This window comes from Ylistrum balloti, unplaced genomic scaffold (assembly GCF_031769215.1).
Source record: "Ylistrum balloti isolate Yb309-2 unplaced genomic scaffold, AGI_CSIRO_Ybal_v1 Utg369616, whole genome shotgun sequence".
Taxonomy (NCBI): domain Eukaryota; kingdom Metazoa; phylum Mollusca; class Bivalvia; order Pectinida; family Pectinidae; genus Ylistrum; species Ylistrum balloti.
This window is the reverse complement of record NW_026781889.1, coordinates 1,493,013-1,565,101: the sequence shown is the minus strand read 5'-3', so window position 1 is coordinate 1,565,101 and position 72,089 is coordinate 1,493,013. Positions and strand designations below refer to the sequence as shown.

At 37.7% G+C, this 72,089-nt stretch overlaps 3 protein-coding genes across 3 annotated transcripts; 2 read left to right on the top strand and 1 right to left on the bottom strand.

The window, feature by feature from the left end:
- The first annotated feature begins 5,093 nt into the window (after window positions 1–5,093).
- On the top strand, window positions 5,094–14,335 carry LOC132548693 (dual specificity protein phosphatase 1-B-like). The gene is given in 4 exon segments (XM_060212576.1): window positions 5,094–5,529; window positions 12,786–12,904; window positions 13,196–13,415; window positions 13,872–14,335. Coding segments are annotated over 4 exon segments (1,239 nt in total).
- Window positions 14,336–22,909: 8,574 nt separating this feature from the next.
- Window positions 22,910–29,505, bottom strand: LOC132548449 (uncharacterized). The gene is made up of 5 exons (XM_060212319.1): window positions 29,397–29,505; window positions 27,465–27,709; window positions 26,230–26,313; window positions 25,445–25,571; window positions 22,910–23,211 (listed from the first exon to the last, which is right to left on the bottom strand). The coding sequence occupies exons 1-5, from the start codon at window positions 29,503–29,505 to the stop codon at window positions 23,099–23,101; spliced, it is 678 nt and encodes a 225-aa protein (XP_060068302.1). The 3' UTR covers window positions 22,910–23,098.
- A 117-nt stretch (window positions 29,506–29,622) lies between these two features.
- LOC132548665 (uncharacterized) lies at window positions 29,623–57,584 on the top strand. Its single transcript, XM_060212547.1, has 12 exons — window positions 29,623–29,634; window positions 30,640–31,227; window positions 32,024–32,488; window positions 33,177–33,246; window positions 35,339–35,359; window positions 36,620–36,705; window positions 37,106–37,229; window positions 42,513–42,635; window positions 43,586–43,716; window positions 44,037–44,113; window positions 45,760–45,887; window positions 57,302–57,584. The coding sequence occupies exons 1-12, from the start codon at window positions 29,623–29,625 to the stop codon at window positions 57,454–57,456; spliced, it is 1,980 nt and encodes a 659-aa protein (XP_060068530.1). The 3' UTR covers window positions 57,457–57,584.
- Window positions 57,585–72,089: the final 14,505 nt, after the last annotated feature.

The following is a 72,089-nucleotide window of genomic DNA, read 5'->3' as shown; positions in this document are numbered from 1 at the left end:
AAATACACACGTTTAATTACAAAGTTTAGACTATCCGCACATAATCTTAATATAGAAAATGGACATTGTAGAAATATTGGAAGAAGAAATAGATTGTGCATCAGATTTATTGGAGAAGATATAGAAGATGAATTTCATTTTATTTTAAAATGTCCATTTTATGAAGAATTAAGGAGAAAATATTAAAAAAAAGTTTAACCACAGGCGTCCAAGTGTTTTCAAATTAATCAAAATTTTGAGTGTAAATAATGTCAAGGATCTCTGTAATTTGGGAAAATATTTGTTTTATGCTACAAAAAAACAACGCCAAAATCTCTAATACTGCCAACCTTTTTTTCGAGGATCATATTTGTATACACAGTCTAACATGGCATAACATCCTTTTCGTCCCAAAATTCGCGATCGAACCTCGTTTAAACGGCCGTTTTGACCACAAGTCATTTGACAAGCTTTCTTGACTGCGAGTCACGTTCATCATGCATTTTATATTGAGTTTGATTTCATTTACGTCACTGGTATACACAATACAGGCATATTATCACTATTGTGGCAAATCACTTCGAAATATGAGCTGCAAACGAAAAACTTTAATTCTTGAAGAGCGCTACAATGCACTTTCGATGCTTGAGACTGGAAAAAGTGCACGGGCCGTTGCTAAAGACCTCGGAGTTGTATATGTTATGTGTTCAGCTCTCCCGAATATGTGTGTGTGTGTGTGTGTGTGTGTGTGTGTGTGTGTGTGTGTGTGTGTGTGTGTGTGTGTGTGTGTGTGTGTGTGTGTGTGTGTGTGTGTGTGTGTGTGTGTGTGTGTGTGTGTGTGTGTGTGTGTGTGTGTGTGTGTGTGTGTGTGTGTGTGTGTGTGTGTGTGTGTGTGTGTGTGTGTGTGTGTGTGTGTGTGTGGGTGTGTGTGTGTGTGTGTGTGGACGTGTGTGTGTGTAAGGGTGAGTGTGGATGTGGTCGTGCGTTTGAGAGTATGCTACATGTATATATTATATATGTACTTTTTTGTGCCTATGAGTCGTAAGGCTAGCGGCTAATAAAGAATCTGAATCTGAATTTATATAACTTTCCCGCTTTTATCACTGCACATTGAAATTCACGGGTCACTGCTCATTATCAGAATAAATTTGTGTACGTGCTTTCGTTAATTTTACTGAATTTTATAGACTAATAACGATACAAGATGCTTTCTATGCCCCGATATTTTACAAAACAACAGGTAAACGGTATTTATGTGACAAATATACGGGAAGTTTTCATATTCTTTGTACCAAATCGCATTGTTGTGAAAATAATAAACTGTTCATAAATCAGTTAAATTATAATCATCCGGCAACATCAGTGAATAAATTATCCTGAGCGTGTATCTAACTAGTATGATATGCAGTCTTTAAATATGACATTATAATATAACAAAATGCATTGAACTTGTAAATACATGGTTGATTCTCTCTTCCAGCTTGTGCTGGATTTTTGCTGTACATTGTCCTGTAATTTGTTATTGCATCGATGAGATGTATTGTCAAGTTCAATAAAAAATTTGGAGAATATAGTAGATTGTTTGGCTGTTGGGTTCATCACTCCTTGAACAGCCATGGCCATTTTGAAGGCTACCTTACTGAGTAACATACGGGAGGACCGTAGCATTTCATCCACAGCAATTAGAGGTAAAGTGACTTGCCCAAGGACACAGCCAGACCGAACCGTGTTCAGATTCCTGTGAAAAAGACCCCCGCACCATCGGAGGTAAGTAAGCAGACACTCTAGCTATCATGTTACATACAGTCACGTGTCATTGGGCATAGGATAGAAAAGTCATGTGTTCCTGGGTATATGGTAGTACGGGCACGTGTCCCTTGGTTATGGTAGAACAGGCACTTGCCCCTAGGTATGAATATTGTGGAAAAGGTACATGTCCTACAATAGAGAAGGCACTAGTTCCCGGGTACTCTAGATAATAATTAAGGTCTATTTGTTTGTAAGAATCATATTTATATCTAGTGTTTATCATCCATAACTGAATTGTCTCCCTTTCACAAAGAGATGTCTTTTATGTACAAAAAATATATATATATAACTTATTCTGTGCGTTATGACTGTTAATATTCTTAATTTAAAGGATGAAAAATTCAATGATCAACCAGTAATTAGATGTAAACATAATGTCTATTGGTCCTTCATAGCGTTTTTCAAACAATGGAACATCATCATATAGACAACTTGGTCTATGTATATTAATTTTTTACTTAATCGGTTACTTTCTAATGTGTGTTTTAATAATAGTTCTTGTTTTACCTATGTAATCAAACCACTGACTTAGATATAGCCTTGAAGTCCGTGTAGGTTGTAATGTTGGCGTTTAAAAGAGGAGCAATATTTTTACAATATCAAGTCCACACTTGAATCTTTCTAAAACAGAGTCTACTATTCTTTAATTTGTCAATGTTTGTGTCTCCCTTTCGATAATATGTGAGGACAAGTTATCCTTATATGGTATATTATCTTCGGTATACTTACATCTTAATCCACTTGTCAAAATGTTATCCGAATGATTCTAATGTTCTTTAGACTACTTTATTGGCCTGTAATCGATGACTGATGTTCTATATTTCGATCTGGAGTCGATGACCAACGTTCTACCTGTCGGTCTGTAGTGGAATCGACCAATGTTCTATCGGTCAGTCTGGAGTCGATGACTGACGTTCTATCGGTCAGTCTGGAGTCGATGACTGACGTTCTCAGTCTGGAGTCGATGACTGACGTCCTATCGTTCAGTCTGGAGTCGATGACTGACTTTCTATCGGTCGATCTGGATTCGATGACTGAAGTTCTCAGTCTGGAGTCGATGACCGACGTTCTTTCGGTCGATCTGGATTCGATGACTTAAGTTCTATCGGTCAGTCTGGAGTCGATGACTGAAGTTCTATCGGTCAGTCTGGAGTCGATGACTGACGTTCTATCGGTTAGTCTGGAGTCGATGACTGACGTTCTATCGGTCAGTCTAGAGTCGATGACTGACGTTCTATCGGTCAGTCTGGAGTCGATGACTGACGTTCTGTCGGTCGATCTGGAGTCGATGACTGACGTTCTATCTGTCACTCTGGAGTCGATAACTGACGTTCTCAGTCTGGAGTCGATGACTGACGTTCTATCGGTCAATCTGGAGTCGATGACTGACGTTCTATCGGTCACTCTGGAGTCGATGACTGACGTTCTATCGGTCAGTCTGGAGTCGATGACTGACGTTCTATCGTTCAGTCTGGAGTCGATGACCAACGTTTTTTGTCGGTCTGGAGTCGATGACTGACGTTCTTAGTCTGGAGTCGATGACTGACGTTCTGTCAGTCTGGAGTGGATGACTGACGTTCTGTCAATCTGGAGTCGATGACTGACGCTCTATCGTTCAGTCTGGAGTCGATGACTGACGTTTTTTAGTCGGTCTGGAGTCGATGACTGACGTTCTATCGGTCAGTCTGGAGTCGATGACTGACGTTCTATCGGTCAGTCTGGAGTCGATGACCAACGTTTTTTAGTCGGTCTGGAGTCGATGACTGACGTTCTATCGGTCAGTCTGGAGTCGATGACTGACGTTCTTTCGGTCGGTCTGGAGTCGATGACTGACGTTCTCAGTCTGGATTCGATGACTGACGTTCTATTGGTCGGTCTGGAGTCGATGACTGACGTTCTATCGTTCAGTCTTGAGTCGATGACTGACGTTCTATCGGTCAGTCTGGAGTCGATGACTGACGTTCTATCGTTCAGTCTGGAGTCGATGACCGACGTTCTATCGGTCGATCTGGAGTCGATGACAGACGTTCTATCGGTCAGTCTGGAGTCGATAACTGACGTTCTATCGGTCAGTCTGAAGTCAATGACCGACGTTCTATCGGTCGATCTAGAGTGCTTCGAAGGCTGATGCAAGTTCCATCGGCCTTTTTAAATCAATCTGGAGTCCGTGAGTGACGTTTTATCGACATGTTCTTTTTATGGCAGTCTGGATGTCTGAAATTGATGAACGTCCATTAACTCAAAACCGATATGGTTATAGAAAACGTAAGAAAAATACGGACAATCCGAACCCGACATTATTCACAAATGTATTCTTAAGGACTCAGAATATAAAGTCCGTTGTATTTACACTAAGGGGAAAAAACGAAACTGCAGTTGTTGTTTTTTCGCGAAATCTGAGTATGCCTAGCTGATCTTTGTAAAAGTTGTGCGATTTATCATTATTGTCTTTATGTGCCAATATTAATATTGTATGTAGGTGTCCCATGTGTAAATAGTTTCTGTTATACATCAGCTCTATAATAATGCTTGCCGACACACATGTATATGTCTTAAACAGGACATACTATATCACGTCTTTTGTAATATTATTTAACAAACACGATCGACCTAGGCCTATATATATATGTAATCTATATATAATATATATAGAATCCCCAGTAACTCTAACTCGGGTGTGGGATTAATATTGAAGTAATTAGTCATCCGCCTTCACACTAGTTTTAGGAATTCTTCATGAACACACAATGAGTAACATGAAAATGTATATTTGACCTAAGTGACAACAAACTAGTCAAAACTTGATCCATTTTAATGACAAATCCAAAAATAGATTCACCCAATTTCGGTGAATACTCATACGACAATGTAGACAGTTAGGGCTGTCAGACTGCAATTTGTCATGTCAAATCATTCACTCGAGTGCATCGAAGCGATGAAAATAATACCCATGTATGGTTACTATGTGTATGTTGGAGGCGTGGCTACTAAGCAAATTATCAATGGGTCTATTTTTGCCACAACCATCCCAACCTTCTGACGTCACCAGTAAACAGAAGCGTAGTGATATGGGTAAATATTACATCTTTTAAACACAAAATTTGAGTGAATCCTTCCAAACACTATTACAAGAACTCCTTTTATTCCAGGCTGTGCGTAACTAAAAGCGCTTCTACTCTTAACGGCCGGGTCTCAATGTGCTAATTTTTCAGCGCATGTAGTAAAAGTAGTGAGAAGGTTTTTTGTGAATGAGCGTGATCACGTGATAGTCCGGAAGTATTTCATTGATTAGACAGGGTAAATGCATGCGATACTCGAGGGAAACTGTCACGATATACGCCATTTAAAGGGTTATTTTCAAGATGGAAGTGAACCTTGCTAGTGGTGTTACATGTACCGAGGTCTCAGAATGGTTAGAAGACAGGGGAAGCTGTCGGGAATGTGTTCTGATGTTAGACTGTCGTCCGTTCATGGCGTTCAACGATGGGCACATAAGACACTCATTAAATGTGCACTGTCCCCCAATTCTTAAGAGGAGGTCGGGAGGCTTTGTGGCTTTGGAGAATATTGTACCATGTTCAGAAAAAAGAGAAATGTTGAAAGCCGGACAGTTTAGCACGATAGTTGTTTATGACAACGACACAACAGATCTGACACTGTCTTCCAAAGACTCGAATTTATATTCCGTCCTCAAAAGTCTTCGACAACAAGTGGAGAATTGTCGAGCAGTCTACATTCAAGGTATACATAAATGATTAAATAGATAAATCTAGTCTGATCTAGCGTACGTAAAGAAATTAACTACATTCTGATGTTTCTTTTAAGATTTGAACGTGACCCCGTTCGGCCATTTTATTGCACTTGTGCCGGAAATAAAATGCTCCGATACATTAGTGACGGATTATAATATTGGAATGTGTGAATGAACAAAGACCGTAGACACTAAAGGAAAACAAGATACTGTACACTAAAGGAAAGTTAATTGTCACATGATGTAAAATTATGATATCTATATATAGAAGCATCACTTACATTATACAATCTCAGTTATACAGAATAATTTGTACAATAACTATATGCAATACAAATTAACTGGAGTGTACACTTGTAATACCAGCGAAGTCAAGCAGAAATCATATCTATAGATAACATTACCATGTCAACTCTCATTATTTCAACCAAACTTAATCCTATGCTTGAACATCTAAAAAGAAAGAATTCTCTTTCTTTATCCCAAAATCATCCAATCCTCTTTGTATTTTAACACATTATCAAACTCTGTATATGAACATCATATAATCTCTCTGTATCCCTACATCATGTAATCCTCTCTCTGTCACCCTACATCATGTAATCCTCTCTCTGTATCCCTACATCACCCAAACATCTCTGTATCCTCTACATCATCCAAACCTCTCTCTGTATCCCTACATCATCCAATCCTCTCTCTGTCACCCTACATCATCCAAACCTCTCTCTGTAACCCTACATCACCCAAACATCTCTGTATCCTCTACATCATCCAAACCTCTCTCTGTAACCCTACACCATCCAAACCTCTCTCTGTATCCCTACACCATCCAAACCTCTCTCTGTAACCCTACACCATCCAAACCTCTCTCTGTATCCCTACATCATCCAAACCTCTCTCTGTATCCCTACATCACCCAAACCTCTCTCTGTATCCCTACATCATCCAAACCTCTCTCTGTATCCCTACATCATCCAAACCTCTCTCTGTATCCCTACATCATGTAATCCTCTCTCTGTATCCCTACATCATCCAAACCTCTCTCTGTATTCCTACATCATCCAAACCTCTCTCTGTATCCCTACATCACCCAAACCTCTCTCTGTATCCCTACATCATCCAAACCTCTCTCTGTATCCCTACATCATCCAAACCTCTCTCTGTATCCCTACATCACCCAAACCTCTCTCTCACCCTACACCATGTAATCCTCTCTCTGTATCCCTACATCATCCAAACCTCTCTCTGTATCCCTACATCATCCAAACCTCTCTCTCTCACCCTACACCATGTAATCCTCTCTCTGTATCCCTACATCATCCAAACCTCTCTTTGTATTCCTACATCATCCAAACCTCTCTCTGTATTCCTACATCACCCAAACCTCTCTCTGTATCCCTACATCACCCAAACCTCTCTCTGTATCCCTACATCATCCAAACCTCTCTCTGTATCCCTACATCATCCAAACCTCTCTCTGTATCCCTACATCACCCAAACCTCTCTCTCACCCTACACCATGTAATCCTCTCTCTGTATCCCTACATCATCCAAACCTCTCTCTGTATCCCTACATCATCCAAACCTCTCTCTCTCACCCTACACCATGTAATCCTCTCTCTGTATCCCTACATCATCCAAACCTCTCTTTGTATTCCTACATCATCCAAACCTCTCTCTGTATCCCTACATCACCCAAACCTCTCTCTGTATCCCTACATCATCCAAACCTCTCTCTGTATCCCTACATCATCCAAACCTCTCTCTCTCACCCTACATCATCCAAACCTCTCTCTCTCACCCTACATCATCCAAACCTCTCTCTGTCACCCTACATCATCCAAACCTCTCTCTGTATCCCTACATCATCCAAACCTCTCTCTTTATCCCTACATCATCCAAACCTCTCTCTGTAACCCTACACCATCCAAACCTCTCTCTGTAACCCTACACCATCCAAACCTCTCTCTGTATCCCTACATCATCCAAACCTCTCTCTGTATTCCTACATCATCCAAACCTCTCTCTGTATCCCTACATCATGTAATCCTCTCTCTGTAACCTCTCTCTCTGTATCTCTACATCATCCAAACCTCTCTCTGTATCCCTACATCATGTAATCCTCTCTCTGTAACCCTACATCACCCAAACATCTCTGTATCTCTACATCATCCAAACCTCTCTCTGTATCCCTACATCATGTAATCCTCTCTCTGTAACCCTACATCACCCAAACATCTCTGTATCCCTACATCATCCAAACCTCTCTCTCTCACCCTACATCATCCAAACCTCTCTCTCTCACCCTACATCCAAACCTCTCTCTGTCACCCTACATCATCCAAACCTCTCTCTGTCACCCTACATCATCCAAACCTCTCTCTTTATCCCTACATCATCCAAACCTCTCTCTGTAACCCTACACCATCCAAACCTCTCTCTGTAACCCTACACCATCCAAACCTCTCTCTGTATTCCTACATCATCCAAACCTCTCTCTGTATCCCTACATCATGTAATCCTCTCTCTGTAACCCTACATCACCCAAACATCTCTGTATCTCTACATCATCCAAACCTCTCTCTGTATCCCTACATCATCCAAACCTCTCTCTGTAACCCTACATCACCCAAACATCTCTGTATCTCTACATCATCCAAACCTCTCTCTGTATCCCTACATCATCCAAACCTCTCTCTGTCACCCTACATCATCCAAACCTCTCTCTGTCACCCTACATCATGTAATCCTCTCTCTGTAACCCTACATCACCCAAACATCTCTGTATCTCTACATCATCCAAACCTCTCTCTGTATCCCTACACCATCCAAACCTCTCTCTGTATCCCTACATCATCCAAACCTCTCTCTGTATCCTACATCATCCAAACCTCTCTCTGTATCCCTACATCATCCAAACCTCTCTCTGTATCCCTACATCATGTAATCCTCTCTCTGTATCCTTACAACACCCAAACCTCTCTCTTTCACCCTACATCATCCAATCCTCTCTCTGTAGTTTAACACATTATCAAACTCTGTATCTGAACATCATATAATCCTCTCTCTGTATCCTACATCATCCAAACCTCTCTGTATCCCTATATCACCCAATGCTCATTTTATTGTCGTTTTCTTTAAAACTTTTATGACTACTACATAGCCTTCCATATACTAGATAAAAATTTACCATACACAAATTTCCATTTACACCGAAGAAACCTTTGTATCAATAAAACCAATTGGCAAGTAATTATGATTTTACTGAATAGCAATTACACATACATATATAAATGTATAGTCTATCTGGATGGGCATTTCATTACCATGCATGGGATTAATATGGGGTTTGTTCTTGAAAGAAAAACAAGAGTATATAAACCAGGTGAAAACCATGTGGTTAGACCCTCATTCCTTTCAACCTTTGTATAGGGAATGGAAGCAATGTAGCCTATACCTGAAATGCGAGTGCATTACCATTGTGCTACTCAACCATCGGAAAACTCCACAAGTTACATATAGGACATTCCCTCAAGTTACAGATAGGACAACCCCACAGGTTACAGATAGGACAATCCCTCAAGTTACAGATAGGACAAACCCTCAAGTTACAGATAGGACAACCCCTCAAGTTACAGATAGGACAACCTTACAGGTTACAGATAGGACAACCCCACAGGTTACAAATAGGACAATCCCTCAAGTTACAGATGGGACAACCCCATATGTTACAGATAGGATAACCCCACATATTACAGATAGGACAATCAAGTTACAAATAGGACAACACAACAGGTTGCAGATAGGACAACCCCTCAGGTTACAGATAGGACAACCCAACAGGTTACAAATAGGACAACCCCTAAGGTTACAGATAGGACAACCCCACATTTTACAGATAGGACAATCCCTCAAGTTACAGCTAGGACAACCCAACAGGATACAGATAGGACAACCCCACATGTTACAGATAGGACAACCCCACAGGTTACAAATACTACAACCCCACATGTTACAGATAGGACAACCCCTCAGGTTACAGATAGGACAACCCCACAGGTTACAAATAGGACAACCTCACAGGTTACAGATAGGACAATCCCTCAAGTTACAGATAGGACAACCCCACATGTTACAGATAGGACAATCCCACATATTACAGATAGGACAACCCAACAGGTTACAGATAGGACAACCCCACATGTTACAGATAGGACAATCCCTCAGGTTACAGATAGGACAACCCCACAGGTTACAGATAGGACAACCCAACAGGTTACAGATATAACAACCCCCCCCCCCCCCCCCAGATAGGACAACACCTCATCTTACAGATAGGAAAGCCCCACAGGTTACAGATAGGTCAACCAACAGGTTACAGATAGGACAACCCCTCAGGTTACAGATAGGACAACCCCACAGGTTACAGATAGGACAACCCCTCAGATTACAGATAGGACAACCCCACAGTTAAGGATAGGACAACACCACAGGTTACAGATAGGACAACTCCACATGTTACAGATAGGACAACACCACATGTTACAGATATGACACCCCCACATATTACAGATAGGACAATCCAACATGTTACAGATAGGACAATCCCTCAAGTTACAGATAGGACAACCCCACAGGTTACATATAGGACAACCCCACAGGTTACAGATAGGACAACCCCTCAGGTTACGGATTGCTGTAAACTCCGGATCCAGTGTCTTTGTACTATGTATCATGTTATAGACTTCCCTGTAGAGCTGTGGTTGTCCTCCAATTTGAGACAAGTTTGAGTAGAAATCAGAAACTCTGGATATACATAATTTTCATCAGAGGTTCCCTGTACCAATATTGTGCACTGGAAATGGTTATGTCTGTGTGTTCATAATAAAACATGTACATTTCATTCACCAAAACAAGAAAGGGAGCCAATTGCAAGATGGCATTCTGCCAGCTTAAGTTCAAAGGAGATCTGCTATTAGAAACAACTTTGTTATAGGGAGGGTGGAAATGCACTCAGATGTCTTTGCAATATGTGTCCTCCGTCTGTTTTTGATTAATTATATACTTCACATAGGAATTAATTGAAAGGGAAGGGTGTTCTGGTACTTACTGTATTTAACTGGAAATAAGCCCATGCCTGGTAAGTAATACCCCCATCTGTATCTATTGTCATTTGTAGGAAAATACTGCCTTACAAGTGTTTTCATAACCCTGTAATAATTAAGCTACCCTATTCACTGACCTTTAGTGTAATTTTGATATATTATTGACCTGTTGTCAGGTAAATGTTAGCATTCATTACCCTACTTGGGTAAGTAAATCCTCATATTCACATGAAAACAGGTAGTTTTATCATATGACAACAATGTGATCTTCTGATTGGTCAGAAATTGTAACAAAGGTTTTTTGATCATTATATTCACCTGTGATATGTCTGATAGGGTCCTGAACTGTGACATTCACCTCAAGTGTATGGATTCTGCTGATTTCAGTGTAACATTACAATATATTTAGACCAATGCAAAGTGTTTTGACTAATCAGTAAGAAGAAATATTACAGTCATATGTAAAATGATCAGGACTTCTTCAAATATATGTAGTTACGGTAGTAAGGTGGAAAAAACTGATCCGGACTATATTTGATAACATACAAATCTCTACACTATAATAAAACCAAAAGGAATCTCAACAACACGAAGACTTTTTGTAAAGCTGTCTACATGTTTCGGCCGCTATGCGACCGTCATCGTCCTCTTCGTGTTGTTGAGATTCCTTTTTATTTTGATTATGTTTTATTAGTAAGGAACTCTATTGAATCCTAAGGATCCAACCGAAGACACTACCGCAAATTCTTACATTAGGAGTGTTGGATCGCCCATTATTTATTAAATCTCTACACTGTATATTTTCATTGTCATTTGAAATATACATAAAAATAAAACATGCCTTCATATAATTTCATTTAAGAAAACTTCCAAATTGTAGTAATATTTATGTGTATTAAACTTTGTAAAATCTCTCTTGTCAAAAGTTTTTATAAAAATTTATTAGAAATATATAAATATTGCAAGTTCAAAACTGTTAATGAAATATTGATATCAATTTGTATTGAAATGGTGTAAAAATTATGGGAAACATTGGTAGCTAAAATAAACTTGTATCTGGGAACATGTATAATAATTCTCAACTGGGTTGTAATCTAAGTAGAATATATACATCATTAATTTCAGTTTGCAATTCTCAAATAGGAGTGGTTAAACCACAGTCATTAACCACAGTGTATTTACTACATATGTATATAAAATATCTATTTACTATGTATCATAAAACAAATACCCTCATGTATGTATATGGAAACCGGGATGGTCACTTCCTACAGTGTACATACATGTACTTGTACATGATAGCTGCAAGTTGATAGTCAGAGATCCTGAAATAGTGAATAAATTAAAGATGAATAATTTTAAGATATGGAATGGGATTTTACTGATTTTCAATTAAAGGGAGACAACTTGTTGGTGAATATTGGCACCAATTTTAGACATATTAAAAATAACAATAAATCTTCTATAAAGTGATCATAATCTCATTTGAGTTTTGATTTTATCACTTATTGGTTTTTAGTTTGTGAATAGGCTTAAGGTTTTTCATTTTTTTAAACCTGTCAATGTTTTTCCAGTTACTTCAACAACAGCCACTTGAGGGCAGCCTCTTAATGTATACGAGGAGAGTGCATGTATTTTTGGTAAAGGGCTCTCGATCTGCCAGACTTGGGACCGATATTCGCCCCCATTCCCAATGCAAAAAAGTATCTTTTTTTCCCAATTTACGAAAACACCATTATTTTTCCCAATTCTAAGGGCCCCAGGCCCCAGTCTCAAAATGGGGTGTGAGAGCCCTGTAGTATGCTGAGATACCTGGTGTCTGTGATATAGTGAGTGCAGAACTAAAACCAACATTATAATGTTACCATAGTGAAGAATACTGCCAAAGGCAATCAGCTGGACACCCCACCTGGTCACATTATACTGACAATGTGTGAAACAGCCATTAAGAGATATTCCAGACCTGTAAATGCTTACACGTAATTCTGAGCCGTAAAATTTTGAACTCATGCTAAATGCTGTCCCTCGTCCCCCCCGTGGAATTTCCATAAAGTTGGGAAGGATGGACACAAATTGGGCAGAAACTGTTGGAATTTATTTATATACAAATTTTATTATAAATTGTGTATTACATGTTACAGGTGGATTTGTTGAGTTCAGTTCCAGTTATCCTCACCTTTGTGACATCCAGGGAGCCATTTGTCGACAGACGCTTTGTGTTAACCCTTGTGCACCTTCATCAAAGATGGCACTTGTACAGGTACTTATAATAGTGTAGTACATGTTCTACCGATTTTTGGGAGGGATGTGCATTAATTCAGAGTTCCAATATTAAACTCCTGTGGTTGACATATTTTGATACTTGAATCAACATTTTTCATACAACAACTAAAGATGGTGTTTTGCTCCATATAAAAGGCCTTCGCTTTCATCAGCCAAAGGGATTATTCTGTTTTATTTTTTTTGATTTTTTTTTTCATTTTCTGGACAAAATTGAAATTATTATTCTATTATGTATAACACGTGGATTGCTTTTCTCTTTGGTTGTCAGGGGGAACCTGTGGAGATTCTACCATATCTCTATCTCGGCAACTCCCAGCATGCATCACAACTTGAACTATTGGAGAGGCTTGGAATTACTTCTCTCATCAATGTGTCAACATCCTGTAGGAACCATTTTGAGGAGAAGTTTACTTATATGAACATTCCAATTGATGACAATGATACTGCAGACCTTGCAGCATGGTTTACAAGAAGCATTACTTTTATAGGTAAGTACTGTGTGCGAGAGTGGATTGTACTTATCCACCAATAATCCCATGCCTGGAAATAAGTCCACCTATATATATATATCTTCATTCAGATTTACACAAGTGTCATTAAATAATATGTCATTTTCATGTATTAATCTCACTAAAATACACTAGTTAGGATACCATGTGTTGGTCACCTAGGCTTATTGGAGGATTAAAACAAAATATTAGTTTCACAAAATCAAACATTACTGCATTTGAAATATTTTGAGCAAAACTTTTTAATAGTCAAACATCAGAATTTTTTTTTGTTTCAGTTTCATCACAAAGTGGTACATGTACTGTTAGAATTATGCTTATTTCAGTCATATGATAAGAGACTTATATTTTCCTTAAGTAGTTTTTTTTTAAATTATTAAAAAATTACAAAAAAAAAGATAATGATTATTTCAGCCATATTCTTTCGTGTTACAGATACAATTAAGGAGCAGTCAGGAAAAGTGCTGGTACACTGTCATGCCGGCATAAGTCGCTCCGCAACCATTTGTCTCGCCTACCTCATGTTCACCGCCAAAATTGGACTCGAAGTAGCGTTTGAACACGTACAGTCTCGCCGCAGTGTGATTTCGCCAAATCTAAACTTCATGCGACAGTTAAAGACCTATGAAGGTGAATTAGGTGTGATATGTTTATCCAGTGATTCTTCCGTGACTCCATCATCCTCAGGAGCAACGTCTGCTTCCTCTGCATCCTCAATAGGCAGCTCAGATTCAGTGTGTCATGAAGACGGAATTCACTCTGGGTCTCATCCAGGGTTTAACTTTGCTCAGTGTCCAGACAGAGAATTCTCCAATCAACCAAATTGTATGGTCACCCCCAATTCATTTGACTTTTCCTTCCCATGTCCGCCAAGTGCTCCACTTCTCTCTCCTAGTTAAGTTCTTGTGATTTTAGAAACAGGAACTGATAGTTGTTATTGCAGAGGATGTCTTGCTCATCTATTATGACAAGCTGATGTCTGGATCATCGATTGTAACTAGATGCTGTCGGGATCATCTATTGTAACTAGTTGATGTCGGGATCATCTATTGTAACTAGCTGATGTCGGGATCCTCTATTGTAACTTGCTGATGTCTGGATCCTCTATTGTAACTTGCTGATGTCAGGATCATCTGTTGAAACTAGTTGATGTCGGGATCATCTGTTGTGACTAGCTGATGTCTGGATCATCTGTTGTAACTAGCTGATGTCTGGATCATCTGTTGTGACTAGCTGATGTCAGGAGCATCTATTGTAACTAGCTGATGTCTGGATCATCTATAGTAACTAGTTGATGTCGGGATCATCTATTGTGACTAGTTGATGTTGGGATCATCTATTGTAACTAGCTGATGTCAGGATCATCTGTTGTAACTAGCTGATGTCTGGATCCTCTATTGTAACTAGCTGATGTCTGGATCAACTATTGTAACTAGCTGATGTCTGGATCATCTGTTGTAACTAGCTGATGTCTGGATCATCTATTGTAACTAGCTGATATCTGGATCATCTGTTGTGACTAGCTGATGTCAGGAGCATCTATTGTAACTAGCTGATGTCTGGATCCTCTATTGTAACTAGCTGATGTCTGGATCATCTGTTGTAACTAGCTGATGTCTTGTTCATCTATTGTGACTAATTGATGTCTGGATCATCTGTTGTGACTAGCTGATGTCTGGATCATCTATTGCAACTAGCTGATGTCTGGATCAACTATTGTAACTAGCTGAAGTCTGGATCATCTGTTGTAACTAGTTGATGTCTGGATCATGTATTGTAACTAGCTGATGTCAGGATCATCTGTTGTAACTAACTGATGTCTGGATCATGTATTGTAACTAGCTGATGTCGGGATTGTCTTTTGTGGCCAGATGATGAGAATTATTTGCCCCTTCCATACCAACTATTTACTCAGAGCATCTCTAAATCTACTATGATGAGTACTTTAAGATATACAACTAAAGGCTTGGTGAGATGTTGTGATTTGTTACAGGGAGCAGCTAGCTGAGGAGATCTTCAAATCTACTACCAGTAGTAGGTAGCTGAGGAGATCTTTTTGATCTACTACAAGTAGTAGGTAGCTGAGGAGATCTTTTTGATCTACTACAAGTAGTAGGTAGCTGAGGAGATCTTTTTGATCTACGATAAGTAGCAGCTAGCTGAGGAGATTTAGATCTACTACAATTAGTAGCTAATTGGAGAGATCTTGTGATTTACTATAGCTATAGCTAATAGCTAGCTGAGGACAAGTACATCTTGAAATATATTACAATATTTAGTAGCTAGCTGAGGACATCTTTAGATCTACTTAAGCTATGGACTTTTTCTGTCAGTCTGGAATCAATGTTCATTGACTCCAAACCAATATAAAATAAGTCAGACCAACTGAAGACATCTTGAGAAATTTTTGAACAAGTAGCTTGCTGAGGAGATCTCGAGAATTATTACAATTATTGGCTAGCAGAGGAAATTTTGTGATTTCTTACAAATCCAGTGATCCTTTTCTATTAATCTCTGATGGGATCTATTCAACAAACTATTGATGATTGTGACATCAACATGAAATGTTTGCTAGCTATATAGATAGTGATGATCGCCTTCCATCATTAGAACTGTCACACAATCTCCTCACAAACAGGTTAAATCAGCCCAATATTTGAATAGTTGAATCTTGTTTTTGTTTTTAATATTTTTTGTGATAATTGCTTTATAAGTTTATTTTTTTTATATTTATGATTCAATATGTGCTACAGTATATTAATAATGTTAATGAACCCATTTGATAAAAGTCACCTTGTCTGTACACTACAGTCTTCAGACATTTAAAAAAAACCCACATAATTAACACCTTTATTATGGTAAATAAAATAATGACTGTATGAAGGTGTGGTTTTTATAAGATTATCTAGAGTAAATAATTATGTGGTCAAATAATGGTAAGTTTGAATTTTGTTCACATTGTAAATTGAAAATATCACAGATTTTTTGACGTTTTTGTTGATTCTTTTATTCATATCTACATAAGCACTCCATCTTTATTTTTTGCATTGTGCCATCATTTTATCTTTTTTCTTCAATTAATGTGAACTCATTCATTTTCATGGGAGATTTATTTTCATTCTTTCCATGGCTACTCTTCATGAATCAGAGGAGAGGATTTATTGGACTGTATTTATCCAAAAAAGGCGAGACTTCAAGTAACAAAATTTTCTTTCCAAAATAAAAAAAAAAGAAAAAAGAAACAAACCCGACAAAAGTTGTGCCCAATGAAAATGATTTCACAATAACAAACTCTAAAATCCTTTCATTTAGATGTTTTTTCATCAATTTCAAATTTTTACTAAATGTTTAATGTTTGCCTTTATTTTGATTGGTTAATATAGTGGAATATATCTGTATTGTGTCAAAAGGCCAAACATTTATTTGGTAAAATTATCATATATGTGGTTGATCTTGAAGCTCAAATGTCTCAAATATTACAAAGTTATATACAGATAAGTTACAACTTTGATAAGTTTGTGTGTAATTTTCATTTTTCATCAACCTGAGTTTTAATTAAAGCACCCTAAAAAGATGAGTGTTACATATAGTAAAGTTTCTCCGGAGGTTTGAATAGAAATCATTAATTTGCTTGATATATTATTGTTTATTGTATTAACAATTTTACTTGTTTACATATTATTTTTTGGCTCGTTGAGCCACATACATGTAGAATATACTTTTGCTAACTGTTACTTGTTGACCAAGAGTACTTTATGCCAAAGAAATATTTTTGATTTTTGTGTAATATATGTTATTGAAATATTGAGTCATCACATCATTAACAATACATATATATATTGAAGTTTACGTGTGATACATGTGAAGTTGGTGTTGGTATGAAAGTAAAATTCACATTTTGTTATAGTGAAGTTGAAAGTGAGAAATGGGAGGTTATTTTCTCACATTTGAAGTGATGAATATGTTATGTGAGCTAGCTATAATGTATATTATGTCCTAAACACTCAACGTAGATCTGTTGTACAGATTTTGAGGTTACATGTTTACATGGAAGTTCATATTTGTACAATATATTCAGTTGTTTAACTAGAAATTTCTTCATACATTTTTTGTTTGTATATGTATAAGGTGAAAACTATATATACACAGAATTTGATTTTTAAGATCAAAACAGTAAAGATACAACAACTTAAATAGAAGTTTCCCTTGTGTATATTTATAGATGATAATGAAGAATGTATTTATTTTTTTCTAGGATGGGACAGAGTTGTCTCCCTTTGACTTCTCTGTTATTTCGCACCCACATTACCAAATCAGGTATTTCTGATTTTTTTTTTTTTTGTTATTGTGATATTCACCTGTGAGCAAAGAGATCAGGTTCAGACAATATGTTGATAAAGTTTCTTGTGAACAAGCTATGATTAGTAATTATCCTCCACTAGCAACCTCTCTGTTGGTTGGCAACAAGTTTTTCGTTACCAGGTATAGTTTCACCAATGGATGTCGGTGTTCTGGCGAAGTGTCACCCCCAACCTAGAAATTCCAGACTTTGTTTATGAATAAATTGCTGTGTTATATAAACACTTTATCATATGGTGCTTAATTGAAGTATTAAACAGATAACAGTGTCATCACTTTACAGATTTATGAAAAAAAAGTTAAATATTGGTGTAGTAGTATGGACATGTAGGGACTCTGCTGTTGATACACCAGTTATAAAATGAAGTCCTCCTTCCATGAGGTATAGAATCTGCTGTAACCCTTAATTACTGTAACTAATCTACAGGCTGTTCAGAGAACAATCACAGTATTTTCAAGAACATGTACTGTAATATGTAGATTCAGAGTCAGCTTGCCCTTGGTAATTTTTCCTCCTCACATCAAAATTTTTTTTTTTTTCACCTGAAATAAATTTGGACTAAGAGGACAGTAACATGTATTTCAACTTTCAGTTAAAATCTGACCTCCATTTAAATTTTGCTTTATGAGCAAAACAGCAAAATGGGCAGAAGTTAAAATTGCAGTAAATTTATGAAAACTTCTTTATAACATGTCAGTTTTTGTTATTTATGAAATGTTGTTTGTAAGAAATTCTCTGTCAAAAAATATATTGATATTCAAGATATACAGATGTGTATTAAAATGAAACATGTACACTGAATGTTTTACATGAAGTTACTATTTGATTTTGAGTAATGATACAATAAATGTAATGTTAACAGGTGCATTGTAACATAGATTTATCTTCCCAAGTTATTTGAGAGGCCTAAATTTGTGAAGAACCCACCTATATCTGTTTTCAGTTCTGCAAAAATGCCATCAAATATTGTTCCTTTGAGTTGTGATCATGTTACCACTCCCCAATGATATCTTGGTTCCCTAGACTTATTGCAGGACATATACACGCATATTTATATAATGCTCAGAGGTATAACTAGATAAAATGAGGGGTGTTTGATCAAATTTCTTATGTAAAGCAACATCAGCATTACCTGAATAAATCCCCCATTAGAAGTATTAATGATTTCATGGTAGATTGAGAGTTGGATATTAGCACAATCAAAATTTGCACAAAAAATGTTTGTGTAACCCTAAGTTAATATATGTATTTATAATTAAAGTAATGTAAAATCTGCTAGAAAATGGTTACCGTTGGTGATATCCCAGATTTTTGCATGTATGACATTGAACATCTGAAAATGTCTACAGGTGGGATGGACTGTTGTCATATACATATTTGTTAACCCTAATGTAACAGTGCATAGACTAGTGCTTCAAATTAATTAATCATGAGTCCAGCCTGAAATAAACTATTGCTGAAATTATTACATTAACAGTACAGTTCTCTTAATGTCAATCCCTGAGGGAAACATGATAAAAAGAGAATTGTGATATTAAGGGAAACAATGAAAACAGAGCATTTTTAGTATAAACTTGATAAAGAAACTACACATCAATTCTTTATGAAGTTTGACTTTTCTGGTCTTGTTGCAGACTTTTCTACTAAATAGAAAATATGGCTAGACATTGACATAGCAAAATGTTTTACTTAAACTGGACAATTGACAATTAGCAGATGTATGATGGTTATTCAAAATTGAAGATGAAAACATTTTGACACATTTGAAAGTAACATATTGTGATAAAATGCTAATAAATGTATATAAAAAAATCATTTTCTTTCTTAAAAACCGTTTTTCCTATTTTCTTTGATTTATTGAATGATATTTTTTTCAGGATTAAAATAGTAACACAAAACACGTTCATGTTTAGGAATACCTCCTTGTATGTTGTTGTCTCAAAAGTATGCGCTCATTTTAAAAAAAAATTTTTATACTTCATTTTTTAACAAACATCAAAAAGATAATTAATCATAGTCAAAATCAATTAAAGTTTTGAATTTCACGTATGTCTGCTATGCAGTATGCAAATAATAGTACAATTCAACAAAATATGTTTTTGTTTTCATGTTTTTGAATATGTAATACAATTTGTTGTCGATTCTTCTGAACAGTAATACAGTCAAACCTGCCTTTAAGACTACCTGTCTATTAAGGCCACCTGAATATGACATATATATATACCAGTCTCTGAAGATGACCTTAATACAAGTCAAATTAATATAACAAACACCTGTCTTCAAAGACCATTTGCTCATAAAAATATTTAAACTGACTTCATGAAAACCAGAGTATCACAAATGCATGTACATGTCTACAAAGACCAACTGAATATTACAAACATCTGTGTATAAAGGTTACCTGATTATATGAAATACATGTACTTGTCTATAAAGGCTCCTGATTATAACACATTTCTTTCTAAAAAAACAAACAGGCAGTGTGTAAAACCCACCTGAATAAAGGGCCACCGAGTCATCTGATTATAACAAATACATGTAACTGCCTATAAAGACCACCTGAACATAATCTCTACAGTGATACTAATCAAAGAAACTGAACGTTCGTATAAAGGCTATCTGTAAAGCTCATCCTTCTGTATTCCTTTGGCCTTTATAGACAGGTCTGACAGTATACATGGGTGGGCTTACAACCAAATATGGTCTTGTATTTATTACTGTCAAATTAACATTTGGATCATGTAACAAAAGTCATATTTACACATCTGATTGCAACATAACAAAAACAAAATGTCACAATATCCATTAGTTTGATATTGTTACTAGTTCTGTCACTCAAATGTTTGTATGACTAGAAATGTTCTTGTAATCATAATTAAATGTGTCCGTACAATATTGAATCTCCTTTGTGTTTTTATCAGATTTGTTGCATATACGGTTTGTATATTATTTTACCACCAAGAAGTTTATTATTATGTATGTATGCATGAAAGACAATCCAAACCTCCTGTATGAAACATACCATGTGATTGTGTATTATGTATATAGAGAGTTTTTGATGATACAGCTGGTCCTAATTTGTCAAGTATTATATTTATGCCAGAAATTCATTCATAGAAAATATCATTTTTATATATATCATTGTTAAAAAGTTTATTCTGATAAAACTCCATGTTTGGTTATTGTTGAATAGAAATCATTACATTTTAGAAAAGAATTTGAAAAAAACCAGGTATGTTTATATAGTGCAGCTAAATTTCAAGAAACATTTTACAATACCTAACCTCAAATACTGAAAACCAATATATTTTAGCAGTAATCTGAAGCGCCTTTTTTGCGCTGAAAGTATTGCGCTATAATATGACTGCCCTAATCGCAGTTTCTGGTATATTGTTCATATAGCAATGAATGTGATCTTGTGAATTCATCATTGGTCTAATTTGCCAAAAAAAGGGATTAAGCGCCAAAAATTTCATTGCGCCAAATTAAGAACATTAACAGTATTTGTCTTATATACCATATCTAATCTTTTCTTCCAACGAATTTGAATCCATAAAAAAATTTGAAAAATAAACCAAAAGGAAGCATAATTTCCCCCTTACTGCATTTAAGAAAAATTATGTGTGACACATACCATGTGTACATCTATGCAACCATCGAAGAAGCGATCACATCTAATTTTGTGGCCTACTGCTATTGCCCTCCTCTAATTTTGTGGCCTACTGCTATTGCCCTCCTCAAAATTTGTGGCCTGCTGCTATTGCCTTCAAAAACTGTGGCCTACTGCTAGTCTTGCCCTCCTCTAAATGTTTGCTATTGCTCACCCTAGACTTATGACTTTATGCTTTTGGCTTCGCTTCTCTAAACTTGTGACTTTCAGTTATCTCTTAATACTTTGACCTCCTCTAATCCTCTAAATACTTGTTACTATATTATTATTACTGCCCCCCCCCCTTCCCCCTCCTATAAATACATGGGAGCTTCCTGCTATTGCTCGTCTCCTCACTCTCCCTCCCTGCCCTTCTCCTCCTCCTCTGAATGGGAAAACTCTTCTCTGTATCCTGATCACTTCTTTTAGAGTAAATGGTCTCGTCTCTTCAGCAAGTCTTTGCACTTATTATGAACTGACCCCTTGTGCTATCTCCTTTCCCCAAATGGAGTGACTGTAGAAACCCTTCCTTGAATTTCCACTACTTGTAGAATAAATGGAGTTAACCCTCCTGCTATCCTTTCAACCCATATTTGAATTTGATGGAATTATCTGTCCTGTTTTGCTGTACCCTTACTTGAGTGAATGGAAATACCCTCGCTGCTATTTTCATTAAGTAGGACCACATTTAGAGACAATTTGAGTTACTGATAATATCAACAACTGAATTAGCTGCACTGTATCTTCAAATGACATGTTCTACTTATTGTATATACCTCAACTTTGTTGACTCAAACTTGCATTGAAAGTTATATATGAATTCACAGTATGAAGAAGGACTCGTCTGTCCCTTTGTTCACAGTTACATAAAAAGATCAAACTGAAAATTGTCTTTATTGTTTTTTCAGTAAATTTGGTTGCACTACCGGTATGTACCTCCAACCTTCCATCATAGAACTTTGAATCATAAATTTATTCTAAATTTGCTTTTGTAAAGCTTAAGACTTTGATACACAGACATGTAGGCGACATAATGAAAATGGTGACTAAGGAACTAACTAGCATAGGGAGATCTGTATCACGTGTCATCACTGTTCAAAATCAATTTTGTTCTCAGTATTTTTATTTGTCAATTCTTTCAATTATTTCAGATATTTTAAAAATTTTGACATTTAACCTTTATTTTCAAATAATTAGAAATACATTCATACAATGGAAGCTTATTCTATTTCCTTGCATTAAGACCTTTAGTCGTGTATAGAATTATCTTAAGTAAAATAACTTACCTGGATGTGACATGGGAAGAAAAGTCTTGAAATCATACACTATTATTTGAAATAATATACATGTATATGCAAGAGTTTCTTCAAGATATGTAAATAGGGAAGAAAAGAAAGGTGACATAATAAAACACCAGTCACAAGCTTCCAACAGCAGGTGGGTACAATAAATAATACAAGAACATTTATTGGTATGAATTTATTACAGATATTCCTTACTGTCCGTACATCATATACAGTCCAGAGCTAGTATATTGACACAAACTTCTGGATCAGCAATTCTATGTTATTGACTGTACTCAATCATTTCATTTATGTATTTCAAAATGCATTGATAATTCAGGTTCTGCTCACACTGTCAAATTACCTATTTTTATTTAGAAATCTTGACATCACTTAATCTTCTTTTTCTCTGTCTGGCAAAAATGTCATACAGTTTTGGATCATGTATGAATGCTCTCTCTTTATGCATTCTTGGCATAAAACCTGAAACAAGAGAAACTTTTTTTTACATTAACGTCACTTTCTGACTGGTAACAAATGACTAATGTTCACACGCTAGGAATGTTCATTCATGTGGACAAACAGGTTTGTGGCACTTTTAATTTCAAAACTATTCAGACCTTCAAATATTTATACAGGCCTTGAAAGGCTTAGCCAAATCTTGTCACAAAGCAAAATACTTATACAATGAGCAAGTCTGTCCCTGTTTAATAAACAAACAAGAAAGGTTAGAACCTGATCAACATGTACATTAAAATCTAATAAAATTACGCAATAAAAGACATCAGTGTGTTGAAAATGATTAATCATTCATGCTAGTGATCTGAGAAAAAATAACAACTACAACTACAATGGAGGTTATTGAGTATTTGTTAGGTTGCTGGGTTCATTGTCTCAATGGCCAGAGTCCCCTTGAATAACATACGGGAGGCCCATTACAAGCCATCTAGAGTAATAAGGTTAAAGTGCCTTACCAAAGGCCACACAACCATATTAGCACGGAGAGGTCTATTTCTCATTTTCTCACCTGAGGTTACATTAAACAATGCACTACCAAGCAATCATAGCCTTTTCAATTATCTCCTGTAAAATCAAATTTTTTGGTGGGGGCTCAAATTTCAAATTTCCATAAATATTTATATTCATTGGCAATGATTTTGTGGATAATTAGTACTAATAAAATCCATTAACACTTAGATAATATGTATTCTTTAAGAGTAAGAGTACCCATGAAAAGAATGAAAATAAAGCCCCGACAAAAATATTGATGAACTGATTGTAACAAGAGATCACCATTGTTTGATCTTTGCTCTTTAAAAGTCAGATGTTTTCCCTTATTTTCTCTTCCCTTCTTAATGATACGAAATTTGAACATTCCTTTGCAGAAATAGTGATGATAATCTTTAACTGCCAAATCCAAAACAGTTGCCTATCAGTCATTTTGTTTTTCTGATCAGTCTCAAAATCAAATGGGGACTAAGGGAAAACTACATATGAAACTAGAGAAAGATCCATGAAGTATTTATGAAACAAGAGGCCCAATGGGCCTGCAGTGCTCATCTGTTATACCAGCGAAGTTGACACCTGCAACCTTAAATATAAGTCAAGGTCACTTTTGGCAACCATTGTTGGGCTGCATCCTAGGAACATACCAGCCAAATATCTTGCCTCTAGGCCTTAAAGTTTATGAGAAGAAGTTGTTTAAATGTTTTAACAAATTTTACCTCTGTGACCTTAATAATATGTCAAGGCCCATAATTCATTTCTTTTCGCAAACTTTGTTGAGCTTCATCCTAGGAACATACTAGCAAATTATCATGCCTCAAGGCCTTTTAGTTCATGAGGAGAAGTTTCATTTAAAGGTTTGAAGAAATCTGACCTCTGACCATGAAAAGAGGTTGAAGTCATTAATTTTTGCAAACGAAGCTTACCAGCCAAATATCGTGTTTTAACAAATCTGACCCCTGTGACCTTGAATATATGTCAAGTTCATTTTTTTCGAAAACTTTGTTGGACTTAATCCTAGGATTAAACCAGCCAAATATAAAAAAATTTAGTCCATCAATTATAGAGAAGAAGTTGTTTAAATAAAAATGTTGATGTCGGACAATGGAAAGATGCTGCACTACAGCATAAGCTCACTTGGCCCTTTGGTGAGTTAAAAGTAGCAATAACAAACTTTACTAGGCAAAATCCAAGATGACTGTCTGTCAGCCATTTTGTTTCTCTGATCTGTCACAAAATGAAACCGCCGTAACGAGACCAAGTGAAACATACATACAAAATTTAAGAAAGATCCATCCCATGCTTTTCAAGAAATACCAATAACCAACTTCACTAAGCAAAATCCAAGATGGCCGTCTTTCAGCCATTTTGTTTTTATGATCAGACCCAAAATCACAACTACAGACCAAGGGGTACCTACATATAAAATTAAAGAAAGATCCATTATGCCCTTTTCAAGAAATATCAATAACAAAATTTGTTTTTGTACCGACCACTGGTGATGGGCTAAAAATTGGTTACAGATGAACAGACAGACAGATGTAGAGTGAATTGAATATCCCACCATCTAATGATGGACAGACTGATGGATGTAGGGTGAATTGAATAGCCCACCATATAATGATGGACAGATAGACGGATGTAACATAAATTGAATAGCCCACCATCATTAGATGGTGGGCTAAAAAGATTCCTTAAGTGGTGTACTAACCAGCATGTTGCGCTCTGATGATAGAAGTAGAGACTATCTTCTGCATGTGAACACACAATCCTGTCTGGTGCCTCCCAAAAATACGTCCAGTGTAGGGGGACACAAACTGACTTAACAGGCGAACATTCTGTGAAAGGAAGAAAGTTGTTAGATTTCAGTCTACCTATACTAGAGTTACCAAGTAAAACAAAATGACAAAATTGTGAGAGAGACAGATAACTCAGAAAATTTTTCCACTTGTTGATTTTCAGCCTCTCCAAGATTATTGATGAGTCTGGGTGACTTAAATAAAAATTCCAATTAATCCTGTCCTCTGATTAGGCCATAAAAACTGGCAACTGGATAGTGGAACAACTTGATTAGTGCTAACTGGATTGGAGGACAAATGATTCAGAACTGGATTATATACATTGAAAAATTTGCCATTTTGATGATAAATACAATTACACAGTATAAAAAGTTTTAAAAAATCCACAAACATGGAAAACCATACTTGAAGGAGGCGAAATAAAATTGTGGTTGATGAATATAAGATATATATACACTGTATCCATATGTAGATGTAAAAATGGATAAAAAGTATCAACATGTCAACGACTCACAATCGAAAATTACATTCTATAAAACAAGGGCACAGTATGAACAAAAGAGAAATTTACACAGAGACTTCTGGTGCTCCAGAAGAGTAAATATTTTCTGCTTCACTGACAACATGATCATAAAAATCTTAATCAATCCAGTTAAAGTAATGTCACATAAAGTATGTATGCAGTTAAAGTGCCTACCTTGTAGTCCACTGGAACATTGGCTTTACAGAGTATACACTTTCGCTGCTCTGGTTCAAATGGGTCAACTTTCATTTTTACAGGCTGAAAAAATAATCAACAAAGTAAAAAAACATGAAACAAAATGTACATGATAATAAACTTAACCATCAGAATTTCCTCTGAACGAATCTAACAGCTGATACTTTTAAAGACATCAAAATCTTGTTCTGAGATTGAGCGACACAAAATCTAAAGATAAATGCATCTGTACAGTATGATATCTCTTCACCTAAAATTAGTTTCATCATACAGTTTTCTATCAATAGAACCAGTGACTTTGACCTTGACTTTAATGGAATTCTCGAAGAAGAAAATAAGGAAGGAAAAATTGCACCTGCTTAACCACTAAAGACAATATCAGCAAAAAATAAAAACACTTGGTAACTTCAAGGCCCTGCAGAAACTCAGCTATGGAATTCTGACTTTGGTCAATATGGTGTTATATCAATCTGGTTGAAAAAAATATTGACTGAAGGAAAACAAATCTTGACCAATATGAAAGATGCTTAAATTTATATTACATTTGCACATATCTACAGTAATATAGCTAATATCTTATACAAAATAGTCTTACAAATGCTTGACAATCACGAATTGTGTTACTTTCTAAAGAAATTTTAAACTTTTTTAAAAAATAAAATGACTCAGTTAGAATATCATAAATTATCCTTGTAGACAAAATATGATATTTCGGAGTCCATAACAATCGTTCACTATTCTAAGTTTAAAAACATGGAGATCAAATAACATAAATCAACCAGCATGTGAAAATATCTTATCCAATCAGAACACCGGAAAATGCTGAAGTACACTGTCTACAAAAATTGTATGAGAAAATTTACCTGTAGGTATTATTTCACCACAGAGACCAGAAAAATTTTAACACTAATATGAAACTGAACCATTTTCCTGAAACTGATTATAAGCCAACTATCCATTATACTGCTGATCAACGACTCATCCATGATGTAAAACCAAGGTTATATATCACACACAGACATATCAAAACAGAGTTCTTTCATAGTAAAAATTTGTATTTAATGTAAAATAATTTAACAAACATCTCATTTTGTAATGACTTATCTAAACACATAATTATGTACATGTATTTTTGATCAGGAAGACTACTGTGAAAGGAAATTCACTGATGATGAAAAGGGGGACACTTCTCAAAGTATTATAACTCTACTCACACTATCATTATCAAAAGGCTGTTTATGTTCCAATTGTGTGAGTAAATTTTCAACATCTCTAGCTGAAAATACTGTTCTTCGACGGTAATGACGTCTATTTGACAAGTTGTAAGGAAGGACTGGTCCATTTCTTCGTTCATATCTGGCTTTCAGCGTCAACTCGGACTCCTCAGATGACACCTTTGGTGTTTTCATAGAATCATCCCCAGTGTCACAATATTTCCTGAATATGATCGGCTGGTAGCCTACAAAAAAGTTTTATTACAATTTTTTAGGCACACAGATGTGTACATCGCACATAAATATAACAAATAAACATCATACTCGATTTAATTTACAAATTAATATCTTTTCTGAATAATAAAATCTCGTTGTGTGTGAGTATGGTGGACAGTTCAACTTCTGAAAACAAAATTATTTGAATTTGAAGCAGACATTCTCATTCGATTGAGTGTGTGACCTTCCTATTCAGGACTAATCTTAATTTATATACAACAAGAACGCACAAGAACAGTTAAATGTTTATTACACTAAAGAAAATAGACAAGCTACAGTTTGGCGTAACAGGGGCTACTCACTCTATTCATAATCACTATTAACTACTAGAAAATTATAACTTAAAATAAGACTCTGAGCTGTTTCGGAGCTAGATTAAGAGTCCCTACAGAGAAGTTACTAGACCCTGGACGATACCAGAGAAGCTACTAGACTCTGCAAGTGGCCCTAGAAAACAGCATTATAAATAGAATATTCACCACCAGCTAGACCCTCAACGATATGAGAGAAGCTGAAACAAATTGGGAATATTCTATTATTATGAATTGGGGGTAAAATTCCCCAAGAATTAAGTGCCAAAAAATGAATGCATGTTTAACAGAGTGATAACACACAGGTAACAACAAATATTAATAAGAAACTGATAAATGCAGAAGATCCTTAAGTTAAAATAGAGTGAGTAGCCCATTATACATAAAAATATGGTTATCTTATAACTGTTGCACATGAAACTAAAACAAAAAATACATGAGTATAAAATAAAACCAATGGTGTAGCCGGGGACGGTGGGTGGGAATGCACAAATTTCACAAACAAATGCCTCCACCAAAAACTCAAAAACTATATGCTGCAGGGCCTTCAGATCCCTAACAGGGCATCCTCCCCAAGAACGCTGATTGGTCAATTAATTAGCATCAACCAGAACTCATTAGCATACATAAATAAACAAAATTATAATGCCTGCAGGGCAAGGAAAATCACTAACACTAATACATAATGAAAATCTTAATTGAAAATTGCTATGTCAGCTAGCAAGGAGAACTTATTGTATATAAACTATAATTTAATAACAATATTAAATTATCATTTTATATACAACAAGAACGCACGAGAACAGTTAAATGTTTATTACACTAAAGAAAATAGACAAGCTACGGTTTGGCGTAACAGGGGCTACTCACTCTATTCATAATCACTATTAACTACTAGAAAATTATAACTTAAAATAAGACTCTGAGCTGTTTCGGAGCTAGATTAAGAGTCCCTACAGAGAAGTTACTGGACCCTGGACGATACCAGAGAAGCTACTAGACTCTGCAAGTGGCCCTAGAAAACAGCATTATAAATAGAATATTCACCACCAGCTAGACCCTCAACGATATGAGAGAAGCTGAAAATGTTAGCTAGACCCTCAATGATATGAGAGAAGCTGAAACAAATTGGGAATATTCTATTATTATGAATTGGGGGTAAAATTCCCCAAGAATTAAGTGCCAAAAATGAACGTATGTTTTAACAGAGTGATAACGCGCAGGTCAAAAAGAGTGAGAGCCCCCAAGAGATGATTTAGTGTGTGACCTTCCTATTCAGGACTAATCTTAATATGATCACATGCAGTTACTTTATTTCAATGGCAATAAGATATTTAAAGCTTACACGTGCAACTCGTTGTTCGCAATGCAGATATATGTGATTCTGCAAATACAGCTGGAAGACATAATCGTTTTGCAGCTGACCACACTCGTCCCCATGCTTGTAGTGCCATCTTGGTTTTTTTTTTAATCTTAAAAACAGGTCTTCAAAACGTTTGGATCACAATGCATTTGATCGGAAAATATTACAAGCTTTTAAAGTACCCTGATTGACTAGGATTTGTTTGAAAATGGCTACCTCTGTAAGTTATGCCGATAGCTAAATACAGAAAAAATGTTCATGTGTATCAAATTATGGTGATTTCAGCACCGTATGCCAAATGTTATAATACAAATACATATAAGTGACTAGGTATATACATATTTAACTTTCATACTCGCCATCATGTAAATACTAATGTATTTCATATGCGTTCGGGAAATTACATGGAATTTTTCACCTTATAAATAATAATAAATTATCATTTTTTGCTCACTTGCAAAGTTTCATAATTACATTTGTAGAGTGTGCACGTGTTCTGTGTTTCAATCAACAGAAAAAATATATTAGATCTTTTTAACAAACTAATTCTTGAAGACAATCATTGAATTTTTATAGTTACCATTTTTAAAATTGTAAGTAAGTTTTATTTTTGAGTTTTAACTAAAATTAGGAGGAAAAAATTGGAGTTTTCCTGTAATATAAAGACGGCAATATTTTTTCCAAGAGTGTCTTCAGTCTCTATCTACTGTCTGTGAACCCCAAACCTCCATATGTGTACTCACATCCCATCTCTGCAAACCATCATCTCCATCCCATGTGCACATGTTTTAATTACAGCAAAATATCCACACCCTAAAGTGATTATGATCTCATAATATACCCAATTTATCTCAGGAAAACGACATTATCATTACAATCTTTTTTATAACTCAAAAGTCAGGGGACGGGCATATTACAAGTAAATGAAAACCATCATTTGTAAGAAATTCTTACATATTGATATTCCTTTTTTTCTTATGATTTCACATATGATGGACTATATAGATATTCTGTCATATTTGGGAATACAATGATATTCAGTGGTTATCCAAGAAATATCCTCTTTAAACTGGACATACTACAATATCTCCTTACATAATAAGTGTTAATTGTGTCTGGACCTGAATTTAAAACTTAACTTTGTGCCTTGTTTGCTGTTGGTTTACATGGGTTATCGATGTAAATTTTATTTATTTAACAGATCTGGGTTTTTTTCTGTTTGTAGAAATGCGAAGATCCTCTTGGCAGTTCAGTAATAGAAGGCTTAGCTATACAGGATCATGGTGATCAGCGTTTTGAATTTGAATTGAAAATTGACAACTCTGCAGATTTTGATGTAGAAAGTCAACCCAATGAATCAATACCTGTATGTTCAGAAGATATATTAGTGCTATCTGATGGAGAAAATAAACTGTTAAGTTCCATAGCAGAAATTAAAGGGGGTGATCTCCCCAATACTGAAGGTTCAGACGATTGCCTTGAGAACTGCTTCACAGGTGAAAACATCACTAATGAGGATGGCATTGAACTTCAGTTGACCTCAGATCTTATTGAAACAGACACTAAAGAAATACTTACTGTACAAGACTTTTCCGATTTGAACATAATACCTCTCGATGATGACATCACTAATAATGTTTCTACACCGGATGTTGTTCCTGATCAGGAAGCAGTAATTTCAGTGTCTGAAACTACCATTGAACCTCATTCTACTGGAGAAATGTGTATTCCAACATTAAATCTGGAGAAACTGGATATAATGCAACAGAATGAGATGATATCAGTTGATAGTATTGAAATTAAAGAAAAACCAGTAAGTCAATATATAATACATACAAGTAAGAAGGAAAATCTTTTTATTTACTTGTTTATTTCTGTTGTTAATTTCAACAGAATGACTTTGTTTCAGGTATATCTTTAAATCTATCTCATTAATACATACATACATACATTCATGAAATAGTTGGTGTGTTATTTAGTGAATTTCCACCCATGTAATATTTTTGCATATGTCTTTAGTGTACTATACTCTGTATGGTTTTCATTGATTACATAATTCAGAAATTGACTGTTTTGTCATAATTCTGAATATGAACCATGACATTACGTCATAAGTTGAAAATGGGGCAGCAAAAAGACTGCCTCAGTTTGATTTTGTCTTCCATATTCAGACATCAGAATGTTACTTTTCTAAGTTAGATTACAAACAGAGTCATAAAATAGCTTTTATTTCAATTCTTTAGTTAAACTCATCTCAAAGTTTAACGTTTTGCTTACCAAGGCTCACAAAACTAAACAATTATAAAAATCTCATATAACATTAAAACTCCTTTATGTTACGAATAAATATGTTCCTATGATAGAGCAAAAGAAAAAAAATGACCCAGGATGTTGGTAACTGACCATAAGTCCAGCCTTGAGCAATATTTAACACAAGGTTTTAAAACTTCATGTAATGAGGTTATTACTCTTTGCTTAACACTTAACTGTTTTTTGTGAATTTTGAAATGCTTTACTAAACTGATGATTCTAGTCAGAAATATTTTTTCAACAGTATTTTTATTTGTATATATCACATTAATTTTCTTGTTTGATTGCTTTTCAAACAGCCAGATGAGACAGAAAATATTTCTTTGGCAGACTTAATGAAACATAGAGAGGAAGATGACTCCTCTGGATCAGAATTTGACTTTGAATTACCTTCTGCAGCCAAATCAACAACAGATGTGACAGAAAATCCTCAGTCACCAAGTAAAAAATTCAAAGCTCCAGCCCCTCCTCTACCAGCGGCATCACTGCTCCCTACCTATACCTCCACTTTGATACAATCTGCCTCTGTCCCATCAGCTACCATTGCCCAAAAAGTTAACAATACCACACCAGATCCAAGTCAGGGGTTAGAGGTCAAGACCCAAGTTGAAGAGGTCAACAAGGAATGCTTTACTTCAGGCAGCTTCCCGATTAGTTTTAAGCAGGCCTCACTGACATCCAATTTAACACTGGTATCTAAGGCTCCAGAGGCTGAAAATATTTCTGTGGCAATTGGAACAGATCTCATAAAGGATGAAGAGGAGGTGAGAAATATTCTGGAAGAATATATTTAGCTCGACATGGAAAGGGGGAAAAAAAGAGAGAAAAAAGAAAAAAAAAGAATAAGGAATAATAAATTCCATTGTAATTACTGCATTTTCTTTATTTCTAAAGATGTTGTTTTGTCAGTATGCAAGCCATTTTCATTTGGTCTTATCTTCATCAATTTTACTCTGATGACAAAGAATAATCCCTCCTAACTGATGTGAAAAAGGCAATAAAATGAACAGCTACAAACTTTTGCTTTCTGTATTACAACTATTCATGGTGATTAAATTTTGTAGAACATACTATAAGTTTATATTGTTCTGTTTTAATTTGTGTTAACTTTCACAGATTTGTTAATGTTGCAAAATATGAGAAAGAAAGTAGAGCTGTAGGAGATTATTCTGATACTCTATCAACATTTTGTATTGGTCTGGAGTTGACTCCAAACCGACATAGGAAAGTTGATGGGACATCAGAATTATTCTATTATCCATGTTTGATAGATTTAGCATATTGTTTACACTTTGGCTCAGTTTTTGTTTACCAATTAATGGTACCATGATAAAATCTAACATTCTGTGATACTTTATTCCTTCAGGAAAACATGTTTTATTCATGTATTGATACATAGGTTTTTTTTTTTTTTTTTTTTCTTTACAGCAAAACCACATGGCTCAATCAAAGCAAAATACAGTTCCCTCAGAACATTCGCAGGCTCAGAATGAATGGGAAAATGTTCAAACCATTGAAGCAGGTAATTCAAATAAAAAGAAAGGACTGATGAGAGAAGAAAAATAACTGCAAAATTAAAATATAGCACTTTTTGCAAGAATTGATCTTCATGAAATGGTAAAAACATTATCCATATTTTTAAGATTCTGCCAGTGTCCCCCAGGACGGGAACCCATTCTGCCAGTGTCCCCCAGGGAACCCATCCCCATATAGCTGCTGTGGGGATGTTAAACCTTGATCCAGCAAACAAACTTTCAAAACTTGTGTTGATATCTGTTTAGTTTATCTTTTGTGATTTTATCACTAATAGGAATGAGTTCAACATGGAACCTTCTTCTTTTTATCCAGATTCAACGACAGTGTTGTTTATATGTTTCAACATGTCAACAACACTGTCATTAAATCTGGATGAAAAGAAGAAACTTCTGTGTTGGAACCATTCCTATTAGTGATATTATTTGGATTACCCCAGTGAGGTCTCATATATACAGTCATATCCACAGTAGTTTTGTCAAGAATGCAACAATTTATACATTGAGGGACATTGTGCCTCCACCCGTTTATATTTTGTGGTTTTAGTATTTAAGTAGTAATATTTTTTTAACTGTTTTTCTCACAATCATTTAGGATTGTATACTACCTTACTATAAACATGTTATCTTTCCAAAATAAATTTCAAAACTACAACTTTAGTTTGACAATACGGTTTTTGTATTGAAATAACCTACCAACATGCCCAGTGCTCAGGGACTGTACTTCTATATAGGGGTTTTGATTTTTTTTCTTTAGAGTTATGTGAGAGTTTAGTGACATTTTGTCTATGAATGGACATATGTTCAACACAATGATGGCTGTAAACTCTCTAATTATCCAAGCTGTAACACAAAGGATCAGTACCATGCATGTAGTTAGTACCTGCTATCCGTCAATCTGTTATTTACTTAATTCAAATTCAATGTGTTTTAAGCTTAACATACATTTACCAGACTTTATAGGAAAGTTTGAGGAGTAGAGGCACATGCATTTCCAAGACCTTTTTCACATTTTTTTTTTTTTATATTTATCTATTGTTTTTTTTTGTTTTTTGTTTTTTTAGGTCGCCTGAGCCGAAGGCTCATGGTAACCTATTGCCATCATGATTTGTCTGTCGTCATGCGTCGTTAATTTTCACATATTCGACTTCTTCTCAAGAACCACAGCATAGATTTTGACCAAACTTGGCACAAAGCATCCCCATGGGAAGCTGCTTCAAGTTTGCGAAGAAAAAGGGTGTGGCCCCATTAGGGACCTCAGGAGGGGGAAAAAGGGGGTAAAATTAGGTAAATCTTTAAAAATTTTCTTCTCATGTACCAAATGTCAGATTAAGTTCATATTTGATATTTAGGGTCCTTATGGCATGGTCTACAAAGTTTGCGAATGAAAAAAAATTGGGTCAAAACCGGCCCCACGAGGGGGCGCTCAAAAGGGTAAAAAATTCAACTTTGAATGATTTCAACCAAATTTGGTAGAAAGCATCCCTTAGTGAAGGATATATGAAATTATGTTGAAAAAAGTGATTATGTCCTCTTTGGGGCCCATAAGGGGTATAAAAGGAGCCATATGTAAAAACCGTCATTAAATGACTACTTCTCAAGAACCAGTAGATGGATTTTGACCAAACTTGGCACAAAGCATCCCCATGGGAAGCCGCTTCAAGTTTGCAAAGAAAAAGGGCATGGCCCCAATAGGGGCCCCAGGAGGGGGAAAAAGGGGAAACATGATACGAATGTTCTACACAAGGTCCTGGCAAGTGTTTTAACTTTTTGGGGCGATTCAAAATCCAAGATGGCCACCCTGGCCTCTGTTTGGCTAAGACATTATGGACTTCCTCTCAAGAACCATTGGGTGGGTCATGTTCAAACTTGGTACAGATGTTTTACACATGGTCCTGCACAAGTGTTGTTACATTTTTGCAACATTTTAAAATCCCCAGATTATTGACATATATTCCTCAGGTGACCGTTAAGGCCCCTTGGGCCTCTTGTTTGTCTGTGGGAACAAGTTTATTTATATTCAGCCTGTGACTTACAGTTCTACATTTTCATTTTCACATTATAAGTGGTTTCATTTTCCAGGTTTCACAGATCACACCAAAGGTATGGATTCACTTTTTTATAATTTCAGAGCACATTTTAATAAAAATTCTTTACTATTGTGTCGATTTATTATTCTTGTTATTATCAATGTTCACATTTTGATTGAAAAAATTAATTCTGATTTGTTATTTATTCGGCTTGTGTAGACAACCACAGTTATCCACATCAGTGTCAGAATTATCTACCACTGACATTCAGGAACAATAGAAATGGAAAGCAAAACAATGTTAATGATAGTACAGTGACATCCACATAGGGACCAAGGGAATGGTGGAAAAAACAGACGTATGTTCTATTAAGTAAAATGATCGCTGCTGGTCCTGGGTTTACATCAGTATCAAAGGGGAGAGAATCAGTTCACTAATAATGTTTTCAAGCTGAATATTTCATTTGGAGAAAAGGCATAAGTGATGGAGGTAATTCTTTGTGAGAGACTGTAACCTTTGGTTTGACAAGCCAGTAGCAGTGTCATTGAGGATAATCATTTCTTATGTATGGATTGATGGAGAAGTAGTGAAAAAGTTATTATTAAAGAAGAAATTATATAAAAAATAATCCTATTGTTTTAATGGATAAGAATTGAGTGTTTGGGTTTTATAGTTAAAGCACAGAATACTGAAGGATAGGGAAGGAAAGTCCATATTAAGCCACTGTAGTATTGTACATTATAGATATGTACTCCAATAAATTGCACTCCGTAAAACCTATCTTTGGTGAATGGTCTCCTTGCTATAGAGACAGCCATCGAGACGAAGTTGTCCTTCCCCGTCTTCGGATGGTCCATGCAAACCTTACACATTCATGTATGTTGAAAGGCGAAGATAATACTCTGCATAGGATGTGATGAGTCATTCACCATTAAATATTTTTTATTGGTCTGCATTGACCTTCTGTCTACTCGAGAAACTTTTTATCGTAACATTACAAATCTAAAGACCCATTTTGAAACTGTTAAGATTTGTAAAATTCTAGGTTACCTGAAAGATGTTGGTCTATATAATAGACTATGACATACAATTTCACTCTTTTGTGATAATATACCCATTTAAGATTTCTAGTATTTGTCTTTTATGTTTTAGTTTGTTTGATGTTATTTCTTTTTTGGGTCACTGTGTGTTTTACTGGTTGATGGCCCTAATGACCTTTTATGTGTTGACAGGCCCTAATGACCTTTTATGTGTTGACAGGCGTTAAGAATGTCATAATAATAATATACTTCCTCCAGCAAAATGTGGATCCTACATGGTTGTTCAATTACAGGTCCCAGAGGAGCCAAGATGACACCTCTTATGTCTTATTTTGAGCTGGAGGAAACTCTTAGACCAATGGATTACTCTAGTGCAATGGTAGGTCAAGCACCAGCATGGACATAAAAAGGTCACCTGCCCTTTTGCATGAGAACATATTTGTATGGAAGCTGAATTGTAGGTCCCAACCCCGGCACTAATGTTTGTATAAATGTTCTGGTACAATGAAATATTGATTGAAGTATTGAAAAAAAACACAACACATTTTACATTGAAAGATTATGTAAATATTGTTATTGTCACAATTTCATTTCCATTGATAATCAGTTTTGAGTCTACATGTTAATCTTGCTTTCGTTCATATATTGCCCGAGTTTTCTTGAAGTTGAGTATGCATTATGATTATGTTGACATGATGGTATTTTCTTGTTGTTTTATAGCTCACTGGGTCTGAAGGAGTAGTTACATATTGTTTATATATACTTTATTCTGTTTTCAGAAACATATCCGCCAAACTGTAAACAGACGTGGGTTTTCAGCTCTAAAACACATTTTGTTTGGACCCCCAAAACTGAATAGAAACCTGCTGAAAGAAAAGGAATTCATCTTCTGTTTAGCTGCAAGTCAGTATCTTATTTTCTGAGGTTGAGGCCTTCAAATATGCAAAATTATTCCATTCCAAAGGATCCTGACTTTACTTTCTAAAAAAGGAAAAGAATTTTGATAACAAACGATTAATAAAAAGTGAGAAAATTGTTTTATGTATGCTATATAAGAACAAGTGCTATTCATACAGATTTTATTATAGGTTACATGGATTGTATTCTTGGAAAATGTGAGGAAAACAATTGAATTTGTCTGTTATTGATATATTTTATTATCATGCATTCAGGTTTGAAATAACACACTGTAACTGGTGAATGAAACTGTGGATGTAACTGTGGAATGTAACTGGTGAATGAAACTGTGGATGTAACTGTGGAGAATAAATGTGGAATGTAACTGTGGAGTATAAATGTGGAATGTAACTGTGGAGTATAAATGTGGAATGCAACTGTGGAGTATAAATGTGGAATGTAACTGTGGAATGAAACTGTGGAATGTAACTGGAGTATAAATGTGGAATGTTACTGTGGAGTATAAATGTGAAATGTAACTGTGGAGTATAAATGTGGAATGTAACTGTGGAATGAAACTGTGGAATGTAACTGGAGTATAAATGTGGAATGTAACTGTGGAGTATAAATGTGGAATGCAACTGTGGAGTATAAATGTGGAATGTAACTGTGGAATGAAACTGTGGAATGTAACTGGAGTATAAATGTGGAATGCAACTGTGGAGTATAAATGTGGAATGAATCTGTGGAATGTAACTGTGGAATGTAACTGGAGTATAAATGTGGAATGTAAATGTGGAGTATAAATGTGGAATGTAACTGTGGAATGTAACTGTGGAGTATAAATGTGGAGTGTAACTGTGGAATGTAACTGGAGTATAAATGTGGAATGTAACTGTGGAGTTTAAATGTGGAATGTAACTGTGGAATGAAACTGTGGAATGTAACTGTGGAATGTGACTGTGAATGTAACTGTGGAATGTAACTGGAATGTAACTGTGGAATGTAACTGTGGAGTATAAATGTGGAATGTAACTGTGGAATGTAACTGTGGAGTATAAATGTGGAATGTAACTGTGGAATGTAACTGTGGAGTATAAATGTGGAATGTAACTGTGGAATGTAACTGTGGAGTATAAATGTGGAATGTAACTGTGGAGTATAAATGTGGAATGTAACTGTGGAGTATAAATGTGGAATGTAACTGTGGAATGAAACTGTGGAATGTAACTGTGGAATGTAACTGTGAATGTAACTGTGGAATGTAACTGTGGAATGTAACTGGAATGTAACTGTGGAGTATAAATGTGGAATGTAACTGTGGAGTATAAATGTGGAATGTAACTGTGGAATGAAACTGTGGAATGTAACTGTGGAATGTAACTGTGGAATGAAACTGTGGAGTATAAATGTGGAATGTAACTGTGGAATGAAACTGTGGAATGTAACTGTGGAATGTAACTGTGGAATGTAACTGTGGAGTATAAATGTGGAATGTAACTGGAATGTAACTGTGGAGTATAAATGTGGAATGTAACTGTGGAATGTAACTGGAGTATAAATGTGGAATGTAACTGTGGAATGAAACTGTGGAATGTAACTGTGGAATGTAACTGTGAATGTAACTGGAATGTAACTGTGGAATGTAACTGTGGAATGTAACTGTGGAGTATAAATGTGGAATGAAACTGGAATGTAACTTTGGAATGTAACTGTGGAGTATAAATGTGGAATGTAACTGTGGAGTATAAATGTGGAATGTAACTGTGGAATGTAACTGTGGAGTATAAATGTGGAATGTAACTGTGGAGTATAAATGTGGAATGTAACTGTGGAATGAAACTGTGGAATGTAACTGTGGAATGTAACTGTGGAGTATAAATGTGGAATGTAACTGGAATGTAACTGTGGAATGTAACTGTGGAGTATAAATGTGGAATGTAACTGTGGAATGTAACTGTGGAGTATAAATGTGGAATGTAACTGTGAATGTAACTGTGGAGTATAAATGTGGAATGAAACTGGAATGTAACTGTGGAATGTAACTGTGGAGTATAAATGTGGAATGTAACTGTGGAATGAAACTGTGGAATGTAACTGGAGTATAAATGTGGAATGTTACTGTGGAGTATAAATGTGAAATGTAACTGTGGAATGAATCTGTGGAATGTAACTGTGGAATGTAACTGTGGAGTATAAATGTGGAATGTAAATGTGGAGTATAAATGTGGAATGTAACTGGAATGTAACTGGAGTATAAATGTGGAATGTAACTGTGGAGTTTAAATGTGGAATGTAACTGTGGAATGAAACTGTGGAATGTAACTGTGGAATGTAACTGTGAATGTAACTGTGGAATGTAACTGTGGAATGTAACTGTGGAATGTAACTGTGGAGTATAAATGTGGAATGTAACTGTGGAATGTAACTGTGGAGTATAAATGTGGAATGTAACTGTGGAATGTAACTGTGGAGTATAAATGTGGAATGTAACTGTGGAATGTAACTGTGGAGTATAAATGTGGAATGTAACTGTGGAATGTAACTGTGGAGTATGAATGTGGAATGTAACTGTGGAGTATAAATGTGGAATGTAACTGTGGAATGAAACTGTGGAATGTAACTGTGGAATGTAACTGTGAATGTAACTGTGGAATGTAACTGTGGAGTATAAATGTGGAATGAAACTTTGGAATGTAACTGTGGAATGTAACTGGAATGTAACTGTGGAGTATAAATGTGGAATGTAACTGTGGAGTATAAATGTGGAATGTAACTGTGGAATGAAACTGTGGAATGTAACTGTGGAATGAAACTGTGGAGTATAAATGTGGAATGTAACTTTGGAATGAAACTATGGAATGTAACTGTGGAATGTAACTGTGGAATGTAACTGTGGAGTATAAATGTGGAATGTAACTGGAATGTAACTGTGGAGTATAAATGTGGAATGTAACTGTGGAATGTAACTGTGGAGTATAAATGTGGAATGTAACTGTGGAATGAAACTGTGGAATGTAACTGTGGAATGTAACTGTGAATATAACTGGAATGTAACTGTGGAATGTAACTGTGGAATGTAACTGTGGAGTATAAATGTGGAACGAAACTGGAATGTAACTTTGGAATGTAACTGTGGAGTATAAATGTGGAATGTAACTGTGGAGTATAAATGTGGAATGTAACTGTGGAATGTAACTGTGGAGTATAAATGTGGAATGTAACTGGAATGTAACTGTGGAGTATAAATGTGGAATGTAACTGTGGAGTATAAATGTGGAATGTAACTGTGGAATGAAACTGTGGAATGTAACTGTGGAATGAACTGTGGAATGTAACTGTGGAGTATAAATGTGGAATGTAACTGGAATGTAACTGTGGAGTATAAATGTGGAATGTAACTGTGGAATGTAACTGTGGAGTATAAATGTGGAATGTAACTGTGGAATGAAACTGTGGAATGTAACTGTGGAATGTAACTGTGAATGTAACTGTGGAGTATAAATGTGGAATGTAACTGTGGAATGTAACTGTGGAGTATAAATGTGGAATGAAACTGGAATGTAACTTTGGAATGTAACAGTGGAATGTAACTGTGGAATGTAACTGTGGAGTATAAATGTGGAATGTAACTGTGAATGTAACTGTGGAGTATAAATGTGGAATGTAACGGTGAATGTAACTGTGGAGTATAAATGTGGAATGAAACTGGAATGTAACTGTGGAATGTAACTGTGGAATGTAACTGTGGAATGAAACTGTGAATGTAACTGTGGAGTATAAATGTGGAATGTAACTGGAATGTAACTGTGGAGTATAAATGTGGAATGTAACTGTGGAATGTAACTGTGGAGTATAAATGTGGAATGTAACTGTGGAATGTAACTGTGGAGTATAAATGTGGAATGTAACTGTGGAATGTAACTGGAGTATAAATGTGGAATGTAACTGTGGAGTATAAATGTGAATGAAACTGTTGAATGTAACTGTGGAATGTAACTGTGAAATGTAACTGTGAATGTAACTGTGGAGTATAAATGTGGAATGTAACTGTGGAATGAAACTGGAATGTAACTGTGGAGTATAAATGTGGAATGTAACTGTGGAGTATAAATGTGGAATGTAACTGTGGAGTATAAATGTGGAATGTAACTGTGGAATGAAACTGTGGAATGTAACTGGAGTATAAATGTGGAATGTAACTGGAATGAAACTGGAATGTAACTGTGGAGTATAAATGTGGAATGTAACTGTGGAGTATAAATGTGGAATGTAACTGTGGAGTATAAATGTGGAATGTAACTGTGGAGTATAAATGTGGAATGTAACTGTGGAGTATAAATGTGAATGAAACTGTGGAATGTAACTCTGGAATGTAACTGTGGAATGTAACTGTGAATGTAACTGTGGAGTATAAATGTGGAATGTAACTGTGGAGTATAAATGTGGAATGTAACTGTGGAATGAAACTGTGGAATGTAACTGAGGAGTATAAATGTGAATGAAACTGTGGAATGTAACTGTGGAATGTAACTGTGGAATGTAACTGTGAATGTAACTGTGGAGTATAAATGTGGAATGTAACTGTGGAGTATAAATGTGGAATGTAACTGTGGAATGAAACTGGAATGTAACTGTGGAGTATAAATGTGGAATGTAACTGTGGAGTATAAATGTGGAATGTAACTGTGGAGTATAAATGTGGAATGTAACTGTGGAGTATAAATGTGGAATGTAACTGGAATGTAACTCTGGAGTATAAATGTGGAATGTAACTGTGTGGACTTCATCTTTTCACTGTACTACAAAACTTTATTTACACTTTGAGTCAGATTATTTGTTTGAACATGCTTGTTTTTGGGCAACCATATTTTCAAATTTAAGCACAATTTTGTTAATTTTGCACAAATTAGTGCAGTGACATATTGATGCATTTGCAATAATGTATTAATGTATTAATGACATACACAAACTACAATAATCACAGTCATGTTTTAGTGTATTATATTATGTGTAAAAAGAACTAAGATAAGATTAACGCTATAATAAATATGTATACAGTTACTACGGTACATACATTATTTATCTTTTGATAAGCAAAGGGGCAGACATATATTTTTTTACTATTAAAGCAGCGAATGGGCTTTTTATAGAACAATGAAATAGCTTTTGATCATGATTTTACTTGCAGCAATATATTTTTGGGTGGGCTTATCTTCAGACAGGGCTTATTGGTGCATAATTATGGTATATGAATTATGGTGTACTAATGGTCAATTAACTTTGTAGCCCAACTAGACAACAGTACCCTTGTTCACACTCGTGCCCTCCAAACCATCTATAGATGTCTGACTGGATCGCGGTTTGATTGTGGAAGGTTTGGGCCACACTGGGAGGAAGTTGGATTTCAAGGTCAATAATATTCTTTATTTGATAGCACTTCATATTTTTATGATTTTGGTTACTACATGGCTGTGTATTAATCAATACAGCATTGTTTGTAGATTTTTAAGGAGGAAATATTTTGTTCAATTTTCATTGTTCCTAACCAACCATTATCAGATGATGGGCTGTTCTAAAGATCTTTTGCCATCCATTTATTCATATCTACAAAAGTGGCTGTCATCTTAAATATTGAATGAATGTTTACTACTGCTGTTTCTCAATAGGCAATAGATGGATCTTCCTCAATGAATGGAGGATTCTATTGGCTTAAATAGATATTTGTATATGCTTGTTATCTAGACTTCTGTGATAAATGAAATGGCAAACATACAGCCATTTGGAAGTTTGACACGTAGAGGGCTGACAATGCCATACTGTGATATAATCACAGCAATCACAAATGATTCATTACCATTTGCATGGATGATGTATCTAGATATACCTATATAAGTCAAACCTGTCATTTAAGGTCAGGGAAAAGCAGAAATAGTGGTCTTTATAAGCAAGTGACCTTTTTATAGATGTTCAGTTACTATGAATTGTGTTGCTTTGGAACCTCAAGCCAGTAGCTTTTATCAACAGGTATTTGTTATATACTGCTTTATAGGCAGATCTTCATTATACTCCACTGACCTTTATCAATTAGCACACCTGCCTTTATAAGCATCATCCTTTAACTAAGGCAGATTTGTTCTATATGATTGCTTTTCAAGAGAGGTTTGACTGTATCATCATATAAGACATGTTTTATGCTTGTTTTTAAAATATGTAAATAGAAATAAGTATGAAGGTAAATACAAGTGCTGAATCCATCGAACCATCAGGGCATTATTCAACATCACCAGTCACTGCCAAATTTTACAGGTGAACATCCCAGATATTGTTTATATAAGTTTTGTGATGATGTTTCATTTTAGGTAACGACCCTTCTACTGATCTACGTGGGACGGGCATACTTGGTTTACTAAATCTGGTCAATTTATTGAGAAATCCCAAACGACAGTCTCTGGCTCAAGACATTTACAAACTTTCTCTCCATCCCACACAAGTAAGATCAGTGTGAACCTATATTCTAATACTTTTGATTTAAACATGGACTTAGATATGTCTTATGTCCTCATTTTAATATTATTTCATTTTATATACATGTATTTCTTCTCACATTTAAAAGGTGTTTTTGGGCCATACTTTGCTTTCAGAATTCAATTCCAATTTTTCTCTGAAGCTGTTTTGATTTTAGAGTAGAAGTTTGATTGCTATGAAAGAGAGATCCAGATATTAGGAAAATACCAGAATTGGCCAAATTGACTTGTAGATGAGTTCTTTAATTTAATGTAAAACTGTTAACTTCATGTCCTTTTATTTCAGAATTTTCCATTCTGTGTCATGGGGATCAACATGTCAAGGATAGCTATACAGGCACTTCGGGAAGACTGCCTTAATAAGTATGGATGTTTGCATTCTGATCTGCTAGAATTACTACCCTTCTTTCCACATACCAGATAGCATAACTTAAAGGGGGAGCATTGAGAATGACTTGATTATACAGACTTTTAAATGGAGACAAGTGAACTTTAATTAGTACGTTGTTGAAAAAACAAATAAAGCATTTTTTTTTTCATTTTTCACTTCATGTGCAATAAGAAAGAAAATTTTGGATTGGTCCTTTCATAACATACGTACATGTGTCGTTCAGATTTACCCCAACCTAACATATCAGATTTACCCCAACCTAACATATCAGTGCTCAATAGCTGATAACATATCAGCTATTGAGATAGCTGTGAAAATACATAAATACATTTTGTAAGATTTCAAGGTTATTACTATTTAAATGACTGAAAAAAACTCCAGAAAATTAACATTTTTGATCTCTGCTGATTCATTAGAGCCAGTTCCAGTGTGTTTGTCATGGATTATATTCTGTACCAGCTGAACTGTTTCAACCTGATAAATAATTGCCCCTAAAATAACAAATCCTAACAGCAATGAAAAATGAGTGTAAAGAAAATGAAAGTAATGGTTATTTTTGTTTTGTAAGTATATAGCATTTAAGATGAAGGGAGGGGAGGATTCAGTACTTTAAACCAAATCATCTTCTCGTCAACTTAATTTTGTTTTTTTTAATGTGTAACAACTTTTCGTGGTGATTTATTTTCATGATTTACAGTAATAAATCAAGATATATAGGACTGGTTTATTTTAAAGTAAGTAAAACAATTTTGTGGCATTGTTGACTTGTGTAAATTTTCATTTATATATGAGATTATTACTAGTTTATGAGGTGTATTAAACAGCAATCATTCATAGGTCAACTAGAAACATAAGCCCAAGTTTATATGTAAAGGGCCTCCTGTACCTGTGATTGAAACTGTTTCAAAGCAATTATTTTTTATGCATTCTAATCTCCCATGAAATACTGAAATTAAGTGCTCGTGAAAATGAGTCATTTGACAGTATAACTTGACTGGCAGAAACAAAATCTATTAATTGTTGAAAGATTGGATTATGTAATTCTCTGTCAAAATAATTGTCAATCAAAAAAGAGACTGCTGAATCCTGTGATAAATTTACTTGCCTTAGCCCTGTACTCAAAGTTTTTATGGGATTGATAGATCTTTTTGAAATACTTAAATTTTACATTATTTGGCCCGTCATTTTCAGTAATAAAGATGAAAAGGACTCTTAAAATTTAATTGTTTATTGAACACTGAAGTCCACATCTGCCTTATTGCTGTCCAATGAAATTGAACCATTATTTACAATTTCATTGTTCTATGGCACTGTTTTACCCTGTTTTGTGCAATAAAATTTTAGCACAGTATAAATTTTTTAACAATTACAAATAAGTGCATTGGTGGACTTGAACATTTTCAATAATCTCTATATCAATAACATACAGAAACAATAATATTTTAGTAAAATATTTCAAGTAAAAAAAACTGCTAATCTTTGCAATAAGCCCTCCTCCATTTGCTTTAGGGAGAAGTAATGTATTTGGCTCCCTAGGGCTTATTGCAGGGGGATTATAATTAACTACATGTATTTGATATTGTTACTGTGTATAAATAATTCTTTATTTTGCTTGTAGGGAATGCAATAAGCGACAAGAAGTTTTAGATGTGATCAATGATTTCTATGCTGCTTTATATCTGGATCTGTATCAGACCTGGAAATCTCAGGGAATGACAATCACAGATTCTGGACATGTTATCAAATGTAGGTTGTGTAACATATATAAGACCTTGTACTTGTAGTGAAAGTTTTAGACATGGTCTGAATGACTGTGTCTGTTGGGCTGCAGTGACCGAGTGGTTTTGGCCTCGTTAGGTACTGGTCGTTGGATGGTGGTTTTTCTCTGGAAACTTCAGCTTTCCTCCACCAGCTAAACCTGGCATGTCTTTAAATTACCCTGGCTGTTAATGGGACGTAAAGCAATGATAAACTAAACTGTGTTTGTCTGTTTAAATCAATTTGCTTTTTTTATCAAGGAAACTGTAAAATCGTCTTCCCTGTCTCTACCCCTATCTGTCGTCATTCTCTCTGTCTGTTCCTCTTCCTGGTTGATGTCCTCCCTGTCTGTTGCTCTATCTGGTCATTGTCATTTCTGTCTGTTCCCCTGTCTAGTCATCATCCTCTCTGTCTGTTCCTCTGTCTGTAGCGCTGTCTGGTCATTGTCCTTTCTGTCTGTTCCCCTGTCTAGTCATCATCCTCTCTGTCTGTTCCTCTGTCTGTAGCTCTATCTGGTCATTGTCCTTTCTGTCTGTTCCCCTGTCTAGTCATCATCCTCTCTGTCTGTTCCTCTGTCTGTAGCTCTGTCTGGTCATTGTCCTTTCTGTTTGTTCCTCTGTCTGTAGCTCTGTCTGGTCATTGTCCTCTCTGTCTGTTCCTCTGTCTAGTCATCATCCTCTCTGTCTGTTCCTCTGTCTGGTCGTTGTCCTCCCTGTCTGTTCCTCTGTCTTGTCGTCGTCTTCCCTGTCCCTTCCCCTGTCTAGTTGTCTTCCTCCCTTTCTATTCCCATGTCTTGTCTTCATCCTCCCTGTCTGTTCCTCTATCTGGTCATCGTCCTTCCTGTCCATTCCCCTGTCTGGTCGTCCTCGCTGTCTGTTCCTGTCTGGTCATTGTTTCTCTCTGTCTGTTCCTCTGCCTGGTCGTTGTCCTCTGTCTGTCCCTCTATCTGGTTGTTGTCCTCTCTGTCTGTTCCTCTGTCTAGTTGTTTTCTGATCTGTCTGTTCCTCTGTCTGGTTGATATTCTCCTTGTCCGATCCCTGTCTGGTCCTCTTCCATTCTGTCTGGTCATTGTCCTCTCTGTCTGTTCTTCTGTCTAGTCATCATCCTCTCTGTCTGTTCCTCTGTCTGTAGCTCTGTCTGGTCGTTGTCCTCTCTGTCTGTTCTTCTGTCTAGTCATCATCCTCTCTGTCTGTTCCTCTGTCTGGTTGATATTCTCCTTGTCCGATCCCTGTCTGGTCCTCGTCCTTTCTGTCTGGTCATTGTCCTCTCTGTCTGTTCTTCTGTCTAGTCATCATCCTCTCTGTCTGTTCCTCTGTCTGTAGCTCTGTCTGGTCGTTGTCCTCTCTGTCTGTTCTTCTGTCTAGTCATCATCCTCTCTGTCTGTTCCTGTGTCTGTAGCTCTGTCTGGTCGTTGTCCTTTCTGTCTGTTCCTCTGTCTGTAGCTCTGTCTGGTCATTGTCCTCTCTGTCTGTTCTTCTGTCTAGTCATCATCCTCTCTGTCTGTTCCTCTGTCTGTAGCTCTGTCTGGTCATTGTCCTTTCTGTCTGTTCCTCTGTCTGTAGCGCTGTCTGGTCATTGTCCTCTCTGTCTGTTCTTCTGTCTTGTCATCATCCTCTCTGTCTGTTCCTCTGTCTGTAGCTCTGTCTGGTCGTTGTCCTTTCTGTCTGTTCCTCTGTCTGTAGCGCTGTCTGGTCATTGTCCTCTCTGTCTGTTCTTCTGTCTAGTCATCATCCTCTCTGTCTGTTCCTCTGTCTGGTCGTTGTCCTCCCTGTCTGTTCCTCTGTCTTGTCGTCGTCTTCCCTGTCCCTTCCCCTGTCTAGTTGTCTTCCTCCCTTTCTATTCCCATGTCTTGTCTTCATCCTCCCTGTCTGTTCCTCTATCTGATCATCGTCCTCCCTGTCCATTCCCCTGTCTGGTCGTCCTCGCTGTCTGTTCCTGTCTGGTCATTGTTTCTCTCTGTCTGTTCCTCTGCCTGGTCGTTGTCCTCTGTCTGTCCCTTTATCTGGTTGTTGTCCTCTCTGTCAGTTCCTTTGTCTGGTCGTTGTCCTTTCTGTCTGTTCCTCTGTCTGTCCCTCTATCTGGTTGTTGTCCTCTCTGTCACTTCCTTTGTCTGGTCGTTGTCCTCTCTGTCCGTACCTCTGTCTAGTCATCTTCCTTTCTGTCTGTTCCTCTGTCTGGTCATTGTCCTCTCTGTATGTTCTTCTGTCTAGTCATCATCCTCTCTGTCTGTTCCTCTGTCTGTAACTCTGTCTTGTCGTTGTCCTCTCTGTCTGTTCCTCTGTCTAGTCATCGTCCTCTCTGTCTGGTCATTGTCCTCTCTGTCTGATCCTCTATCTGGTCATTGTTCTCTCTCTCTGTTCCCCTCTCTGGTCCTTGTCCTCTCTGTCTGTTCCTGTGTCTGGTCCTTGTCCTCTCTGTCTGTTCCTGTGTCTGGTCCTTGTCCTCTCTGTCTCTTCCTCTGTCTGGTCGTCGTCCTCTCTGTCCATTCCTCTGTCTGGTCATTGTCCTCTTTGTCTCTTCCTATGTCTGGTCGTCATCCTCTCTGTTGATTCCTCTGTCTGGTCCTTGTCCTCTCTGTCCGTTCCTCTGTCTGGCCGTCGTCCTCTCTGTCCATTCCTCTGTCTGGTCCTTGTCCTCTCTGTCCGTTACTCTGTCTGGTCGTCGTCCTCTCTGTCTGTTCCTCTGTCTAGTCATCGTCCTCTCTGTCTGGTCATTGTCCTCTCTGTCTGATCCTCTATCTGGTCATTGTTCTCTCTGTCTGTTCCTGTGTCTGGTCCTTGTCCTCTCTGTTGATTCCTCTGTCTGGTCCTTGTCCTCTCTGTCCGTTCCTCTGTCTGGCCGTCGTCCTCTCTGTCCATTCCTCTGTTTTGTCGTCGTCCTCTCTGTCTGTTCCTGTCTGGTCATTGTTTCTCTCTGTCTGTTCCTCTGCCTGGTCGTTGTCCTCTGTCTGTCCCGCTATCTGGTTGTTGTCCTCTCTGTCAGTTCCTTTGTCTGGTCCTTGTCCTCTCTGTCCGTTACTCTGTCTGGTCGTCGTCCTCTCTGTCCATTCCTCTGTTTGGTCCTTGTCCTCTCTGTCCATTTCTCTGTCTGGTCATCATCCTCTCTGTCCATTCCTCTGTCTGGTCCTTGTCCTCTCTGTCCGTTACTCTGTCTAGTCGTTGTCCTCTCTGTCCATTCCTGTCTGGTCATTGTTTCTCTCTGTCCGTACCTCTGTCTAGTCATCTTCCTTTCTGTCTGTTCCTCTGTCTGGTCATTGTCCTCTCTGTCTGTTCTTCTGTCTAGTCATCATCCTCTCTGTCTGTTCCTCTGTCTGTAACTCTGTCTTGTCGTTGTCCTCTCTGTCTGTTCCTCTGTCTAGTCATCGTCCTCTCTGTCTGGTCATTGTCCTCTCTGTCTGATCCTCTATCTGGTCATTGTTCTCTCTGTCTGTTCCTGTGTCTCGTCCTTGTCCTCTCTGTTGATTCCTCTGTCTGGTCCTTGTCCTCTCTGTCCGTTCCTCTGTCTGGCCGTCGTCCTCTCTGTCCATTCCTCTGTCTGGTCCTTGTCCCCTCTGTCCATTACTCTGTTTTGTCGTCGTCCTCTCTGTCTGTTCCTGTCTGGTCATTGTTTCTCTCTGTCTGTTCCTCTGCCTGGTCGTTGTCCTCTGTCTGTCCCTCTATCTGGTTGTTGTCCTCTCTGTCAGTTCCTTTGTCTGGTCCTTGTCCTCTCTGTCCGTTACTCTGTCTGGTCGTCGTCCTCTCTGTCCATTCCTCTGTTTCGTCCTTGTCCTCTCTGTCCATTTCTCTGTCTGGTCATCATCCTCTCTGTCCATTCCTCTGTCTGGTCCTTGTCCTCTCCGTCCGTTACTCTGTCTAGTCGTTGTCCTCTCTGTCCATTCCTGTCTGGTCATTGTTTCTCTCTGTCCGTACCTCTGTCTAGTCATCTTCCTTTCTGTCTGTTCCTCTGTCTGGTCATTGTCCTCTCTGTCTGTTCTTCTGTCTAGTCATCATCCTCTCTGTCTGTTCCTCTGTCTGTAACTCTGTCTTGTCGTTGTCCTCTCTGTCTGTTCCTCTGTCTAGTCATCGTCCTCTCTGTCTGGTCATTGTCCTCTCTGTCTGATCCTCTATCTGGTCATTGTTCTCTCTGTCTGTTCCTGTGTCTGGTCCTTGTCCTCTCTGTTGATTCCTCTGTCTGGTCCTTGTCCTCTCTGTCCGTTCCTCTGTCTGGCCGTCGTCCTCTCTGTCCATTCCTCTGTCTGGTCCTTGTCCCCTCTGTCCATTACTCTGTTTAGTCGTCGTCCTCTCTGTCTGTTCCTGTCTGGTCATTGTTTCTCTCTGTCTGTTCCTCTGCCTGGTCGTTGTCCTCTGTCTGTCCCTCTATCTGGTTGTTGTCCTCTCTGTCAGTTCCTTTGTCTGGTCCTTGTCCTCTCTGTCCGTTACTCTGTCTGGTCGTCGTCCTCTCTGTCCATTCCTCTGTCTGGTCCTTGTCCTCTCTGTCCATTTCTCTGTCTGGTCATCATCCTCTCTGTCCATTCCTCTGTCTGGTCCTTGTCCTCTCTGTCCGTTACTCTGTCTAGTCGTTGTCCTCTCTGTCCATTCCTGTCTGGTCATTGTTTCTCTCTGTCCGTACCTCTGTCTAGTCATCTTCCTTTCTGTCTGTTCCTCTGTCTGGTCATTGTCCTCTCTGTCTGTTCTTCTGTCTAGTCATCATCCTCTCTGTCTGTTCCTCTGTCTGTAACTCTGTCTGGTCGTTGTCCTCTCTGTCTGTTCCTCTGTCTAGTCATCGTCCTCTCTGTCTGGTCATTGTCCTCTCTGTCTGTTCCTCTCTCTGGTCATTGTTCTCTCTGTCTGTTCCTGTTTCTCGTCCTCGTCCTCTCTGTCGATTCCTCTGTCTGGTCCTTCTCCTCTCTGTCCGTTCCTCTGTCTGGTCGTCGTCCTCTCTGTCCATTCCTCTGTCTGGTCCTTGTCCTCTCTGTCCATTACTCTGTTTAGTCGTCGTCCTCTCTGTCTGTTCCTGTCTGGTCATTGTTTCTCTCTGTCTGTTCCTCTGCCTGGTCGTTGTCCTCTGTCTGTCCCTCTATCTGGTTGTTGTCCTCTCTGTCAGTTCCTTTGTCTGGTCCTTGTCCTCTCTGTCCGTTACTCTGTCTGGTCGTCGTCCTCTCTGTCCATTCCTCTGTCTGGTCCTTGTCCTCTCTGTCCATTTCTCTGTCTGGTCATCATCCTCTCTGTCCATTCCTCTGTCTGGTCCTTGTCCTCTCTGTCCGTTACTCTGTCTAGTCGTTGTCCTCTCTGTCCATTCCTGTCTGGTCATTGTTTCTCTCTGTCTGTTCCTCTGCCTGGTCGTTGTCCTCTCTGTCTGTTCTTCTGTCTAGTCATCATCCTCTCTGTCTGTTCCTGTGTCTGTAGCTCTGTCTGGTCGTTGTCCTTTCTGTTTGTTCCTCAGTCTGTAGCTCTGTCTGGTCATTGTCCTCTCTGTCTGTTCTTCTGTCTAGTCATCATCCTCTCTGTCTGTTCCTCTGTCTGTAGCTCTGTCTGGTCATTGTCCTTTCTGTCTGTTCCTCTGTCTGTAGCGCTGTCTGGTCATTGTCCTCTCTGTTTGTTCTTCTGTCTAGTCATCATTCTCTCTGTCTGTTCCTCTGTCTGTAGCTCTGTCTGGTTGTTGTCCTTTCTGTCTGTTCCTCTGTCTGTAGCGCTGTCTGTTCATTGTCCTCTCTGTCTGTTCTTCTGTCTAGTCATCATCCTCTCTGTCTGTTCCTCTGTCTGGTCGTTGTCCTCCCTGTCTGTAACTCTGTCTTGTCGTTGTCCTCTCTGTCTGTTCCTCTGTCTAGTCATCGTCCTCACTGTCTGGTCATTGTCCTCTCTGTCTGATCCTCTATCTGGTCATTGTTCTCTCTCTCTGTTCCCCTCTCTGGTCCTTGTCCTCTCTGTCTGTTCCTGTGTCTGGTCCTTGATCTCTCTGTCTGTTCCTGTGTCTGGTCGTCGTCCTCTCTGTCCATTCCTCTGTCTGGTCCTTGTCCTCTCTGTCCATTCCTCTGTCTGGTCATTGTCCTCTCTGTCTCTTCCTATGTCTGGTCGTTGTCCTCTCTGTCCATTCCTCTGTCTGGTCCTTGTCCTCTCTGTCCGTTACTCAGTCTAGTCGTTGTCCTCTCTGTCCATTCCTGTCTGGTCATTGTTTCTCTCTGTCTGTTCCTCTGTCTGGCCGTCGTCCTCTCTGTCCATTCCTCTGTCTGGTCCTTGTCCCCTCTGTCCATTACTCTGTCTGGTCATTGTCCTTCTGTCTCAGTCTCTCTGTCTGGTCATTGTCCTCTCTGTCTGTTCTTCTGTCTGGTCATCATCCTCTCTGTCTGTTCCTCTGTCTGTAGCTCTGTCTGGTCATTGTCCTCTCTGTCTGTTCCTCTGTCTGGTCGTTGTCCTCCCTGTCTGTAACTTCTGTCTTGTCATCATTCTCGCTGTCTGTTCCTCTGTCTGTAGCTCTGTCTGGTTGTTGTCCTTTTCTGTCTGTTCCTCTGTCTGTATCTCTGTCTGGTCTTTGTCCTCTCTGTCTGTTCTTCTGTCTAGTCATCATCCTCTCTGTCTGTTCCTCTGTCTGGTCGTTGTCCTCTCTGTCTGTAGCTCTGTCTGTCGTTGTCCTCTCTGTCTGTTCCTCTGTCTGTCATCGTCCTCACTGTCTTCCTCTGTCTTGTCCTCTCTGTCTGTCCTCTCTGTCCATCTCTCTCTGTTCCCCTCTCTGGTCCTTGTCCTCTCTGTCTGTTCCTGTGTCTGGTCCTTGATCTCTCTGTCTGTTCCTCTCTCGTCCTCTCTGTCCATTCCTCTGTCTGGTCCTTGTCCTCTCTGTCCATTCCTCTGTCTGGTCATTGTCCTCTCTGTCTCTTCCTATGTCTGGTCGTTGTCCTCTCTGTCCATTCCTCTGTCTGGTCCTTGTCCTCTCTGTCCATTTCTCTGTCTGGTCATCATCCTCTCTGTCCATTCCTCTGTCTGGTCCTTGTCCTCTCTGTCCGTTACTCAGTCTAGTCGTTGTCCTCTCTGTCCATTCCTGTCTGGTCATTGTTTCTCTCTGTCTGTTCCTCTGCCTGGTCGTTGTCCTCTCTGTCTGTTCTTCTGTCTAGTCATCATCCTCTCTGTCTGTTCCTCTGTCTGTGGCTCTGTCTGGTCGTTGTCCTGTCTGTTTGTTCCTCAGTCTGTAGCTCTGTCTGGTCATTGTCCTCTCTGTCTGTTCTTCTGTCTAGTCATCATCCTCTCTGTCTGTTCCTCTGTCTGTAGCTCTGTCTGGTCGTTGTCCTCTCTGTCTCTTCCTCTGTCTGGTCGTCATCCTCTCTGTCCATTCCTCTGTCTGGTCATTGTCCTCTCTGTCTCTTCCTATGTCTGGCCGTCTCTCTCTGTCTCTTCCTCTGTCTGTCTGTCATCCTCTCTGTCCATTCCTCTGTCTGGTCCTTGTCCTCTCTGTCCGTTACTCTGTCTGTCGTCGTCCTCTCTGTCGATTCCTCTGTCTGGTCCTTCTCCTCTCTGTCCGTTCCACTGACAGGTAGTCGTCCACTCTCACCATTCCTCAGGCGGGTCCTTGTCCTCTCTGTCCATTACTCTGTTTAGTCGTCGTCCTCTCTGTCTTTTCCTGTCTGGTCATTGTTTCTCTCTGTCTGTTCCTCTGCCTGGTCATTGTCCTCTCTGTCTGATCCTCTATCTGGTCATTGTTCTCTCTCTCTGTTCCCCTCTCTGGTCCTTGTCCTCTCTGTCTGTTCCTGTCCTTCCTCTGTCTTCTCTGTCCTCTCTGTCTCTGTCTGTCCTTGTCCTCTCTGTCCTTCCTTCTCTGTCTGGTCATTGTCCTCTCTGTCTTCCTCTGTCTGTCCTTGTCCTCTCTGTCCTCTCTGTCGTTGTCCTCTCTGTCCATGTCTGTCATTGTCTGTCTCTCTGTCTGTTCCTCTGTCCTGGTCGTCCTTTCTGTCTGTTCTCTGTCTGTAGCTCTGTCTGGTCATTGTCCTCTCTGTCTGTTCTTCTGTCTAGTCATCATCCTCTCTGTCTGTTCCTCTGTCTGTAGCTCTGTCTGGTCGTTGTCCTTTCTGTCTGTTCCTCTGTCTGTAGCGCTGTCTGGTCATTGTCCTCTCTGTCTGTTCTTCTGTCTAGTCATCATCCTCTCTGTCTGTTCCTCTGTCTGTAGCTCTGTCTGGTCGTTGTCCTTTCTGTCTGTTCCTCTGTCTGTAGCGCTGTCTGTTCATTGTCCTCTCTGTCTGTTCTTCTGTCATCGTCCTCACTGTCTGGTCATTGTCCTCTCTGTCTGATCCTCTATCTGGTCATTGTTCTCTCTCTCTGTTCCCCTCTCTGGTCCTTGTCCTCTCTGTCTGTTCCTGTGTCTGGTCCTTGATCTCTCTGTCTGTTCCTGTGTCTGGTCGTCGTCCTCTCTGTCCATTCCTCTGTCTGGTCCTTGTCCTCTCTGTCCATTCCTCTGTCTGGTCATTGTCCTCTCTGTCTCTTCCTATGTCTGGTCGTCGTCCTCTCTGTCCATTCCTCTGTCTGGTCCTTGTCCTCTCTGTCCATTTCTCTGTCTGGTCATCATCCTCTCTGTCCATTCCTCTGTCTGGTCCTTGTCCTCTCTGTCCGTTACTCAGTCTAGTCGTTGTCCTCTCTGTCCATTCCTGTCTGGTCATTGTTTCTCTCTGTCTGTTCCTCTGCCTGGTCGTTGTCCTCTCTGTCTGTTCTTCTGTCTAGTCATCATCCTCTCTGTCTGTTCCTCTGTCTGTGGCTCTGTCTGGTCGTTGTCCTTTCTGTTTGTTCCTCAGTCTGTAGCTCTGTCTGGTCATTGTCCTCTCTGTCTGTTCTTCTGTCTAGTCATCATCCTCTCTGTCTGTTCCTCTGTCTGTAGCTCTGTCTGGTCCTTGTCCTCTCTGTCTCTTCCTCTGTCTGGTCGTCATCCTCTCTGTCCATTCCTCTGTCTGGTCATTGTCCTCTCTGTCTCTTCCTATGTCTGGCCGTCGTCCTCTCTGTCTCTTCCTCTGTCTGGTCGTCATCCTATCTGTCCATTCCTCTGTCTGGTCCTTGTCCTCTCTGTCCGTTACTCTGTCTGGTCGTCGTCCTCTCTGTCGATTCCTCTGTCTGGTCCTTCTCCTCTCTGTCCGTTCCTCTGTCTGGTCGTCGTCCTCTCTGTCCATTCCTCTGTCTGGTCCTTGTCCTCTCTGTCCGTTACTCAGTCTATTCGTTGTCCTCTCTGTCCATTCCTGTCTGGTCATTGTTTCTCTCTGTCTGTTCCTCTGCTGGTCGTTGTCCTCTCTGTCTGTTCCTGTCTGGTCATTCCTCTCTGTCTCTCTCTGTCTGTTCCTCTGCCTGGTCGTTGTCCTCTCTGTCTGTCTTCTGTCTCTATCCTCTCTGTCTGTTCCTCTGTCTGTAGCTCTGTCTGGTCCTTGTCCTCTCTGTCCATTCCTCTGTCTGGTCATTGTCCTCTCTGTCTCTTCCTATGTCTGGCCGTCGTCTGGTCCTTGTCCTCTCTGTCCGTTACTCTGTCTGGTCGTCATCTTCTCTGTCCATTCCTCTGTCTGGTCCTTGTCCTCTCTGTCCTTTTCTCTGTCTGGTCATCGTCCTCTCTGTCCATTCCTCTGTCTGGTCCTTGTCCTCTCTGTCCGTTACTCTGTCTAGTCGTTGTCCTCTCTGTCCATTCCTGTCTGGTCATTGTCCTCTCTGTCCATTTCTCTGTCTGGTCATCATCCTCTCTGTCCATTCCTCTGTCTGGTCCTTGTCCTCTCTGTCCTTTCTTCTGTCTAGTCATCCTCTCTGTCCTCTCTGTCTTGTTCTCTCTGTCTCTGTCTAGTCGTTGTCCTCTCTGTCTGTAGTCATCTGTCCTCTCTGTCCTGTTCCTCTGTCTGTTCCTCTGTCCATTCTCTGTCTGGTCCTTGTCCTCTCTGTCTGTTCATCTGTCTAGTCATCCTCCTCTCTGTCTGTTCCTCTGTCTGTAGCTCTGTCTGGTCCTTCCTCTGTCTGTCCTCTTCTGTTTGTTCTCTCTGTCTTCTGTCTATCATCATCCTCTCTGTCTGTTCCTCTGTCTGTATCTGTCCTCCTTTCTGTTTGTTCCTCTGTCTGTAGCTCTGTCTGGTCATTGTCCTCTCTGTCCTCTTCTGTCTGTCATCCTCTCTGTCTGTTCCTCTGTCTGTAGCTCTGTCTGGTCGTTGTCCTTTCTGTCTGTTCCTCTGTCTGTAGCGCTGTCTGGTCATTGTCCTCTCTGTTTGTTCTTCTGTCTAGTCATCATTCTCTCTGTCTGTTCCTCTGTCTGTAGCTCTGTTTGGTCGTTGTCCTTTCTGTCTGTTCCTCTGTCTGTAGCGCTGTCTGGTCATTGTCCTCTCTGTCTGTTCTTCTGTCTAGTCATCATCCTCTCTGTCTGTTCCTCTGTCTGGTCGTTGTCCTCCCTGTCTGTTCCTGTCTGGTTGTTGTCCTCTCTGTCACTTCCTTTGTCTGGTCGTTGTCCTCTCTGTCCGTTCCTCTGTCTAGTCATCTTCCTTTCTGTCTGTTCCTCTGTCTGGTCATTGTCCTCTCTGTCTGTTCTTCTGTCTAGTCATCATCCTCTCTGTCTGTTCCTCTGTCTGTAACTCTGTCTTGTCGTTGTCCTCTCTGTCTGTTCCTCTGTCTAGTCATCGTCCTCTCTGTCTGGTCATTGTCCTCTCTGTCTGATCCTCTATCTGGTCATTGTTCTCTCTCTCTGTTCCCCTCTCTGGTCCTTGTCCTCTCTGTCTGTTCCTGTGTCTGGTCCTTGATCTCTCTGTCTGTTCCTGTGTCTGGTCCTTGTCCTCTCTGTCTCTTCCTCTGTCTGGTCGTCATCCTCTCTGTCCATTCCTCTGTCTGGTCATTGTCCTCTCTGTCTCTTCCTATGTCTGGCAGTCGTCCTCTCTGTTGATTCCTCTGTCTTGTCCTTGTCCTCTCTGTCCGTTCCTCTGTCTGTCCGTCGTCCTCTCTGTCCATTCCTCTGTCTGGTCCTTGTCCTCTCTGTCCGTTCCTCTGTCTGGTCGTCATCCTCTATGTCCGTTCCTCTGTCTGGTCGTCCTCCTCTCTGTCCATTCCCCTGTCTGGTCATCGTCCTCTCTGTATGTTCCTCAGTCTGGTGGTCATCTTTTCTGCTGTTCCTCCATATGGGGGTCTTCCATTTTGTCAGTTCCACTCTCTGATAGTCATCCTCTCTTGGCAGATATTGTCCCCTTGATGCTAGAGGTTACTTTGTATAAAGTACAGATGTGGCTTTTGTTAAGGCAGATGGTACATTGTACATAATTACCCCACCCCTACTCCCTCCCTCAATAACAAATGTGACACCAAACTGCTATTAGAGATGTACTCCAATCTTGTTAAATATTACTATTTTCTTGGTTATCAGAAAGGATACATGTCAAATGCTTGTTACAAATAAACAATATTTTTTTTACTAACTCTGAAATTTTTGCAATTATTTTTCAGCTCTTGAGTCTAATGCTAAGAAAAATCCACAGCGTTTGATAAAGGCCATGGAGGAATATCTAAAACGTAAAAAAAGTTCTGTGGATCTTGACAACATGGATGTAGGAGGGGAAAATTTCCTTAGTGTTTGTGATACAGAGGCAGGTCAATACTGAAAAAGATGCAGTTTCGACAAGAAATTACACTGAAAAAGAGACAGTTTCAACAAGAAGCTATTCATAAACACACATGCACAGTTTCAAAAGGAAAATATGCTGAAAAAAAAAAGAGAAAATCACCATATTCCCCGAAAAAAACTTGTAAACCTGTAACATTAAGTTTGGCCAGTGTGTCATGCTGTAAGCACAGAAACACCAAACTTAGTTTTCACAGTTAGGTTTGACATTTTAATGTAAACAGCTTTTGATTCCCTATTAGGAATGTCTGTTGTGGTCATCCATAAGCAAATGCATAATACATTACTGTTGTTATTCTCCAATCAGCCCATTCATGACAATAAGCACATGCCTGACCATAATCCCATGCCAAACAATAAGCCAGTGCCACAACAAGGCCATGTCTGACAAAATGTCAATTTGTGACAATAAGCACATTTGTGACAATAGGCACAAGCCCGACAGTACAACCAAGCATGACTTTAAGTCCATACCTGACAATGACCACATGTCAGACAATAAGCCCATTCCTGACAATAAGCCCTTGTTTGGCAGTATGTACGTGTCTGAAAATAAGCCCACACCCGATCATAAGCTGATGGATATTCATTGCTTTTTCTGTAACTAACAATTAATGATATTTCATTGTGCAGTAAGACCACCTCAGCTGACCCCTTGGTCTTACTGGAGGATAAGTACAGTAAAGAGCAACTGGTAGGACTTAGCTCAAACTTCTCGGAGGTGAATATTAGTCACTGGTCGAGTCATTGACAGATTACATATCATAGAATTATATCGACATTTTTAGTTTCCAATAAAACATTATTGACACAACACAGGTGATTTAGAGATGTCAGAAATAAACATATTACAGTGTTGTCAAAAACATTTGAGGTAGACACAAATTTCCATGTGATTCGGTATGATTGAAGTGGGGACAAATATTTCCATTATGATATTGTTAGCTGTCTATCAAGTGTGTCTGGCAGTGTCAAAATCCTGGGTTCACTAGCAGAACAAAACGGTTTCACAGTGCCTGAATCCTTGGTTTGCTAGCAGAGCAAGAGTGTTTGTATTGTAAAAATCCTGCATTTACTAGCAGATCAGTAGGGTTTGACAATGTCTGAATTCAGTGTTTGCCTGTAGATTGCAAGTGTTTGACAATGTCTGAATACTTTGACAGCAGATTGCAAGTGTTTGACAGTTTCTGAATACTTTGTTTGACAGCAGATTGCAAGTGTTTGACAGTTTCTGAATACTTTGTTTGACAGCAGATTGCAAGTGTTTGACAGTTTCTGAATACTTTGTTTGACAGCAGATTGCAAGTGTTTGACAGTTTCTGAATACTTTGTTTGACAGCAGATTGCAAGTGTTTGACAGTTTCTGAATACTTTGTTTGACAGCAGATTGCAAGTGTTTGACAGTTTCTGAATACTTTGTTTGACAGCAGATTGCAAGTGTTTGACAGTTTCTGAATACTTTGTTTGACAGCAGATTGCAAGTGTTTGACAGTTTCTGAATACTTTGTTTGACAGCAGATTGAAAGTGTTTGTCAGTAGATTAAAGATGTTTGACAGTGTCTTGAAGACTAATGGAACCCAGATGTATTTGCAGGTCTAGTGTTTTAGACAATGACAGAAACCTAGGTTTTTGTTAGCTCTTGAGTGGCATATTGATATGTGTTGTATTTTATGATATCATTAGATTGAAGAGTCAAGCTTTAACAGCATGTGTCATTTAAATCTACCTACATCAAAGGTTGAAAGTTCAGTGTTGGCAAAAATGGTTGGCCTATCCACAGCTGAGAAATCATTACATTTGATCACCTAATTGACCTGTTCTAATTAGTAACAGGCTTTCTAAGTATGCCTTGACTATTTGAACAAACACACCAATGAAATGAATTAATACTCTTGTAACACCTACATGATGTCACATGATTATCATGACAGTGGTAGAAAAAGAACATCATGTTTTATTAAAAATTTGTCTGTCTTAAAGAGAAATAAATTTTTCTCACATTTTGTAATAAAAATGGGTTATGTGGTAAACAGGATGTTAAACTTATGTACATGTACTATTGTATTTATTTAATGATTTTAACAAATTGATATAAGACAAACCTTTAGCAGTCATCTTTGCATGATATAAAATGTATAATGAGTTTGTTACCTAACATTTTTAGAAATACTTTCATTTTTTGTAGTTTTCCTTAGTGTACGATGTAGATGTTATTTTTTCATTGTTTTGTCCTTTTATTTTGTTTGTCTGGGACATTCAGGGTTTCAACTTCTGATTTATTCTTGTATTAAGATCAGATTAGAATCTTGTTTTAAAATGTACTTTCACAAAAGAATATTTAATTGTTTAACCTAAGGAACAAAGGCTCAAATTGTCATTGGTTTACCTAAAGCTTGTTGCAATATTGTGTTATATTTATTGTATTTTGTATAAAATGGACTGTGCTTCTCTTGATAAATCCAATATTCAACACCGTATCTATTTTTTAGCAATTTTATTCCGTCCTCAATGATAGGGTTTATTAAACTCTTCAGAAAATAACATAACTTTCTATAGTATATACCAAATAATGTGATATGATTTATTTTCAACTTATCTCAACAGAGTTGGACAGGGAGTTGGTGAGGAACTAGGTGAAGGATTTTTGGAGGGGCTGTAGGTTGGTAAGGGGAATGAAATTTTATACTATACCCTTTGATTGCAGTCTGCATTAGCCTTCCCATTTGGCCCTAAGAATTACAGAATTGAAGTAATATGTAATTGTAATTGGTACAGCATAGCTGATGAATCTAATAATCGATCTGACCCAGTATCATACTTGATTGACCTTGTTTTGGAACTTTTCCTTTAAACAACTTCTTCTCCATAATCAAAAGACCAAGTGTGCTGATATTTAGCATGTAGCACCCTTGGATGAAGGGCTACCAAGTTTGTTCAAATGGATGACCTTGACAGAATTTGAAGGCCACACAGATCAAAATAAGATGATAATTGTCCCTATTGCATGCTGGGATGGAGTTACCAGATTTGTTCAAATGACTGACCTTGACCCACTTTCGAAGTCACAGGGGTCAAATAAGTTCAGAACTCAAAATTTCTTTTCAACAAGCAATTTATCCTGGGCCATGCTAATAGTGTAGTATCGTGGTTGAGGAAAAGATTTTCAAGTTTGCAATTACTTCACAAATCGACAGAGTCTTCTGTGTAAGCTGTAGAACAGTATTAAATGCAGTATATGTCATGTGGCTAGACTTTCTAAGGACATCTGATTAACTTAAGACCTAATCTACATATTTTCATACTTGACTGACTTTGAGATTTTTAAGCTAAAGGTAATGCAGTTACAAAATTTCTTTTTTCAAAGCCTCTAAAATTAAATGTTATTTCCAATCCTAGCTTTCTGATTGGTAAAAAAATCCAATGAGCTTAACATGCTACCTAGCTGCCCTTGTTTACTATAAATAATGCCACCATTTTTCAAAAGTGTTATGCATGCATACGATGCTATGAGACAATAAAGTTTAAACATACAAGAACTGACAGGTGTTCCTGACGGTATTCAGATTGAGATATGCATCAGTCACCAACTAGCATTGCTCTGTCTGAAAGTCTCCAAGATCGTTCAATGTGGTTGAATGTACAGGATTATTGGATCACTGACATCTATTGTTATCATTAGCAGTTTACACAATAGTGTCACCACTGATGGTTGATAAACAATAGCCTTAGCACTGGTTAGTATACAATAGCCTTAGCACTGATGGTTAGTAAACAATAGCCTTATCACTGATGGTTAGTATACAATAGCCTTAGCACAGATAGTTAGTATACAATAGCCATAGCACAGATAGTTAGTATACAATAGCCTTAGCACTGATGGTTAGTATACAATAGCCTTAGCACAGATAGTTAGCATACAATAGCCTTAGCACGGATAGTTAGTATACAATAGCCTTAGCACAGATAGTTAGTCTACAATAGCCTTAGCACAGATAGTTAGTATACAATAGCCATAGCACAGATAGTTAGTATACAATAGCCTTAGCACTGATGGTTAGTAAACAATAGCCTTAGCACTGATGGTTAGTAAACAATAGCCTTAGCACTGATGGTTAGTATACAATAGCCTTAGCACAGATAGTTAGTCTACAATAGCCTTAGCACAGATAGTTAGTATACAATAGCCATAGCACAGATAGTTAGTATACAATAGCCTTAGCACTGATGGTTAGTAAACAATAGCCTTAGCACTGATGGTTAGTAAACAATAGCCTTAGCACTGATGGTTAGTATACAATAGCCTTAGCACTGATGGTTAGTATACAATAACCTTAGCACATAAAGTTAGTATACAATAGCCTTAGCACAGATAGTTAGTATACAATAGCCTTAGCACTGATGGTTAGTATACAATAGCCTTAGCACTGATGGTTAGTATACAATAGCCTTAGCACTGATGGTTAGTATACAATAGCCTTAGCACGGATGGTTAGTAAACAATAGCCTTAGCACTGATAGATAGTATACAAGAGCCTTAGCACTGATGGTTAGTATACAATAGCCTTAGCACTGATGGTTAGTATACAATAGCCTTAGCACGGATGGTTAGTATACAATAGCCTTAGCACTGATGGTTAGTATACAATAGCCTTAGCACTGATGGTTAGTAAACAATAGCCTTAGCACTGATAGTTAGTATACAAGAGCCTTAGCACTGATGGTTAGTATACAATAGCCTTAGCACTGATGGTTAGTATACAATAGCCTTAGCACGGATGGTTAGTATACAATAGCCTTAGCACTGATGGTTAATATAAGATAGCCTTAGCACTGATGGTTAATATACAATAACCATAGCACAGATGGTTAGTATACAATAGCCTTAGCACAGATGGTTAGTATACAATAGCCTTAGCACTGATGGTTAGTATACAAAAGCCTTAGCACGGATGGTTAGTATACAATAGCCTTAGCACTGATGGTTAATATAAGATAGCCTTAGCACTGATGGTTAATATACAATAACCTTAGCACTGATGGTTAGTATACAATAGCCTTAGCACTGATGGTTAGTATACAAAAGCCTTAGCACGGATGGTTAGTATACAATAGCCTTAGCACTGATGGTTAATATAAGATAGCCTTAGCACTGATGGTTAATATACAATAACCTTAGCACTGATGGTTAGTATACAATAGCCTTAGCACTGATGGTAAGTATACAATAGCCTTAGCACTGATGGTTAATATACAATAGCCTTAGCACAGATGGTTAGTATACAATAGCCTTAGCACTGATGGTTGATATACAATAGCCTTAGCACTGATGGTTAATATACAATAACCTTAGCACGGATGGTTATTATACAATAGCCTTAGCACAGATGGTTAGTATACAATAGCCTTAGCACGGATGGTTAGTATACAATAGCCTTAGCACTGATGGTTAATATAAGATAGCCTTAGCACTGATGGTTAATATACAATAGCCTTAGCACAGATGGTTAGTATACAATAGCCTTAGCACTGATGGTTGATATACAATAGCCTTAGCACTGATGGTTAATATACAATAACCTTAGCACGGATGGTTATTATACAATAGCCTTAGCACTGATGGTTAGTAAACAATAGCCTTAGCACTGATGGTTAATATGAAATAGCCATAGCACTGATGGTTAGTAAACAATAGCTTTAGCACTGATAGTTAGTATACAAGAGCCTTAGCACTGATGGTTAGTATACAATAGCCTTAGCACTAATGGTTAATATAAGATAGCCTTAGCACTGATGGTTAATATACAATAACCTTAGCACTGATGGTTAGTATACAATAGCCTTAGCACAGATGGTTAGTATACAATAGCCTTAGCACGGATGGTTAGTATAAAATAGCCTTAGTACTGATGGTTAACATACAATAGCCTTAGCACTGATGGTTGATATACAATAGCCTTAGCACTGATGGTTAGTATACAATAACCTAAGCAGCACTGATGGTTAGTATACAATAGCCTTAGCACTGATGGTTAGTATACAATAGCCTTAGCACATAAAGTTAGTATACAATAGCCTTAGCACTGATGGTTGATATACAATAGCCTTAGCACTGATGGTTAGTATACAATAACCTAAGCAGCACTGATGGTTAGTATACAATAGCCTTAGCACTGATGGTTAGTATACAATAGCCTTAGCACTGATGGTTATTATACAATAGCCTTAGCACAGATGGTTAGTATACAATAGCCTTAGCACTGATGGTTGATATACAATAGCCTTAGCACTGATGGTTAGTATACAAGAGCCTTAGCACTGATGGTTGATGTACAATAGCCTTAGCACGGATGGTTATTATACAATAGCCTTAGCACTGATGGTTGATATACAATAGCCTTAGCACTGATGGTTAGTATACAATAGCCTAAGCAGCACTGATGGATAGTATACAATAGTTTTGGTTTCATATATGAAAAAAGAAGTTAGCAAAGTCAAATGATGTGTTGTTGATGTGATCAGGATACATTCTTGTACCAAGTTTCATGCTGATATTTGTAAATTATTTTTCCTTTATTTGTCACAAGCCCATGTGTACTTTCCTATACTTTTTATACACCGCCGGAGGCGATCGTATATTGGCGTCATCTTCTTTGTCCATCCGTATGTCCTGCCGTAGGTCCGTCCATTTCTTGTGAACGCAACTCCTAAACTAATCATCAGATTTTCATGAAACATGCTCAATTACACTACTACAATGGGTAGATGTGCGTGAAGGGGCGATTTTTTGGTTTGTTGATTTTTTTAAGATTTATGCCATTTTCAACTTTGTATCTGTAGCTTGCTCATAGTGGAACATTGTGAACGCAACTCCTCCTAAAATAATCATCAGATTTTCACAAAACTGCATGCAGGGGCGATTTTTCGGTTCTTTGATTTTTGTAAGATTTATGCCATTTTCAACTTTGTATCTGTAGCTTGCTCTTAAAGGAGCTTTGTGAGCGCAACTCCTCCTAAACTAATGATTCTTGATCTTTATATTTTGTGGCGGCGTATATTGTGTCCACAGCACTCTTTTTATTCTATTCCTCATCATATAAATGTATGCATTTATCTCTTAGTTTATTTTATTTAAAGAACTGCTGTTCAATAAACAATAAATAGCCTAGGCCATTTGGGGTCGGAAAACCCGGTATTGATTGCAATTTCTAACTTTGCCCTCTTGTGTGTTTATGGCTGTTCATGCATTGTGGGTTAGATTCCTGTGGTATTTTTATATAACTTTATAAAAAGCAGCATCTGGAACACTAGGCAAGACCTCTGGTATCATTCTGTGGGATTGAAAAAATACTTAATGTCATAAAATTTTATACATGCCTTCGTATGTAGCATTTGGTAATAATGTGAAACAAGGAACACAAATGTTTTTTAACTTTAGCAAAAGTGTCATCACGCACCATATAACATGTATAACAACCAGTAAATAAGCCGTTTATAATCTGTTTTAATGTTGTACTGATTCCAATATCCAATACCAATGGCAATTCCTTCTTTTGGAACTTGATATTGTTGCAGTGAATTGTACATTTTACACAAATTTCACAAATTTGATGGGAAATAAATTCAACATTTCAGATTTAGCTGTGGACATTCCTCTTCCATAAACATATATATATATTCATGTGATGGATCATTTATCACATTCAAAGTTATAAATATATATATAATCAGGAATTTCACTATATTGATGTCAATCATAGCTGTATAACATCTATCTGTAATATATCATTGACATATAATACAACACCAAGTCTATCAAAAGATCATTTGACTTATCAGGTGGAGATCAATGTCTTTAAGGGGAAGGTCAAGGTTAGATTTCATTATTTGCTTTTTGTAATGTGTCATTTGTGAAATGAATGTAGATAAAGGGAGGGTTTAGTTTTTCACAAATTGTTTTCGGTATTTTGTATGATATGATATTTCCCATTTAAAAAAATATATTTATACTTTCTTTTTATGTTTATACTGATTTTTATATTAGAAAGGCATAATGAAATAGATGTGTAAAAATATGTACCGGTAAGTAAGTACACACACTGATGATGAATAACATTTAAAAAATATTTTTCATCGTCAAGATACAAAATAATTTTACACATATACTTGTCCCTACTAACAGTTTTTTTCTGTATCTTTATAATGATATTTAATATAAAATAAATATTTCAGATCAATTTCATTATGTTCATTTGTATAATGATTTGTATACTTTTAACCAATTCTGACTCATAAAAAAAATCTCTAATAGTACAAGGCACTTGATTCCCCATTTTTGTCCAATAAGAATGTTTGGTAATAAAAATATACTTCTCTTTTTTTTTATAATGCACATGAGTTTTTTTGTTTTTTTGTTTTTTTTTTATCCAGCAACTACAAAATCTTTAAACTTCTTCAAATTTTTCTTCATTCTTATACCTACACATCTTTTACATATCAAAATATTTTCCTGATTTTTATGTTCCTTGAAAAATTTCAGGAGTGTGTATGTTTGCCGCATAATCCGTCCATCCATCTGTTATTCTATCCATCTTTCATGTTTGTCCACAACAGATACTTCTGACCCAATTAAGTCTTGGTTAGTTGGTTGCAGGTTTAAATTAGAATTTCACCAGTTATCAATGTCAAGGAGGACTTGCCTCTATCTTACCTGTACTTGAGACGTAGGCATTGTCAGTTTGGTAAGTTGTAGAGTGACAGCCTGACGCAAGGGGTCCCTCATGTTCTGGCTAAGCATGTATGCCTGTGTGAATGGCTCAGATGGCAAGATGAAGTGTCTTGCTCAGTTTTGACAGCCTCAAGTCACATGTCAAGTTCACAATGAGGTTAAAGGTCAAATTTCTTTTCTTGGCCGAAACTCGTCACTCTATAAAAACAGCTCATAAATAAATTTTATGAACATACAAATGGTGCAGTTTGTCATGTATGTTTACATAGATCAAAGTCATATTGAATTTAAAGGTCAAATTTCTTACTCAGTGAGGTTTTGATAATGTAATAAACATTTAAGATGGTAAAATGAAGTGTCATCTACTTATTTTATCTCACCTTACCTGAAACGTCAAGTGAGCTTACAGCATGGCCTGATGTCTGCCTCTCTGTTCTGTAAAGCACTACTACTCATAAAAGACTGTGTAGATTTTGACCAAATATTCAGATGAAAAGCGGGTCTTGTATGAATGTTGGGGTCCAATTGGGTGAATTCAGCAAATTCTTTCGAGCGCTCAATTTTACCAATTGCAGGTCTGACCAGTCTTTGGACAGAGAGACAAAGCCTTCCAAAGAAAATCCTTTAAGATCTTTCTTGGTCTTCTTTGACAAGGAAGCGGTTCTGCTGGGAAATTCTTAGTATGATGATTTGAATTCACGATCTAGAGTGATGCAAGTCCTTGTGGAAATATGCAATCAAGTCCCATTGAGCAGTATTAGTAAAACTGAATATCTATACAAACTTTGCATCAGATTCACAGAAGATACATGTAAAAAATGAAATACATGGAAATAGAATATTGAATAAGAAGTTAGGTATGCACACTGAAAGGATCAATCTTATTTACTCTGAAGGTAAATAAAAGAAATTTTGAGTCTGTTCAGATAATAGACATGTTGCTAGTATTTAACTAGTTAAAATAATGGTACGTGAACATTTATTTTAAGAGTCCAATGGAATGATATGCAAGAGGCATATTCAAAAGTTTAAAAACTCCAAGGCAGCTGAGGAGAGTGGCTATAATAGACAGGTGTCCTTAATATACAGCTTAAGTAAATATAATTTGTTTCAGGACCAAAGTAAGTGATCTTTTTAGACAGATGGACTTTATATAGAATTGTTCTTTTTAGACAGGTGACCTTTATACAGTGGTATAATAGGTATGGTGATGGTCTGCATACAGAGGTAGTCTTATAAGACAGCTGGCCTTTATCTTGAGGTGGCATTTTAAGAGAGGTAGTCTTTTAGACAAGTAATCTCTATATACAGCCTTCTTAGACAGGTGACCTTTATAAAGAGGTTGTCTTGGCATATAGAAGTGGCATACTTAGGGAGATGGTCTTTATAGACATGTGACTTTTATTTAGCAGAGACCTTTATAAGACAGGTAGCCCTTATATAGAGTTGAAGTTTTTAGAGAGGTTGTCTTTTTAGAAAGGTGACCTTTATAAAGAGGTGGCCTATAAGACGCGTATGACTGTACATAGGTCAAACCTTTGTTCATTTCTGTGAATCAATGTCAGTCTTCATGTATATAACTATTCTTTGGATGGCCAAAATATTGTTGTCAGAGTTACTCTTGAAATGACATTTTGGACTTGAAAATACTGAGGTTTTATAAATCTGGTAGGAAACATAATATTGCTACTTTCAATACATGATCTGAAATATCTTTTGAGTCATTTTTGTATCTCATCATCTTTCATGTGCAATAGTTGCACTTTTTTTTCTCAACTTCTCACCAATATGTGGTGAAAGTTGTGGCACACAATTCAACGGCTCATATTCACTAGTTTACTAGTATCTGTTCTTGGAAAATGACAGGACATGCAAATTAGGGTTTATTTATGTAATAAGACAAGGTAGATATGGTAACCTAACCAACCCCTGCAAATACTTTCAGAAAATTCAAAATAAAAGTTTGGATGATTTATCTTGATTGTAAAGTAGGTTGTCCGCGGACCATTTCATTGGTTGATTTGTTACTATCTTTAACATTCGCGATAAGATGTACACTAAACATACGTCCTCATCGAGAGCTGCCCCGAATCAGTTTATCAAGAAACGAAAACAGAGGTGAGCGGAAAACAATGGAGCAACAAGGTCTGTGTTCACTTTATATAATATCTTAATATGTTCATAGAATGCATACACACTATTTTTTTAATATTCCATCTGAGATTTTATTGAAATCGAAAATCGAAATGGCCATTATCAATGCAAATGAGTATTTTATTTTTCATTTTGGAAATAAGCCACACTCTTGCTGCCAATGGGTTGATCAATCTTGAATTAGAAATACTTTTTGATTTTCGTGAATTTTGTAAATAATCCACGGGTTTGATCCAACTTAAATCACAAATCCTGTTTTATCTTCACAAAACCAATTTATGTATTACCCGTTTCATTACTGCCGTAGTGATAACTTTTTACCTTATTAAATGGTAAGCATAAGAAATTGAATGACAAATATATACATTGGGATGGTAAATCACATCCTTTCAACAAGAAGGGAAAAACTCCAAATTTCTGTTTCCTTTCCATGCTGTTGTTATTTCTGTGCTTCCATATGGCAAAAACAGCAATACATAATGTATTTAGATTAATGAATAGCAATTCCTGTCTGAATTGTGTAATTTTTAATGTATAAACCTTTTTTTATCAGATACCCTATGAATATTCCACCATATTTTGACTTGCTAAACTCTTGCAACTCTGATTTTAAACTGTACTGATTATCAATTTAACTGAAAAAGGTACAAAACTTTCACAGTGATCTACCTCTAATCATTTTAATTGTACTCTTCTCATGAAAAAATGATATTACTAACACTCCAAAATTATGTACATTGAAAACTGTTTTAAACAAACTGGTCTTAAAGCTCAAAAGTAATATTTTCAGTTGAATATTAATACACAAATGATCAACCAGGTACATATTGTAAACTAATAAAAACTTGAAAAAAAACACAACCATAAATCGGACATAAGTATCATTTCTGAGCAAATATTTACAATAGCTTAACTTACAGAAAAAGGAACTTCGGACAGAGCAAAATGGCTTTTATAAAACTCCGTGGTTTTGGGAAGAGTTTTGATAATCAAATTCAAAGTTTGTGCTGATAATAAACTCCAAGTTCTATCCAGATAACATTCATTTATATTACAGAATTAGAAAAGAAAAACATACTGATTTAAATACTGCAATTTTTGCTGTCTATTAGGAATGGAAATACATAGTTTTAATCATCCAGCGGATAAAATTACAGGGACATTTCACCTCTTGTTTCATAGTGTTTTCTTTCCCTGCCCGAAATTTTATATCAGTATTTGGATCTATTATTTGTTTTGACGTAACTTGGCCCCTGTCCATTAGATTTTTTCCCTATAAAACATGATTGAATGAATGTTTAAATCAAATACAGATATCACAGTTATGAAATTGAAAATATCATTTATCGGTACCACATATATCTACATATCTTTCAATCCATTTCCTGATCTAGCTATCAAACATTTTGTTTCTCATCATCTATTTTATTTCATTTATTTATTTGGTGCAATGGACGTTTCATTTAATCAACGACGTATCTTATTTTAATTAATACAACGGAAACAAGGTCTTGTATGAAATTATAAACTTTTCATGACGATTAGGCTTTCCACTGGAGTCTGAAATTATTGCATATTCGTGATGATTTCTTCCGTTTTCTCTTACAGCTGAATTCCTGGCTGGGCCAATAAGTGAATTAACTTGCGAGAAAACTGAGATTCTTAACACCTATTGCTCAACGGCAATGAAAATGGAATGTGAAAAGTGGCAAGTGATGACGATATTGTAATTGAAAATTTCTCGTTATTTATTCATCACTTGTAAATTTTGATTGGCAGGCACTTGTGACCGTTACATTTTCATTACGTTAAGGAAAAGTACTCACTACAACGTAGATTGAACTTAACAGCTAGTTAGTTAATGAGTTGATTGATGAAAGTATTTTATGATTCCGGTGCGGGTGCTATTAATAGATCGGAGTCCTAAGTCGGATATCCTTAGCACACACATCTCACTGGAATTTCTGAGAGATTCTTAGTTAAGTTTTAACTCGGTGAATTTTTCTTGATTTTAAAACTAAACCGTTAAACCTATGAAATATTAGAAGTTGTTGACTTAAATATTTTGTTTAAATCCCTAGTACTTGTACCTAGTAATTGTTTTGTCCATACCGGTAAATTGTACAAGAGATACACGCATCCACAGATCAATATAGACCCGTTTTATTTACAAATTATATAACAAATTACACGCTGTCCTATCCCCCTCAAATTCTTCTTCCCAGGGCGCCAATTTTGCTTTTAACATTTTAACACTGACTTAAAGTAGATTCACTAACATTTTCAATGACCTTTCGTTCAAAGTCAAATCGATGAAACAGGGATAAGATATAAACAAATGAAGGAAAATGATTTACACGCAGACTCTTGAAAAAAAGGACAAAAGCAGAATAGCACCAGGTCTTCTGCTCTAATCGACGACACCCAATATGTAACTTTAGATGAAACCACAACACACACTAACGAGCTTCCAACACATCGAACTTCATAGTTCACAAGAATACCTATACGGATATTACCATAACACGATGTTGTTTTTTAAGTATCATGATTAAGGGACTTCAGGTATATGTAAACCTAGTGCGACTTGTCGCGACAGGTCATTTTGTCTCTACTTTTGTGATATATCTACGATTTTGTGTTTTTCTTTGTATTCCTAGCTCACAGATTAACTACCATATGTGATGCCGACACTGGCTGTTCACAGTGTGAGCGTATCCGACACTGGCTGTTCACAGTCAAAGAGTAGCCGACACTGGCTGTTCACAGTCAAAGAGTAGCCGACACTGGCTGTTCACAGTCAAAGAGTAGCCGACACTGGCTGTTTACAGTCCAAAAGTAGCCGACACTGCTGTTCACAGTGCGAGCGTAGCCGACACTGGCTGTTCACAGTGCGAGCGTAGCCGACACTGGCTGTTTACAGTGCGAGCGTAGCCGACACTGGCTGTTTACAGTGCGAGCGTAGCCGACACTGGCTGTTCACAGTGCGAGCGTAGCCGACACTGGCTGTTCACAGTGCGAGCGTAGCCGACACTGACTGTTTACAGTGCGAGCGTAGCCGACACTGGCTGTTCCCAGTCCAAGAGTAGCCGACACTGCTGTTCACAGTGCGAGCGTAGCCGACACTGGCTGTTCCCAGTCCAAGAGTAGCCGACACTGGCTGTTCCCAGTCCAAGAGTATCCGACACTGGCTGTTCACAGTGTGAGCGTATCCGACACTGCTGTTCACAGTCAAAGAGTAGCCGACACTGCTGTTCACAGTGCGAGCGTAGCCGACACTGGCTGTTCCCAGTCCAAGAGTAGCCGACACTGGCTGTTTACAGTCCAAAAGTAGCCGACACTGCTGTTCACAGTGCGAGCGTAGCCGACACTGGCTGTTCCCAGTCCAAGAGTAGCCAACACTGGCTGTTCACAGTGCGAGCGTAGCCGACACTGGCTGTTCACAGTCAAAGAGTAGCCGACACTGGCTGTTCACAGTCAAAGAGTAGCCGACACTGGCTGTTCACAGTCAAAGAGTAGCCGACACTGGCTGTTTACAGTCCAAAAGTAGCCGACACTGGCTGTTCACAGTCAAAGAGTAGCCGACACTGGCTGTTCACATTGCGAACGTAGCCGACACTGGCAACGTCTTTATACCTTACAATACCTTAATACTTAAAAACGTCTCAATTTTAAGTCTTTGTGTGATAATGAAAACGAAACATAAAAGCTGTTGGTAGGCTGTATTCGCGTG

Coding starts and splice junctions, on each gene's coding strand:
- LOC132548665 (XM_060212547.1), top strand. Junction 44,114..45,759: donor CGGGAAGACTGCCTTAATAA/GTATGGATGTTT, acceptor TTTTGCTTGTAG/GGAATGCAATAAGCGACAAG. Junction 45,888..57,301: donor TTCTGGACATGTTATCAAAT/GTAGGTTGTGTA, acceptor ATTATTTTTCAG/CTCTTGAGTCTAATGCTAAG.
- LOC132548449 (XM_060212319.1), bottom strand. CDS start 29,505: ATGGCACTACAAGCATGGGGACGAGTGTGGTCAGCTGCAAAACGATTA. Junction 27,710..29,396: donor GCGAACAACGAGTTGCACGT/GTAAGCTTTAAA, acceptor ACTTTTTTGTAG/GCTACCAGCCGATCATATTC. Junction 26,314..27,464: donor AGCCTTTTGATAATGATAGT/GTGAGTAGAGTT, acceptor TTATTTTTTCAG/CCTGTAAAAATGAAAGTTGA.